The following is a 71,344-nucleotide window of genomic DNA, read 5'->3' as shown; positions in this document are numbered from 1 at the left end:
TTTTCTTTCGCACAGGGCGATTTCATCTGCTTGGGATTCCCTACAACTCTCACACACGTTTTGCAGCCCCCCCTCACTCCACCTCCAAAAAGAAAAGTTGACAGAATAATACATTCATTTGGAGTATTTTTAAGAATGATTTCTTATCATTTATTACTTAATTTTACATTTGTTGCATTGTGTGTTTGTTTTGAATTTTATATGCTGTTTTATTTAATGTATCTTAAGAAATACAGTGTTGGCCAAAAGTAGTGGCACCCTTGAAATTCTGTCAGATAATGCTCAATTTCGCTCAGAAAATGATTGCAATTAAAAGTGCTTTGGTAGCTCATTTATTTTGCTTGCAATGAAAAAACATGAAAGAGAATGGGAAAATAAATGAAATCGTCATCATTTTACACAAAACTCCAAAAATGGGTCGGACAAAAGTATTGGCACCCTTTGAAAAATCATGTACTGCTTCTCTTATTTGTGTAATTAGAGTTTAAGAGTGTAAAAAGAGTTAAGCACAGAATACTCAGACAGGTAAAAAAGAACCCTATAGTGTCTGCTTACAGAAATCACTGGCACAGTCCAATAACTGTGCACACATCAGCTATATGGCCAAGAATGGTGTTTATGGGAGGACTCCACGGAGGAAGCCACTGCTGTCTAAAAAAAAAAAAAAAACATTGTGGCTCATTTAATGTTCGCAAAAAGGCACTTGGACACTCCACAGGAGTTTTGGCAAAATATTTGGTGAAGTAATGAAACCAAAGTTGAATTGCTTGGGAGTAACACACAACATGATGTGTGGAGGAAAAATGGAACCGCTCATCAACAACAACACCTCAACTCCACCGTGACGCATGGTGGAGGGAGCATCACGATTTGAGGCTGTTAAGCTGCCTCAGGGCCTGGACAGCTTGCAATCATTAATGGAAGAATTATTTTATCAGTATGTTTTATTCCAGGAAAACCTGAGGCCGTCTCTCAGACAGTTGAAGCCCAAAAGGGGATGGATGCCGCAACAAGACAATGATCCAAAACACAGAAGTAAATCAACTTTCAAAATACACGTTCTGGAGTGGCCAAGTCAAAGTCCAGACTTGAACCCCATTGAGATGCTGTGGCAAGACCTAAAGACAGCGATTCATGCCAGGCATCTCATGAATCTGGCTGAACGACAGCAGTTTTGTAGAGAAGAATGGGCCAAAATTAGTCCTGACTGATGTGCCAGGCTGATCTGCAGCGACAGGAAGCATCTGGTTGAAGTTATTGCTGCCAAAGGGCGGGGGCACAAAATAATAAATGTTATGGTTCACTTACTTATTTTCCCCCTTCTGTCATTGTTTGCATACTATCCTCATTAAAATTTTAAAACCTAAAAATGTTTAGGTGGTTTTAGTTCAAACAGATGCTGTTTTTTTCATTTGTGTGATTTTGACATAGATCAGTTCACATTTGATGGTGGTTTTATGCAGAAATGTGAGAAATTCCGAAAGGTTCAGATACTTTTTCATACCACTGTATATCATTTTACTCTTTAACATTTTATGGATTTCTTTATGCAAATGTTCTAGTTTATTGGTTTTTAACGTGGTAAATATATATTCCTCTTACAGTTTACTGGGATTTTGTCATTTATCATTTCAGTTAAGCAATACTACTTCATGCAATTTGCATTGCTGTGTATTATTTCCATGTTCGCCATATTGTTTGGGACATTTTTCAAATTTTATATGAAAATGAAAGTTTAGCAAGCAACTCCACTCATAAATGATGGCCTATAAAACTTATACTGTGTATCCAAACTTTATCCATCCCAAAAACGGCACTAATAGAAACATGATGGAGGCAATTCCCATTCCAAGACAGGATATCTCCCTTTCCTCATACTTTTCCACCAGCACGACGAAACCGTGTGAACTGTGAACCACGTTGACTGGAAAACATGCCAGTTAGAACTGTTTGAGCGACGGTTCGATGGGCAGCGCCACCTCATCGATTTGTCACCTGTGCCTCGTTCACCTTGACCCCATCGTGTTTCGAGTCAACCAAACATGAGATAACAAGATGCCGCTGTTTTTGTTGTATGAACACTGTGACTGCGTTTCAGTACTCACTCAGTAACTCATTCACTGACATTGACAGCGATAGACGTCAAACCCATTTGAAACCTCTTAGAGAACATAAGCCCTGTGACATTCAAAGTGGGGGGGATGGGAATAGGTGGAAGAGTTGTTGTTCTCCACCGCTGTTGAAAATCCAACTGCAAACCTGTCAATCAAAACTCAGCAGCAAACGTTGAGCTGTGTTGGACTGCCCTCCAGAGGTTGTTATGGACAACTGCAGGCCCGTTTATCAAGTATGAGGGGATTTAGCTAACTCAAATGTTATTGTATTTATTACGGTCAACTCATTTGGCAGTATTTTACATATATATTTGGTGAAACTATTCATGAGAACTGTGATTGGCGGGCTACCAGTTCAGGGTGGGCCCCGCCTCCGCCACATGGTTACCTGGGATAGCCTCAAATAACCCTGCGAATTTTATGAGATTAGTTGATTAATGAATGGATATAACGAAAGCTTTGTCAAAAAACAGAAACACGTCATTTTAGATAAAGCAATAAAATACACAAATTAATAATGAATCAGAATTTTGACAATTGTTGAATAGCGATTTTCAAAAAGTGTCGTAACAGATGAATCCAAATGAAAAGTATAGACAATGAAAAAACATCAAATAAGGGGCAGAGAATCATTTTTTACTTAACGTTTACATTTATTAAAAAAATTTTATTCATTTCGATAACAATTTTTCAAAGATCAGTTAAGTTTTTTTTTTTACAAAAAATTTAAATTTTTGTTTTTGAAAATTATTTTGTTGTCATTTAGATTTAATATTTTTAAAATAATTTTTCATTAATAATTTAATACTTACTTAATTAGTTTTACTTTTGTTGTGTCATAATTTGTATGTTTTATCATTTTTTTTTTTTTAAATACAGTATATATTTCCTTTATTAGTTAATTAGTTCTGAAATTTGTGGTCATTTTACCGTACGTACAGAAGAATATTTATTTTGCTTTTACATTTGTTTTTTGATTAATAATTGTTATTTCTAGGTTTGTTTGTTGTTTTTTTTTGCTCAGTAATTTGTTTGTTTTCAGTTATTATAATAATAATATTTTTTCATTAATAATTTAATACTTAATTAGTTTTACTTTTGTTGTGTCATGATTTGTATGTTTTAATTTTTTTTTAAAAATACAGTACATATTTCCTTTATTAGTTAGTTTATTAGTTCTGAAATTTGTGGTCATTTTACCGTACGTACAGAAGAATATTTATTTTGCTTTTACATTTGTTTTTTGATTAATAATTGTTATTTCTTGGTTTGTTTGTTTTTTGCTCAGTAATTTGTTTTCAGTTATTGCATAAAGCCACGACAATTGCAGGCTTTTGTCTTCTTTCTATCCAACCGAGATCAACATAAGGTTTCTATCTCATAAACATCTTTGCTTTCCTGGCAGATATCCTCCAAGGCTCCCTGGAAATCCAAATTCCTGCACGTTTCTCCCCTTGACTTGCCAGTAAGTGATTCTTTTTGTTGCAAATGGTGTGCGTTTCCTCAGAAGAAAGCAGAGCCCGCAAATACGGCGAAATGTGTTGTCAATACGCCGCTAATGGAAAAACCACCACGCACGCAGGCAGTGAATCGTAAATAATACAAAGATGTTCCTCCGTATTGTCCAGGATAAGAATGCTCTTTTTACTCTCTCAGGCTCTATCATTCACATCGCGCTCGTAAAAGCGAGGCCCACCGCCGTTTTACGGTGCCGCCGCAGCGGCTTTACCCGATTGCTCGTTTCTCGAGTACAACGCGCTACCCAAAAAAATGAAACGCTGTTTTCTCTGCTTCCTATTTTATTAGGATTGTCACTAGACCTGCACAATATATCGTTTCAACGTCACCATCGCGATGTGTGCATGCGCAATAGTCTTATTGTAGGATTTTCAATTGTAATATATATATATACATATACAGCCGGATATATGCAGCTGGCTAGCTTAGTGGTAATATCTTTCAGTCTATCTGACTTTGGTACAGGAGGTTGGGGGTTCAAACCTCCTGTACCTTGGTAAGGGCACAGTGATATCAGGTGGGCCCTTAGGCAAGGCCCTTAATGCTATACGCCTATACCTCACAATGAGAAGACCAGGACAACCTAATGTTACTGGAACAAGACACAGATGGAGCAAGACCGAGAACAGGGTTTTAATAGAGTGCTACTATAGCAGCAACCCCTGCGAAAGGGAAGAGATTGTGAGAAGAATGGTTACTTCAAAATCCTATCACATCCACACTGCCCAAGAAACAACTACTAGCTGTAACTAGTTGTTGAAGAGAATGAGACCGCAGCGGACCAGAGACCTGGGGGAACTCAACTACCTCCTGCCTGCCAAAGCTAATGAACAAAGTACCATCAGAATCTCTACTGGAGGATGTAAATACAGCACTGCTGAACATCCCCACTGTAAACATCACTGAGACCAAGCAGCTGATATATGCAGCAGCATCAGTCATCTTAAAGTCAAGATAACTAGATAAACAGCGCCAGTAGCCGGAAGGAGCCTCCGTGCAAACGAAGGCTAGAGGCAAATATCACGGCAACACGGAGAGAAGTTAGCCTCCTAACAGAGCAAAGGCGTGAAACCTAAGAAGGAACAAGAAATATAGCAAGCTGTCCGCAGCTGAGGCACTGGAGACTGCTAAGCAAAGGCTCACAGCCCTGGCTAGCTGCCTAAAGAGGTACACAGGAGAAGTAGAGGCCAGGAGAATAAACACTCTGTTCTCCAGTAATCCAGCTAAGGTCTACTCTCAGTGGCAGGGTAGCAAGACCACAGCAGATCCACCCAGGGCTGAGACTGAACGATACTGGAAGAGCATCATGGGAAAAAGCACCACATGGAAGCTCCTCTCAGGCATCATCGCGGCTAAAATGAGCAATGACATGGAGCAATACATGCACAGGGCACAGAAAGGGATTGGCAATAACACCAGGGGAGCCAAGGCGGTCGCCAGAGACAGGCGGAGCCAGGAGCACCAACCTGTGCACTGCCTGGATCGACTACAAAAAAGCCTATGACATAGATACTGGAATGTATGACATCAACAATTCCTCCAGAACTCAATGGGGCTGTGGAAGACAACTCTAGAAGCCAACTCAAAGCCAGTTGCACATGTGAGCATCAAATGTGAGATGCTCTGTCACCCCTGCTGTTCTGCATAGGCCTAAACCCCCTCAGCCAGATCATCACCAAAAGTGGTTTCGGGTACCGGTTCCGAAGTAGAACAACCATCAGTCACCTCCTCTACATGGATGATATCAAGCTGTATGCCAAGAACGAGCGTGACATCGACTCCCCGATTCACCTCACGAGAATATACAGCAATGACATCGGAATGTCATTCGGACTAGATAAGTGTGGGCGAATGGTATCCAGAAGAGGGAAGGTGATCTCAACTGAAGGGGCTGAACTACCTGAAGGCACCATAACTGATGTGCAGGACAGCTACAAATACCTGGGGATCCCACAGGCAAATGGAAACCATGAGGAAGCAACTAGGAGGTCTGCCACAACCAAATACTTCCAGAGGGTGAGGCAGGTCCTCAAGAGTCAGCTGAATGGCAAGAATAAGATCCGGGCCATTAACAGCTATGCCCTACCAGTAATCAGATACCCTGCCGGCATCGTATCCTGGCCACTGGAAGAGATGCAGGCTACCGACATCGAGACAAGGAAGCTCTTTACAATGCACGGAGGGTTTCACCCTAAGTCCAGCATCCTGAGGCTCTACACAAAGCGGAAAGAGGGAGGCCAAGGACTAGTGAGCATCAGAGCCACTATCCAGGAGGAAACTACATCCCTCCAAGAGCACATCATGAAAATGGCCCCCAGTGATGAGCTGTTCGGTGAATGCCTCAGGCAACAGAAGCTCAGTAAGGAGGAGGACCCTGAGGAGATATCATGGAAGGTCAAGCCCCTGCCTTCATGGTATGTACCACCGACAAATTGAAGGGGAAGCTGACATGGGGAAAACATACCAGCGGCTGGAAAAGGCCGGGCTGAAGGGCATAGTGTACAGGAACATCTGTGCCGAGTACGGACTGGAGACCCCAGAGTCAAGGTGGGCGACACCTCCAAAGGTGGTCGAGAACAACCGAGCCAAGATCTTGTGGGACTTTGATATATATATATATATATATACTGTATATGTATATGGCGGAAAACACAGATAAGGCTGAAAAAGCTGTTTCTGCTCTTGCACCCCTCTTTAAAAAAAAACTGCTGTATTTTAAGCCAAAAGAATTGTTGTGTTTGATAGAACAATATGTCTATATGCTGCCTTAGCAGATTCATGGCGCTTTAAAGTGCATGTGACACAAAAAAGCATGTTCATTTCATAATACACGCGGTATTTTATGCCCCTGAATGATATGGACCGCTTGGATGTGTGTGGAAGCGATCGCTATATTTATTTAGTTTTTTTTAATCCCGCGCGATGAAAATGAGTGACTTCCGGCTTCGGACTTGCATTGAGGAGGAGGGCGCTGTGACGTGTACGTAGAGTGTAGAAGACGTCCTCTTCACTATACAGTGTACTGTTGTGTATGAGGACGAAGGATTGAGCTGATTTTGTGGATTAATACGTTTATTTTTCGCATCACGCCAGCCAAACAGCTGCAGAAAAATCATTCTGTATGCGGGAGAGGCGTATGCGCCTTTTTGGAGTTTCAAAAGGTTCCCATTGACCGTGGATATTTACTGTGGGACCATTGGACTTACGAGGAAGTGAGTAAACATCTTGTTTTGTAGTATGTCAAATACGAATACAGCGATTACAAAGTAAACACTACAAACTTCCTTTAAATAAAGGACTACTTACGTTTGATCATTGATAGGCATGTAAAAAGCTCTCCTCATGCTCATTAGCACCACGTTAGCTGCACAACAACTCCAGCCACCCTCCTCCGGGGAACGAACTGTGAATTGCTCTCCGCCGGGCGGTTTGCCGATCCGCGAAGACAATCGACAACCGGGTCGTCATGTCAAATAATCTGGGCTAGTTATGTGTGATTTTCCGCTTCGAAGACTTTGAAACATCACTTGGTTCGGGTTAGCATGTCGGCTAGCTGTCACTCCTTCTGGTTTGTTTACATTCTCCGAAGCCGGGGAAGGGAAATGACATATGTCCGATTTAGGTGTCAAAAAATATCGTTCGGGAGGTGCGACAGTAAAGGTGAAGTCGACAGTTTTGACCATTATGGAGTAATTTTGCCATGTCGTCTTGAATAAATTGATTTTTATTAGAGCTGTCCCGACTAGTCGACGTCATCGATGACGTAAATCCGTCGACGAGCACAACATCCCGTCGACGGTTAATGAAGGGTTAAAAAAATATATGCGTGGAAAGTTAGAATGTCGGATGCTGTTTGCAAGCGGGGAAAGCGGCACAAAGCCAAAAAAAAGCGCACCAGAGTGTCCAAAACATTGACTTATTTCAAAGAAACAAAGGAGAGTACACTCTTCTGTCCTGTCTCTTCAGTGCCAAGCTTGGCTGCACGTCGGCCGTGAATAAACACCTCAAGCGCCTTCACGCAGTTTGTAATTTTTTTTTTCATTTTTTGTACACCAGAGGGTGCTGTCGCCTTACTAAATAATAATGTTTCATTGACAATGGGCCTATAAGTGCTATTAGTATTGTTCTTAATGCTAATTGAAAGGTTTATTTCATGTTATGGTTTATTTTATGGTATAGAAAATTATATAAGGTTAAAAGGTCATAAATATATACAGTATATACAGTGATTGCACTCAAGGGAGAGATTGTCAATGATAAGGTAATAAGGTAAAGGCAATTCATATAGGCAATTCATTGATATATAAATGAGGTTTAAAAGGAAAAAGGTGAAAAGTTTTTGTTAATTTCTAATTGTGTTGCTTTATTTGTGTGCACCGTAGCTCTTACGGTGTGTTTACATCAAGGATGGAATAAAAGTTGTAAACCATCAGTTTAAGAGACCATCTTTTCAATCGGGATGCTACACTAGTTAATTCTATCAGCATTTGAACTCATTGTTTATTTGTGATTTATTATTGTTATTTACGTGTTTATTTGTACTTTAATAAATGATTTGAGTGTTCCAATGTGTTTTTTGTGAATTGATAAGTGTCAACAAAAATTTCATTGCTAAATTAGTAAAAAAAAAATTTTTTTAAATTTAAATTAATTATTAGATTAGTCGACTAATCGTAAAAATAGTCGGCTGACTAATCGGGAGAAAATTAGTCGTTTGGGACAGCCCTAATTTTTATTATTTCATATTCCATTTAGCACAAGACTGTTATTTGTCATGACCATGCCATTTATTTAGCAATTGGGGAAAATACTTGGATAAAAAGAATATCCTGTAAAAATATTGAAGTAAAGAGACAGAAACAATGACATTTTGCCGCTCTCTTCGTCGCGTTTTCCTCGTAGTGAATAGTTCCCCCTCGACGGGCTGACTGGTCCTTCTCAAGCCATTTATATAGCTATTGGGGAAAAATACTTGGATAAAAAGAATATCCTGTAAAAATATTGGAGTAGAGAGACTGAAACAATGACATTTTGCAGCTCTCTTCGTCGCGTTTTCCTCGATCTGAACAATCCCCCCTCAATGGGCTGAATAGTAAAACCGATGAGCCCAGTCTACCGCTGACGTCATCCACCTGTTGGGGACGCTAAAGCCCTATAATGGTAGGCGCGGCTAACCGGCAGATTAAAAGACTAATTTCTCGTCATCTGCGCTTTGCTAAATTGTTGTATATAGTCGAATCATCTCAAAATATGATTCTAATTCACATAATAATGCCATTTAAGACTTTCTTTCTCGTGTCGTATGCTCTTTAAGTCCCCAAACTATTTTTAATTTGTCCGTTTTACCTTGGAAACCCCCGTTTACAGACGTCACATTTGTTTCAATCTAGCCCTAAAAAGACTGTAAGTAATCGTATGTACTATTCTAAATGTCTGTCATTTTTAGCTTAGAATCATTCATTGAGGTCTGATAAAGAAAAAATTTTTAAAACACACGTTACAGGCTACACAGATTGGAAATAAAGAGAAAAAGTGACTAGCAGCGAGGGGTGATGTGGTGGTATTAGAACAGTGCGTATATGACAATTTACAGTATTCAGACTTGGAGGAAAACAGCTTATTTGAAGATTGCACAAACTGTCATTTGCACTGATATTGATGTGACAGTGCGAAAATGCTATCATGTAACTGTGCAAATATTGAATTTGCAGGAGATGTCTGAGAACATGTAACTTACTGAAATGCATGAGACAATGTTGTGGCATTAGCAGTGCAATGACAGTGTCATTTCAGTGATTTTTTCTCTCTAAATTATTTTCAAAAATGTGTACAGATGGCACCAACCAACATAAAAAACAAAACAAAAACATACTTATTAAGTATGAGTGTTTCAGTAAAACTTTTTTTTTTTTTTTTTTTTTCTAAATAACTTTTGTCTCACATGTATTTTTAAAAACCTAAATAATGAATAAATGAATCTATGTATGATGCAATGATAGTGTCAAATTTGGGGATATTTGATAAGTTTTTGATCCCGCCATTTCATTTTCTAGCATGTTTGTAAATGAAACACAACACTGAAGCAGAAAGTGGCACTCATGGTAACAATTTAGAAGTGCCCTGGAGGGGGTTAAAAACTCCTGATTAGAAAATAACCCAGTGCCTTCTTGAGCCTTCCCTTTCCAAAAACCTCTTGTCACTTTTACTAAAGACACAGATGCTGTTTCCTTTATGCAGTTCCCCCGGCAGATCTTGATCTTAATGTACCCGCCATCCTCGTGGGTCCACTCTAATCAACGACACGGCAGGTTTTCAATCTGGAGAATTGACGTGTCCTTTCGACCTTTTCTCCTTCGGCAACAACCTCTAAAGATGACGTTACTCCTCGGCACGTTTGACTTTTCCACTCTTTTCATAGCTCAAAGCGTGTCAAACTTTGGCCTCGTCAGAAAATACCTTCCCGCCTTCAGGAAGGCGAACGAGGCGAGCAGCCGGCCGGAACGCTTTCGTCGTTTCCCGGCCGAGGCGTGCGATGGATTCGATTCGGCCTCGTCGTCCCCGGTCGGTCGGCGGTGTTGTCTCGGAGGGCCGGATGAGAGCGCAGCTGTTTGGACATCCGTTTGATGAGGAATTCCTCGAGTCGGAGTGTTAAAAATTAGTGATGGGAACCTCTACTTACCACCCCCACTGTCCACCATCTACAACTTTCAGTGCCTAGGAAAGGCAACGATTATACACATCCAATCTTTGACCCGTTGCCCTCTGGCAGGCCATACCAGCCAATATAGACAAGTTTCCTGAGCGCAATATGGGCGCAGCCATCTTGGACTATGTCTGCCTCAAACTTCCGGTCCAGAAAAAACATGAATGGCGTACTGCAAGCAACACATCACTTCTGCTCATTAATATTCATGGCGTTAGCTACTGTTGCTAAGTGGGGGACAAACAGGAGCTGGTCTCCATTAGTAAATGAATGGGATGTTTACAGAGTTAAACCTATCAATTCTCTCCGAAAATGATGTCCCTGGTGCCAAATTCACTGGCAAAGACGTGGAAGAACATAAAAAGAGATTGCTTGAGTGTTGAGGGCCGAAAAAGACGAGCCGACCTAAGCATAGCCTTAGCTTTTTTTATCGACACTTTTTTCTTACGCGATTTACGATGACATTCTCCTGTTTCAACAAGCTATCCTTTACCACCAGCCCTGTCTTTCTTATATATTATATCCTCTGGTTGTTTTACTTCTAAGGGGCGCCGTTTGTAAAGCAGCACATGCTGAAAATTACGACATTTTCTAACATTTAGCGCCACACAGTGTTTAAAACGTGGTGTAAATTTGAGTCACTTTTTTTCTGCACATTTACAACATTATTTAGCAACTTAAATATTCATTTTTAAAGAAGTTTTGTACCTGAATGTTTAAATCCAGAACTGAATGTTTAATTAAAAACTTTTTTATATCCTCTATCCTAAATGCTAAATCTGGAAATGATTGGGACTAAATATTTAGCTTAATATGCAAATTCACATGACTGGAGACCGGAAGTAACAAAATAACAGCTGGAGCACACAAAATGCTCTTTAAATAGTTTCTCCTAAATATGTATTTTACCTATATATTATTATTATAATGTAGGTTTTATTCATTTTCAAGCAACGTAAACAAACAGTCTGAGCTGCTCCACCAGCTTTTATTCTGTTACTTCCGGTCTCCAGTCATGTGAATTAGCATATTAAGCTAAATATTTAGTTCCGACCGTTTGCTGATTTAACATTTAGGATATAAATTTAAGATTTAAATTAAATATTTAGTTCTGGATTTAAAGAATCAGGTCCAAAACGTATCTAAAAATGAATATTTAAGTTGCTAAATAATGTTGTAAATGTGCCAACCCAACAAAATGTTGACTGCATATGAAATGTGAATGGATTCACCGAGCTGGTGTTAAAGTCCGCGCAAGTTGATTCATTCTTCGCATTTTTTTTCCTCAGAGTTTTTGGTTTCTGGAAACGTATAAAGAAAACATCCTTCACATGTTGTAATGTCTAGAGTCGTTTGTACAAGTTCCAAAAAAGCAATGTGTGATCGACATGTTCGTTTTTGAAAGATTACTGGAGAAAAGTAGCAGAATTAACATGGTTTCTATGCGAGGGCCGGTCTATAATGTCCCACTTCTGCTTTACTTCCGCTTTACGATGCGAAGTCACGGTCTAAAAATAGCATGCGTGCGGTACGCCATTACGGTTGAAGTTGGCAGTGTGTTGACGTTAAAACTGCGAAATCAAGCCAGAAGGACCCACGGAATCTTCAAAAATGGATTCAGCACGACCTGGATGACACGTAGATGAGATTGGATGATTGTTCTTATCACTTCGTTGATCATTCGTGGACAAAATTATACAGTGCCTTGCAAAAGTATTCGGCCCCCTTGAATCTTGCAACCTTTCGCCACATTTCAGGCTTCAAACATAAAGATATCAAATTTAATTTTTTTGTCAAGAATCAACAACAAGTGGGACAAAATCATGAAGTGGAACAACATTTATTGGATAATTTAAACTTTTTTAACAAATAAAAAACTGAAAAGTGGGGCGTGCAATATTATTATATTATTTTACTTTCAGTGCAGCAAACTCACTCCAGAAGTTCAGTGAGGATCTCTGAATGATCCAATGTTGTCCTAAATGACCAATGATGATAAATAGAATCCACCTGTGTGTAATCAAGTCTCTGTATAAATGCACCTGCTCTGTGATAGTCTCAGGGTTCTGTTTAAAGTGCAGAGAGCATTATGAAAACCAAGGAACACACCAGGCAGGTCCGAGATACTGTTGTGGAGAAGTTTAAAGCCGGATTTGGATACAAAAAGATTTCCCAAGCTTTACACATCTCAAGGAGCACTGTGCAAGCCATCATATTGAAATGGAAGGAGCATCAGACCACTGCAAATCTACCAAGACCCGGCCGTCCTTCCAAACTTTCTTCTCAAACAAGGAGAAAACTGATCATAGATGCAGCCAAGAGGCCCATGATCACTCTGGATGAACTGCAGAGATCTACAGCTGAGGTGGGAGAGTCTGTCCATAGGACAACAATCAGTCGTACACTGCACAAATCTGGCCTTTATGGCAAGAAGAGTGGCAAGAAGAAAGCCATTTCTCAAAGATATCCATAAAAAGTCTCGTTTAAAGTTTGCCACAAGCCACCTGGGAGACACACCAAACATGTGGAAGAAGGTGCTCTGGTCAGATGAAACCAAAATTGAACTTTTTGGCCACAATACAAAACGATATGTTTGGCGTAAAAGCAACACAGCTCATCAACCTGAACACACCATCCCCACTGTCAAACATGGTGGTGGCAGCATCATGGTTTGGGCCTGCTTTTCTTCAGCAGGGACAGGGAAGATGGTTAAAATTGATGGGAAGATAGATGCAGCCAAATAAAGGAACATTCTGGAAGAAAATCTGTTGGTATCTGCACAAGACCTGAGACTGGGACGGAGATTTATCTTCCAACAGGACAATGATCCAAAACATAAAGCCAAATCTACAATGGAATGGTTCAAAAATAAACGTATCCAGGTGTTAGAATGGCCAAGTCAAAGTCCAGACCTGAATCCAATGGAGAATCTGTGGAAAGAGCTGAAGACTGCTGTTCACAAACACTCTCCATCAAACCTCACTGAGCTCGAGCTGTTTTGCAAGGAAGAATGGGCAAGAATGTCAGTCTCTCGATGTGCAAAACTGATAGAAACATACCCCAAGCGACTTGCAGCTGTAATTGGAGCAAAAGGTGGCGCTACAAAGTTTAACGCAAGGGGGCCGAATAATATTGCACGCCCCACTTTTCAGTTTTTTGTTAAAAAAGTTGAAATTATCCAATAAATGTTGTTCCACTTCACGACTGTGTCCCACTTGTTGTTGATTCTTGACAAAAAATTAAAATTTGATATCTTTATGTTTGAAGCCTGAAATGTGGCGAAAGGTTGCAAGGTTCAAGGGGGCCCGAATACTTTTGCAAGGCACTGTAACAACCCGACAGCCCGTGTTGACGTGAGGTAGCTATGGATTGATACGCCGCCCACTTGAGTGACCAAAATGAGGTGAAATTACAAATTACATTACATTTGCCGAATGCAGAAGGGCTGACACACATTTTGTTGTTAAGGAAATACTACAGGGTATGTACATACAAACAAAAATAGTACGTCATTCGTTTTTATTACAGCCATTGCTCGCAATAAAAAAAAACATTTGGACAGCATGATTCCATTTGTTTTACTTAAAACGATTGGTGCATGTGCAAAACAGGTCAACAAATTACAATTTATGACATGATTAGAAAAATATTCGCATAAGGTTGAGCAAACAAGGATCAGACAGCCAAACTTTCACCCGACATTACGAGACCCTCGGCGGCATTCGGACAGGCTTTCTCCCGCCGTCCTCGGTAATTCCAGCTCCAATAGTGTATCTTAAAGTTGCTGCAGTTCAAAAGTTTGTAGTTAGATCTCGGGATTGACCTGACGGTCTGCTTCAAGGCGAGCCGCGGCCTTTCGCCCCAGCCTCTCGGGAAATTGTATATCATTTTTAGCTTAGAATGATTAATTGATGTCTAATATTTATATTTTAAAAAACTACTTTTAATTGTATTTAGTTACTATCGCATGTCCCCCGATATTTTAGATGGCAATCGATCCAAAGAAAAATTGAACAAAAACTTTGAAAAAGGTAGATACTTGAAAATCTTAGCCACTGACTTCTGCTTTGCAACCCGTTATATTACCTTGTTTCACCCATTAAATCCAGCTATGGCCATTCACAGCTGTGTCTTGACACCCGGTGATACATGCTACACAGTTTTTTCGATTGAAACAAGGCAAGTACGTGATATCTCATTAAAATCATGGGTGTCTTTAATTATGCTCTCTCATGCTCTCACCTCGAGTTAGGGTTTAGGGGTTTAATTTTTTTTTAATGCCCTCCTGTTCCAATTTTTTCCCCCCAGAAAATTGTGATTTTAAGCTTTCCAATGATATATCACCCATGCATATAGGACAATTTGGCCAAATTGTGGCTCTCAGAGCGGATCTTCAAGTCACCTGATCGTTTTCTGCCATACACTAACTGCACATTATATAAAAGCAATTACTATAGTCAAACAATGTCAACTGCATTGTACTAATTTCCAAATAAAATGTATTAAAATAAAAACATAAATATTTGTAATGACTGCTGCTATTATGTCAGGTAATTCAATGATTATGACTGTTTTTGAGGGTTGGTTTGGATGTCTTACATCTTACCGAGAAATTATATCATCTAATATTCATACCCTCACGGTTCAAATTAATTGGAAATCGATTGCTGTCAAAGATCTTTAGGATAAAAAAAACAAAATAAACAATGCACACATCTCAAGTTTGAACCCTTCGAGAAACGGAATTTCACAACACACTCGAAATCAATGTGTAATAATAAGTGAATTCACAGAATCACTTTCAAAACTTTGCATAAAGCCATTACACAAACACATACTGTAGTTCCACCATTGTTTTCTGGTATTGGAGCACTCCACAAAACTTACAAAAGTCAGTCATCTTTTCTTCAGCCGTTTGGCTGGCGTCGCTTCTGAGGTTTTACCGGCCCCCGCCATTGCCTTTGTCTTGGACGCCTTTTCCTCTGGGTCGTAGAGGGCATTCCTCAAAAAGCGTCCGGCGGCGTCCTTGTCCAGACGGGCTGCCTTCTTCTTGTCCGTTATGTCTTTCACTCTGCTCATGTACGTCCTTATTCGTTCCTGTTGGGAAACCAAACAGTCAACGGCTGCACCCACGTTGCAAAAAAACAAAAACAAAAGAGGTACCGACCAGTTCTTGTTTAATGCCGTGTTCTCTCGGGTTGACACCTTGTGTTACCAAGTACACTAAAAAGGCAAAAAATATGATTAAATTGATGTCACTGAGAGTAAAGACATACATGTGACTTACTCCAGAATAAAGAATTGAGTGTGTATGCAGACATAAGATCCAGTTTGGCCTGGTCCAGAGGATCCAACTGAACAAAAAAAAAAAAAAAAACATTTATTCACAATATTTCTCAGTTTAATAATGAGCCACGGTTAAAAATGTGCTACCTTTTGCTCCAGGTCATTTCTGGGCATCGACATGAGTGTGTCCAACATGCTTTTGACAGTGGACACTGACGATTCGAAGCCTTTAAGCTGCTCATCTATCTCGTAAGGATAATCGTCCATTTTACCGTCTGCCATGGTTCTGCACGGGAAAAAAGAGGTACGTAAATACATCAATGGCAATTAATGGCGAATGGTATTAAGGAAACAACTGTGACGTTTCGCGGTAATACGAAAACTGTAAAGAACACGCGCTGCTACGGCATATCTAAAAAAAATTACCTAAAATACACGGAATATTGAAAGAGAAAAAAGAAAATTGATATATACTGACCTTTAGGTAAACTCGTCGCAGCTGGCCACGATGGATACACCGGATGTGACATTTTAGCAAACGGAAGCGGCGGCACAGAACCGCCATTGGTACACATACTGCCCTCTACCGGTCGGAGCGCGTAGAGAATGCCGTTGAAACAAACTCAAAATGTTTACACCAATCATTTATCTTGAGAAATACAGGTTAAATAAAGTATTTGTTTGCTATGAATTGTGTTGTTTTTTGTTTTTTTTTAACAGTCGTTTTTCCATGTTTTTTTTAACAGTCGTTTTTCCAAAGCGACAAACTAATGGTGCACTGGACTCCTGCCACCATTAGATGGCAGTAACTTACAGGCAAATGCGAGGTTGTAATTTTCACAGGTATGTGATCATTCAAACTTAAAATTCACATTTCTAATTATGCTTTATAGACAATTTTAGAACATGCTAGCATAATAACTAACATGACTCTGGATATTTGATGAGAAATCTATAAGTTGACAAATAAACCATTTTTAACCTGTCCTGTTCACACGGAGAAATCTTAGTGTCCGTACTGTCTGAACCGATTTAATGTATCACATGGGATTTTGATATACTCCCATTGTGGTTGTTCATTATATTTTATTAGGAGGAAGTAGCGAACAGAAAGGTTATGGGGGAACAGAAAGGAAGGATGCGGACAGAAGAGGAGACGAACAAACAACGAGAAATACATTTTACAGGCCTATGCTACTTACGGACATAGTGGCGCTATCGTTAGCTAAAGACAGTGGCGTCGTTAGGGGTGTTTTAGGGGGGCTTCAGCCTCCCTAAAATATTCTTAACCCCCCCCCCCCCTTAATAATTTGTTAAAAGAAAAAAAAATACAAAAATGCCGACATATTCACTATGAAGTTGCCAGAATATTAGTTAAACCCTTTTGTTACCGGCACCCCCAAGGGGCCGCTGTTACTTTTATTATGACCGGCGTTGTCGGTATGGAGCAGTGAGAGAGGATGGTCGAGCGAGAGGGTGATAGAGAGAGTCGAGAGTGGAGAAAGTGCGCAGTTGAGTAGACTCCAGTGCTGTGCCCCCCATGTTTTGTTTTTGTTAATAAAAGTGCCCAAGAACGCCATCCGACGCCTCTCGGTGTTGTTAATGCCCGCCGCCGCCTTCCTGAAGAGGAGATAGGACGAACCAAAGACAACCGACGACAACGAGCCAACGTGCCTCGCCGGTCCACTTCTCACTACGGTGGGAAGTTGAGAGTACCGCCAATTACCAGCCTGGGAAGGGCAAATTGGTAACACTTTATTGCCAAATGTATCGCATTTGATACATCTAAAATTTCATGATTTTGAGACTAATTCAGAATTTTGACATTTCTTTAAAAAAAAAAAAAAGATGGATGCAAGTCAAGACATGCATCTGCTGGTTCCATGAGAAAAAAACTGGATTTAGCAAGGGTTATAGATATTAGTACTTACTACACTTTTTCCTTTTGCCTTTTTAAAAATTTGAAAAAAAAAAAAAAAAAAAAAAAGTTTCATTCGGACCTTATTTTTCAAATTTTGGGATTCTCTGATAATTTCTTCATGTTGCAGGTATTTAAGGGTTAAATCAATAGTCATATAACCTGTCATTATTAACTTAGATATGATCTCAAATTTGTCAGTTTCCCCTTACCTCTTAGAGTAAGGTCGAGCCCCTTCAGTGCGTTGCTATCCAATCCATTCCGCTTTTTCATATAGAGAACGCCCACATCTCTGAAAATCCTGTCCCCGTCTTCCCTGTGACCTAGCTAGCAGTCGGTACTACCTTTTTTTCTCTCTCTCCGCAGTCATTCTCTGCACGTCTTTTACCTTTGTTGTTTTGCAGTCAAACGTTACATTCCAGCTAAAATAACACTGCTACTTAGCTGCTGCTGCTAGCTAGTTAATCCGAATTTCTGGAGCATTAGCTGTTTTTCTCATTTTTACGCCGATGAGTACAGGAGCTGGATGAAAGGTCAGATTCCTTCAGGATGCACAGCCCCCCCCCACACACACACACACACACCCGGACACCCAGCCACTGCTGAACCCCCCCCCCCCCCCCCCAACCGATTCAGCACAATTTAATTATTTGTTTATTTGACTAATGAGGCGGAGCTCGACTCCAAGATAACGGAGCTTTGCTCCAGGGGACCCTGGCCCACTTTAAACTTGCTTATCACCAATAAAAATATATGAAAGAGCAAATAACTGTGCTATGTGCATCATTTCAAGTAGTTCATAGTAAATTTGTCATATCCAGTTAGCCCCTTTAAATTCCATTTAATTGTAGGAAACATTACTCTGAAGACAAACATAGACAAGCATCCATAATATCTTATTTTCAGTTGTTTTTTTTAAACATCCTAATTTAAAAATCTTTTAGTATTGAAGGCAACATTGTGGTTGAGTTTCAGCAAATAAAAAAGCCACTTTCCATCCCAAAAGTTCCACTTTTGCTAACAGAGGTTGGGTAAAAACATCCGAGCCTGGTTTTCACACCGTGTTGAGTTTGGTGACAATGAGCACCCGCACCGTCTGGTCAAAGGAAGCGCACACGCAAAGGCCCTGCTTGTCGGGGCTCCAGTCCAGGCTGGCCACGGGCTGCGTGGACAGCGTGACGTTCTGCAGAAGGCTGACCGAGCCCGCCACGCCGACGCTGTTGCCGTCCGGGTCTTTCCTACTGCGCTGGGCCGGGTATTCGCTAAAAGAAATAAAGAAGCATGCTCATGTGCAACAACACGCTCGGTTGGGAAGTGTCTGAGATGAATGCATAAGTAAATGGTGACTCACTATTTCCACAGATGAATGCTGCCCGAGCCGCCGGCCGTCAGAAAGATCTCGCGGTTCTGAGGTAAATGTCTCACCTGCCAGATGGTCGATTTGTGAGCCTGAAACGGCAAATAGCATATCTCAAGAAGATTCAAATCAAGCTTACTTATACAGTCAGAAATCATCTCAAAGATCCCATGACGGCTTCACAGATATACAATTGACATTGAAACATAAATGATCTAGCAGTATGGCCCAGTGTTGCTGGGCATGCTACTTGTGCTGGGTTCTCAGGGCCAAAGTTGAATTGAATTGAATGGAATTGAATTTTTTGTTTATGTATGCTGGATGGATTTATCAAGCAGTATGGCCAGGTATCGCTTGGGTTTGTTTAACTTGAACACAATACAACTGAGTGGCATATAAAACATACTTGTCTTAGAGCTGCAGCTGTTATGTAGTAATAGTAAAAGGGGTGATGCGCAATTGCTTTTCCATTACTGTGTACAGGATTGTGGCGATCGAGGTTGAGAAGATTGAGACGGAAAGTTTTTATGTTTCACACTTGCTGCTCTTGTGCCACATACACCACACCACCCCAAGAGACAGTGCCTTTATTGAACAGAAAACACCAGCATGTAACAACGCCAACCACCACTCTCAGTCATGACTGCCACAACTACCCATGAACTATTGCGGGCGTAACACACTGTCGCTACAGTATGAATATTGAAGGGAATAGTATCTTTTCTCGTATTTACCGTTCAACTGTTTGTATTACTCTAACACACTTAATAAAATCAATCAGGGAATAGTGCTGTTTCTCGTATTTACTGTTTGACTGTGGAAAACAAGCAGAATATAGGGCATAAGAGATACATGACGCCTTCTTATCACAGAAGCCCAACGTGCGCGTCATGCAACTGACTGAGCAAGATTGATGCTGACAAGCCCACGTCTGCACCACCAACTCTCGCAATCAGTTCTTCCAGACAGTCTAGAACAAATGGCGAGACGCCCCGTCCCAACCCAAGGAACACCGGAGAACGCCCGATATCCAACTGATAACCCGACTGACAAGACTCCAAGAGCCCCTTTGACGCTGATGTTGCAAAATCCACAACCCTCGTTGTCCTGACAACAGTAACTCCCGAATCTTCCTGTCCAATCCACAAACAGACGTTTTCCACTCGCTCAGCTTTGATGGCAATAGGCCCCCTATTAATCGGCCCCGCATCCCATCAATATCCTTATGAAGTCTATGCTCTGTAGGACCATGGCCCCCAACAAAATGTTTACTGCATATGAAGGTGAATGGCTTCACCTTGCTGGTGTTAAACTGGTCAACTGGTCACCTGCACAAATTGATCCATTGTCCACATTTTTTCCCTCTTGAGTTTTAGGCTTCAGAAAACGTATGCAGAAAACATCCTTCATATGTCGTAATGTCTAGAGTCGTTTCTACAAGATCCATAGCAGCGGCGTTTGCTCGGCAGGTTCTTTTTTGAAAGATTACCGGCAGAAAACAGGTACTAACATTGGCTGTACGCGAGGGCGCTTCTATGTTGACCCACTTCCGCGTTACAATGGTTACGTCACTGTCTAAAAATAGCATTCGTGCGGTACACTATTGCAAGAGATGCGTCTTTTGCCCAAAAGATGGCGCTGTCGTCTTTACAATCAGAGATACTCCATGCCAATTTTGGGAGTTTCAAAATAATTTTCCATACTAAATAGAGGTCGACAGAGATGAAACCTATCTAAGAAATGTGTGAAATTTTGTCAAGAATCTCCCCGCCCCGAGTCCATAGGGAACGAACACACAGACACACAGTTCCATTTATATATAAGTATAGATATAGATTTGTGGAATTGTATTCAATCGGGAAAGAGTCATTAATTCAGGATGCTAGAACAGTTGTTGTCTTGGGTTAAAAATGCCAAGGAGATGGATAGAATTTCCTGGATTCTTAAATAACTCCCACTTGGGAAGTGTTCCGATAGTATTTCGGAATGAGCATATTTAAACATTGAACGGGAATACTCTTAATACTTGCAGACGTCAACGGAAACATTCAAAATCAGACGCATTTAACACTAGCGGACATCAACGGCGGGTTTCTGTCAATGCACCAGAGCACACAAAATGAGAGACAAACACTTCCAGCTGTGAAAACGCTCTCCCAATTTCTCTTGGAAAGTCACCAAAGAGATGTTTTCCGCACTCGGGAGCCAAAAACATGTCGGCCCGATAGTATTACCTTTTCAGAGACAGAGGCGAAACCCTTAGTGGGGTGCTGAGTGCGCATGTCAAACACGTGGAACTTCCCCTCCAGCGAGGTGGCCACCATCTTGTTCATGTTGATGTCCTTTCTGTCGAACTCCACGCTGCACACCTGCGAGCAGAGATGAAGATGTTGACTAGAGGTTTGACAATCCAGTGAACCCCGTTTTTTTGCGGTTAATAGGGATGAGAATGCCCCTTGGAAAGTGAAAAACCGCCATTTAGGATTTGTCCCACCACCCCTTCAAAACAGAACAAACAACAACAACAAATTAAAACTATCGACATGAACTAATTAATTATTTACACACATTGTACACTGTACGGATACTGTACAGTAGAGTATTCAAATCTGCACACACGTACAGTCATGTGAAAAAATTAGGACACCTAAAGTAAGCCTGTGTGTTTTCTAACATATTTAGTCATATGGATATTTAATATCAACTTTAACAATCTTGAGAAATTCAAGTAATAGAGCTAAACAATGAAAATTGAATATAATTTTCTGTAAAATGTGATTTTTTTTTTTTTTTTTTTAAATGCAATTTCTTTTGAGGAATCAATTAGGACACCCCATTTAAAATGGCTAAAATCAAACACATCAGGTGCACATGATTAGAACATCATTACCCAGTGTTTTGAAGGAGGCTTGCACACATTTAGTTTTGTGTGCCCCTGACTGTGAAATTGAGAGGAAACACCATGCTGAGATCAATGGAGCTTTCTGAGGCCTTCAGAAAGAAGATTGTAGACGCTTACGATTCTAGTAAGGGAGAATATAAAATCAGTCTTTCCACTGACCGGAAAATAGTCTACAATTGGAGGACATCCAAAACAACCGCCAACATGCCCAGGTCTGGCCGTCCAATCAAGAGCACCCCGAGCACAGACCGCAAGATGCTAAAAAAAAAAAATTCTCCAAAAACCCTAAAATGTCATCACGGGACCTACAGCAGGCTCTTGCTACTGTTGATGTGAAAGTGTATGCCTCTACAATCAAAAAGAGACTTCACAAGTTTAACCTTCATGGGAGGATAGCAAGGAGGAAACCTTTGCTCTCTTAGAAGAACATGAAGGCCAGAGTGAATGTAGACAAAGACCAGGACTTCGGGAATAATGTTTTTGGACAGATGAATCTAAAATTGAATAATTTGGACAGCAGAACAGAAGACATGTTTGGCGTAAACCCAATACAGCATTCCAGGAAAAGAACCTCATACGAACTGTGAAGCATGGAGGTGGAAGTGTCATGCTTTGCTGCAGCAGGACCTGGCCAGCTCATGATCATAGAATCCACCATGAATTCTATTGTGTATCAGAGGGTGCTTGAGGAACATGTGAAATCATCTGTGAAAAAAAGGAACGCTGGAGCGAAACTGAACCCTGCAACATACCAGTAAATCCACCATGGACTGGCTGAAAAGGAAGAAATGGAGAGTCTTGGAACGGCCGAGTCAAAGTCCATATCTTAATCCCATTGAGATGCTGTGGGGTGACTTGACACGGGCTGTATATGCAAGAAACATCTCACAGCTGAAAGTATGCTGCATTGAGGAGTGGGGCAAACTTTCGTCAGACCATGTCAAAGACTGTTAGATGGCTACAAAAAGCGTCTCACAGAAGTTATTCCCAGCCAAAGGGGGTAACACTAGCTATTAGGTGGTAGGGTGTCCTAACTTTTCCTCAGTTAGAATATGCATTTTTGCTGATATATAAGAGCAAAACAATGTTCATTTTTGTTGTTTACTCGCAATTTAATTACTTTTCCAGAAATAAAGAAAAACAAGATCAGACATTGATATGTGAACATTTCATGGGGTGTCCTCATTTTTTTACATGACTGTACATTTATATGTATCTTAAGAGTTGAAGGAGCTAGTACCTTTTCTCGTATTTACTGTTTGACTGTTTGTATTACTCCAACACACCCAATATAATATAAAGAGCACTTATACCATAGTTTAATGACAACAAGCAGAATATATAGCATAAGAGATACATGACGCCTTCTGATCACAGAAGCCCAACGTGTGCGTCATGCAACTGAGCAAGATTGACGCAGACAAGCCCACGTCTGCACCACCAACTCTCGCAATCAGTTCTCCCGGACAGTCCAGAACAAATGGCCGGACGCAACACACGGAACACCGGAGAGACTCCAACAGCGCTTTGACGCTGAGGTGGCAAAATCCACAACCCTCCTTGCCCTGACAACATTAACTCCCAAATCTTCCAGTCCAATCCACAAACAGACAATAATCTTAAACAACGCCCAAACACACCCTTCTTCTTGCCCACCCAGCGAGAGGCCTTCAAAAGACTGAATGTTTAATTAACTAAGTGTTGTCATTTTTCTCTGGAACCTCTTGTTGACGTATGATAGGCTGACCTTGCCTTCCCGCCTGAGTCTATTTCTGTTTCACCTTGCCGTTTGATCGCTGTCGACCTGAATAAATTGTCAACTTGTGCTTCGAAGCCTTTTACCAGCTTTCAAAATGGAGTCAGTACAAAAGGTTGAGACTAAGGTGAACGCCCGGAGTTCGGCCTTTTGGCCGGACTCCCACCGGCCCGGGTCCGGCGGTTCGGCTGGCGCAATTCCGGCAGTCTGGCTAAAAGGTCAGATTCCTTCAGAGTGTAACGGTATTTGTATTCATCCCCCACTGTGAATCACATTTCGGTGCAGAAGGCGAATACATTCGAGTAAAAAAAAAAAAAAATCGTTTGCATACTCGTGATCTCAAGGATAAACCACTGCCAATTGCAGGTGATTGGCAAAAAAAAATGCAATATAACCATAGAATAGAAAATAAAACCGGAAAGTATGCATTACTTCCATTTCAATTCATTCGCTATTAAGCTGGTGTTACTTTCGTTTTAATAATTCACTCACCCCGTTCTTGATATTGGTCTCCCAGCGCAGAGACATGTTGCGCAGGTCAAACAGTTTGATGTCGCCATTATCGTATCCGGCGCACACGCAGCGGTCCTGATCGTTGAAGGCGTGGCCTGGGAGCAGAGATGCTGGAGTTTGCAATCACAGATTTCAAGATGGCGATGCCCGTTATGTTGCTGCCGTTTTCGTAAGCAGCAAAAAATTAAGATAACGGTATAGTATACAAAAATTTTATATTCTACAAAATGGTAACCATGACAAACTTTACTGTTACAAGGAGGGCTGCACGATTTAGACAAAAAAATAATAATAAGAATAATTCTTCCAACAAGCATTGCAATTGCATATGGTGTATTCAGGGATACTTTGTGAATGAGTGGTTTGTTCATTGTTTTATGCTCTTTGGTTTGATAAAATAGATTACCTGGGTATATTTTACTCTTTGTATTTCGATTTGTACTATCTTTCTTTTCTCATATTTTCCGATGGACTGTTTGTATGACTCTAACACACCCAATATAAAATAAATAGCACTTACACCATAGTTTAAGGAAAACAAGCAGAATATAGGGCATAAGAGATACATGACGCCTTCCTATCACGGAAGCCCAGCGTGTGCGTCATGCGAGTGCCTGAGCAAGATTGACGCCGACAAGCCCACGTCTGCACCAGCAACTCTCGCAATTAGTTCTCCCGGAAGGTCCAGAACAAATGGCGGGACGCCCTGTCATAACACAGGGAACACCGGAGAATGCCCGATATCCAACTGATGACACGACTGATAAGACTCCAACAGCGCTTTGACGCTGAGGTGGCAACATCCAGAACCCTTGTTGCCTTGACAACAGTAACTCCCAAATCCTCCTGTCCAGTCCACAAACATACAATAATCTGAAACAAACGCCCAAACACACCCTTCTTTTACCCACAACCTGCCCCACGAGAGCCTTCAAAAAGACTGAATGTTTAGCTAATCTTAGTCATTTTTCTCGCGAATCTTTTGTTGACTTGTGATATGGTGACCTTGGATCCTCGCCTGGGTTCCTCTGTGCTGTATGATCGCTGTCGACCTGAATAAATTGTCAACTTGTGCTTCAAATCCTTTTTCCGGCTTTCAAAATGGAGTGAGTACAAAAGGTTAAGACTAAGGTGAGCGCGCGGACTTTGGCCTTTTGGCCGGGTTGTCTTGTTCTCACCGGCCCGGGTCTTGGAGCCGTGCCAGTGCGGTTCCAGCGGTTCGGCTGGCGTGGTTCCGGCAATTTGCAAAAAAGGTCAGATTCCTTCAGTACTATCTATACAAGGGATCCCCAACCGCCGGGCCAGGGACCGGTTCCGATACAGAAATAATAAATCATTTATTCACAATCGCATTCTGGCCAAATGAACTTTTTCCTGTGCCTCTTGATGCACTATTATGCCTGTCTACTATAATACAACTGGATAGGATGTCGTCATAGAAGCTAGCTCCAATGCATTTCTATGTTTTTATATCTATGTGTGCTTTTCCTTGATAATGACCGATAATGTAGTCGCATCAGATTTGTTCCATGAAAACAGCAAAAAAGCAATTACAGAAAGTTGGAACCAGATTGATGAAGAGTAACCTACTGTTTGTCATTCAAGTCCATGCCTCTGAGACCGCGAGCTGTTATCAAAGCCAGAGGTGGTGCTACAAAGTACTACTGGTGTGTTAAGTGGTATTTTGTTGTATTTTTTTTCTTTTTTTATAATTACATAATTGAGTGAGTCCCTTTTTCCCCCCCGCCTTGGTTATAGACCTCATAATGTATTGATAAATAGGGGGCCTGCATTGTTGGCGAGGCCGTCACAGACAAAGAGCATTTTTCGTTGAGAATTCTAGTAAATAAATGCTTAAATCCCTGAATTCATTATAGATAAGGGAAGTAAAACAGTCCCAATTCTTGGTTAAAAGCCAAAAAAAAACCTGCAGTTAGCATTTATTTTACGTAAATGTGTACAATGCTCGTCTGTGAACGTAGCTAGCGGCCGCTTGATGCAAACAGAGCTTTTCCGGTAAAAATTCTTGTGAATAAATTATTAAATTCCCTCCCTGAATTCTTTATAGCTATGGACATAAAATGGTGTCGATTCTTGGTAAAAAGCAAAAAAACGTGCAGTTAGCATTTTACGTAAATATTGCAAACCATGATGTCAGTGCTGTAGCAGTTCACATTCTCCCATTGATTTTTTTCACAACATTTCAAAATGCATGCATTGTACGAAAAATATAATAATGACCTTACATCCTGGAACAAATCACTCCTGAGACAATTCTTCCTGTTTGTACGCGGTACAGCTTTCTTACATTTTCAACAGAAATCTGGCGTTAGATTGCTGCGTGCGTGTTTGTGAAAAGCGCCTCTTGATGTGGGCGGTCCCCTACTTGAATGCGAGGCGCAGTGCATGACCGATTTGACCCGTCAATAAATTATGAAGTCTAAGGCTTGGTCTAAAAATGAAACTGTTAGTGATTACATCTTTTTTTTTTCTTCATTTCTTTTAGTGTTTCTTAAAGCCAGGAGGTTGCCATTTAAAATGACTTTAGTTTTGTGCCATGTCTGTGATCTGCGTTTTTTTCGACAAAATTAAACAACTGCATGAACATCTTCCGATACTGGTGACGCCATCATTTTTGCCAGGGCTTTTATTAATCGATATAGTTGCCAAGTAATTGGATAATCAATTAGTTGTTGATTAGTCACTACATCCCGAATGCCCTAACTCATATGTCATGTGCATCCTCAATTATCTGGTTTTATTTCTAGCAGAAAACAATAATAGATGCACAGTACACTATTCAAACCAAATGACCGTAATGGCTGTGGAGATGCCTACATACCAAAGGCAACCGTCCAGCAGTCCCTCTTGGCGTCTCCTTCTACCGGCTGCATATTGGCTACGGGCGAGTCTCGCTGCCGAGGATCCCACACTTTCACTGTACCTGCAAAGGTAGGTGACGGCACAATGGAAGCGCAACTTAAAACACACGCAAGAGTAGTCGAGCGGACGTACCGTCTCGGCTTCCGGTGACGATCTCGGGCGCACCGTCGCCGATGCCGAGACCGCCGACGGCGTCTATGCAGTTGACGATCTCTTTGTGGGCCTTGACCGAGTACACTGGCAAGTCGGTCTCCTCCAGGTTCCTGTGGAATAGCTGCATCAGCCACTGCACAAAGCTACTAAAAAACCTTGAACGGTACAGAAAGAGCTATTACCAAATGTTTAGACGCCCGTCAAAGTCCCCCGTTGCTAGGTGTCTTTGGCAAAGAGATGAGGCCCCAAATGTACCACACTTTATGGGCTTGGCTTTCTCCACCTTGATTGTAAAAGCGATGGAACTCAGTGTTTCCATACATAACTAAATTCCCTATAACTAAGGTCTGTTCGTATTGTTGTGTCATGACAAGTCTACGTGGTAAGTTTATTTTGGTCCACGAGGAAACCATTTGGCTTCCTGACGGAGAAACGTCCCACTTTTGAAATGTCCTGTTGCTATGGAGACGGAACCATAACAACAACAAAATCAAGCCCACATAGAAGCTCTAAAACTTATCTTTTTAAAAGCTATTTTAAAAATGAATGTAGTGTATACCTCTTTGATAAGTTGAGCCTCTCCGTGCTGCATTTCGTAGATTTGCATCACTCCGGTTCCCCTCGGAAAGTTGCCGAGACACACGAATTTGGAACTGCACGGGATCCATTTGCAGTCAAATATCGTGTAGTTCAAACTCTTTTGGACGTGCGCGATGATTTGGGGCTTCGAAAGCGGCGTCGACATCTTGTTTGACGCCAAAAAATGTTCACATGCGTGTAATGTACAGGTGTACTGCATAAATGTAGCTCGTACGGAGCCAAACACATGACATCAGGACAATCGTCAGGACCCTCTTGTGCTGTGCAAGTGTCCAATCATGCCTGACAAAAAGTATTCTCTCAAGTGAGATTCTTCCATTTGTGCTTATGTAGCAGATTAGGCTTAAAATGGCTATACAATATTTTTTAAGACAATAACTCAAATAAATAACGTCAAAATGGGTTTGAATAGTACACGCAAGATCGGGTAATGCAGCCCATACTGTATGTCTAAACAAGACGTTCTTAATCCGGTGGGTAGACGTGGGAGTGGTCAAAGATATGCCTGACAGAATGTCAACCTTTCAGTGGCAATTTGTAAATTTCCTGAATTAAAGATTCACTTCGAAGGATGTCTTTATATTCGGGGTGGGGGGTTTGAGTTACCTTTTTTAAATGAAGCTAGTTACTTGCCCCAAATACCCATTTCCCATTCAGGTGAGTGTCCAATGACATGCCTGAAAAGACTATAATTTGCAACTGTCCATATATGGAGACCAATCGATATCTAAATAACTGGCGTTCATAGTAATAAAAATTGCCACGAGCAATATATATTTTCTATACGCATATAATAAAGTTGAAATTCCGTTTCAAATGTAACGCGAACCATTAAACTAGGTGACCAAAACACTTGACGTCACACGGACCAGCTGAGATTCCCTCTAAACTAAGTATCCTAATATTTGCCTGACAAAATTAGTATTTCGAGTAAAATTTAACACATTTATTAAAATGTAAAAATACTTGTTTCTGTTTGAATTTAGTACTTAATTATTATTATGTGATATAAAATTATTATTCATATTTTCGAAGAAGGTTTTGCGTTTCTATTTCATTCAGGCGATTTTGACGTCCCCGCTTGGGTCTTTCTGGTTGCACGAGGACACCATCAGCCTCCGTGCTCGCAATTTCGCAACTCTTTACTTCATAATTGGACTTTTCAGGAACTCATTTCTACCGTGGATATGGCGTCCAATGAAGTAGTGGAGGAACACGATGACGGCGACAACTTTATAAAAGTCAAATCTAAAAAGAGCCACAAGAGGAAACTCGACGCAGCTGATATGGATACCGAGGGACCTGTAGCAAGCAAGAGGCCGCAATTTCCACCCATTTCTCTCGACAAACTAAGGGTATTAAGAATGATAATGGTTTTATATCGATGCCATCTATCGAAAGGATTGAAATGTCAATATTTATATCTACAGGGGGCGGATCAAATGCGTAAAGTAGCCGTACCGGCTCACCGCTACACACCCCTCAAGGAGAACTGGTTAAAGATCTACACTCCTATCGTGGAAAACCTGCAACTTCAAATCAGATTCAACCTGAAAACACGCAATGTGGAGATTAAAGTGAGTGTCAGCAGTTCTGTACAGTGAATGATCACGTTTCAGTACCATTGACGGCAACAGGCGTTCAATCCATTTGAACTGGGAAGGGCGGTTCAAACGCATTGGACGTCCGTCGCCGTCAATGGCAGCCTATAAGGGAACTGGGAGGGCTGGTAGTCCAATAACTTGTTGGGTTCGCCAAGGAAACTTATAAAACTCAAATGGGTTGAAAGCAAATTTGATGATATTTTTGTCATTTTTGCTTCTCTCACTGTTAGACTTGCAAAGACACACAAGACATTTCGTCGCTCACCAAAGCAGCTGATTTTGTAAAAGCCTTCATTCTGGGCTTCCAGGTTGAAGTAAGTACATTTTCAACTTTTTACAAATCAATCTGTGCCAAGAATCTACCGGCCGTAGAGTCCTAAAAATAAATTTGAGATCAGGAAATACAACTAAAAGAGAAGTTTTCATTAGAGAAAAAAATCATGTGAATAACATGGTGTTTTTTCGTAGTTAAAGTGCCTATGACACCAAAAAGCATGTTTTATTTCATATTTCACACAGTATTTTATGCTCCTGAATGAAATGGACCGCTTGGATGGATGTGGAACTCGATCGTTATATATTCCATTTTTAAATCCCGCGCCATTAAAATGAGCCCGCAGCCCAGCAAAGGAGCCGTTGTCACATCCCCGGGATCCAAGGTGGTCCCCTGGGCCACCTGCGCTCCCATCAACCGGCCCTAGGGGATGGGAAGAGGGGACGCACCACCAAGCCCACGCCCGCCCCCACTCCCATCGGCCCACGAGCCGCAGCGCCCCAACCGGCACAGCAAAGCGTGGGATCCCCAGCAGGGCAGGGCAGGGTCCCCCGCCGGAGCAGGCGACATCCAGCCGATACACCGGCGTCCAGCCAGCGACCCGCGGCAGAGTGCAGGACGGATACCCAGTCAGAGAAGAAAGGGGAAGCAGGAGAGTGCCGAGGACCCGCCCGGGGCGACGCGAGATCGGAGCCCCGACCTCCCCCCGCTCCCGCGACCGGCAGCCCAAGCAGAGGGGAGGCCATGCCCCGGGAGCCACGCCATAGAGAAAAAGTGTGGGACCCACCTACCGTCCTATTACTGTGGCTGCCAGGTTCCCGGCTGGCAGCCATTACCCAGCACCGTGATGGGATTGTGTGAGGAGGGTAATGCAATGTTGCTTTGCGCTCCTCTGACGTCCGCCAGTTTGTCCGGCGGTCGTTCTCCAGCCGCTTCCCCGGCAAACGAGCTCTCCCGCCCGCAGCAGGGGAACGACGAGCTGTCACTTGCTCGCCGCAGGGCGGGTTGCCAATCGGCGAAGATGATCGACAGCCCCGCCGCGTGACATAATCCTGGGTCGTTTTGTGTGATATTTCGGTTTGAAAGGCAAGAATAAGGCTAGGTTCATACTACAGGTCTTAATGCACAAATCCTATTTTTTGTCATATCTGTTTTTTGGTGTGCCTGTTCGGACTGCCTTTGTCCATTGAGACCATTCAAGCACTAATTCGCAGTACGACACGCACTGAGCAGGAAGACCCGCGTGCGCAGCAGAATCAAAACAAAACAATCCATATTTGTTTTTTATGACTGTTGTCAAGCCCCGCCCTTCCCCAAAAGCCGTGTTCAATGCAAGCTAGGCGCTAATAACGCACAGCTGCACCGCTACCGTAGCATCTTTCTCGCTCTTTGATAACATAATTGCTGCATGAATTCCGATTTGGGAGACTTGACAATACAGACCCCCGCGACATTCTGGAAAAAAGTGGCCCTGATTGAATTTGAACCACATACGAAAGTGACCCAGATCAGATTTGAAATGGTCCAGTTCTATGCGACTTGTCACGTTCAGACTGTCAAGTTAATGCCTCACTCGAGTCGGAAAAACACGAAAAAATCGGATTTGTGCATAAAGACCTGTAGTATGAACCTAGCCAAAGACTTTGAAACATCACTCTGTTCAAGTTAGCATGTTGGCTAGCTGTCACGCCTCTGGTTTGTTTACACTCTCTGAAGCCGGGGCAGGGAAAGGACAAAAGCCGGACTAACTCCGGTGGCATAAAATACCTAGGTGCGAGAAGTAGACAGTTTTGACCATGATGGAGTGCCATGTTGTACTGCATAAATGCATTTTTAATACTTCATATTCCATTTAAGCACAAGACTGTTATTTGTCATGACTATGCCATTTGTTTAGCAATTGGGGAAAAATACTTGGATGAAAAGAATATCTTGTAAAAATATTGGAATAGTGAGATTGAAACAATGACATTTTGCGGCTCTCTTCGTCGCATTTTCCTCGTTCTGAATAATTCCCCCTCAATTCGCTGGATTCTAAATCAGATGAAACTGTGACCCTGCCGACGTCATCCTCCTGTTGGGGACACTAGAGCGCTATAATGGCAGGCGGGGCTAAACGGCAGATTAAAAGACTTACTTCTCGTCATCTGCTCTTTGCCAAATTCTTTTATATAGTCGAATCGTCTGAAAGTATGATTTTGATTCACATAATAATGCTATTTAACCCTTTTTTTTAATGCGGTCATAGGCACTTTAATATACACAACTAATTTTTAAATTATTGCAATTACTGAGCATTGAGTTGGGATTAAAAAAAAAAAAAAAGATTCCATAACATTTTTCAAGTCATTACTATAATTGTTTGATATTACTCTATTGAATGAAAGAATAAATAACAATGTATGAATAATGTGTATGTTTACTTGCTAGGATGCGTTAGCCCTCGTAAGACTGGACGAACTCTTCCTGGAATCCTTTGACGTCACAGACGGTAAAATGGATGTTCGTCCAATGAAACACAAAGAACTTGTGATCACTTCCTGTTTTTTTTTTTTTTTTCTTTTCTTTGCAGTGAAACCGCTAAAGGGCGATCACTTGTCGCGAGCCATCGGCAGGATCGCCGGCAAAGGGGGGAAAACCAAATTCACCATTGAAAACGTCACCAAGACTCGCATCGTGCTGGCAGACACGTTAGTTGGCAAAAAAAAAAGTCACATGATTACACCGTGAAACTTGTCATTTGGACATTCTAAATGACTTTAGAAAATGAATATCAAGTCACATTAGCTACGACATAATGTGATCCACTGAATGTTTCAACATTTTAGTCAAAGAAATTTCCACGCATAAAGTGACCGTTCTTTGTTGAATTGTGTGTCGTCCACAGAAAAGTGCACATTTTGGGCTCCTTTCAAAACATTCGAATGGCCCGCACAGCCATATGTAACCTCATCTTAGGTGAGTGACTTACTATTTTCTCTTTCATTTCGTCTTTTCTTAAGCGTATGTTTCGCCACAACAGGAAGTCCACCTTCCAAAGTGTACGGCAACATCCGAGTGGTCGCCAGCAGAGCTGCGGAAAGATTTTGAACCGGTCGCAGTTTCTTCATCCCTTTTGCAATCGAATGGTGATTCAATCATGGACTTGATATCAGATGAGATCATGCGATAACGATTTCGTTTGTGTATATATAAAGAGGGCTAATGGAAACTTTGTAGCCATCTTGTGGTTATTAATAATGAAGGAATATGACCTAGCCAGATTGCCAGAATAGAGCCAGCCGGACGCGCTGGCGGAGATCCAACGACCTGGGCCGACAACCCGGCCAAAAGGCCAAACTCTGTGCGTTCACCTCAGTCTTAACCCCTTGTACTGACTCCAGTTTGAAAGCTGCGAAAAGGGTTCGAAACACAGGTTGACAATTCATTCTGAGTTCCATTCAGACGCCGACAGATCATGTGGGATGACACAGTTTTACCCTTGGACTGCAGGACAGCTTGAACTTGTTTGAATGTTCGTCCAGGTTCTTTATCCACCATCCGTGCAATCTTTCGTTGAAATCTCTCGTCAATTTTTCTTTTCCGTCCACATCTAGGAAGGTTAGCCACAGTGCCGTGGGCTTTACACTTATTAATGATACTGCGCATGGTAGACACAGGAACATTCTGGTCTTTGGAGATGGGCTTTTCGCCTTATGATTGCCCATGCTTCCTCACAATTTTGCTTCTCAAGTCCTCAGACAGTTCTTTGGTGTTCTTTCTTTTCTCCATGCTCAGTGTGGTGGTACACACAAGGACACAGGACAGAGGTGAAGTCAACTTGAATCCATTTTAACTGGCCGCAAGTGTGATTGAGTTATTGGCACCACCTGTTATGTGCTACAGGTAAGTAACAGGTGCTGTTAATTACACAAATTGGAGAAGCATCACATGATTTTTCAAAGGGTGCCAATACTTTTGTCCGGCCCATTTTTGGAGTTTTGTGTAAAATGATCTTGATTTCATTTTTTCCCCCCCATTCTCTTTTTTCATTGCATGCAAAATCAATGAAGATATTACCGTATTGGCCCAAATATAAGACGGTGTTTTTTTGCATTGAAATAAGACTCAAAAAGAGGGGGTCGTCTTATATTCGCGGTCTAGACATTATACCCTTTCACGACGCTAGATGGCGCCGGATATTATTGAAGCGATGTTCTGTCATGACAGATCTCAGCTACTCTCAAGTTAAACCAGTTTGCATTATTTTATTGCAATGTATTATGTTATTCAGATTTGTTTCAAGACTACAGTTACAGTTAGACTTCATTTTGATGGTTAATGCAGTTATTGCGATTGATAGATTGGTTTATTTACATTTCAAAAACCAGAAGCCATTCATTTACGAATGTGATGGCACTTAAGTTTACATATTTGAATGTTCAGATATTAAGATCTGAATGAGGCAAAATAACATGCTTTTTCTCTCAAATATATTGTTGTAATCATTTGTTTCGGATGTACTGTAATTATTTTCTGTATAAAGAATAATTTGGTGTTCAAAAAGTCTTTTCTTCCAAGCTTCAGTCAGGGCCGTCTTATATTCGGGCCAATACGGTACTACCAAAGCATTTGTGATTGCAATCATTTTCTGGGAGAAATTGAGCATAATCTGACTGAATTGCAAGGGTGCCAATACTTTTGGCCAGCAATGTAGGTCCTCATTTATGGTGCTTCTTGATTGTCTGCACGCCATTCCATGCCAGTTTGTCTTCATAATGATGTTTATCTCATGAGCTGCCATCCCTACAGTTTAAATGTTAAAACATCTGTTGCCTTCCGTGTTGCCAACTCCTCAGTAAGGAAAGTGGCTTGGCTGTCCTAGAAGTCGCTAGATTATGTAATGTCCTAATTTGCATAATTGGCAATTTGCATGTAATTGTAATGGGCGCTGTAAGAGTGAATGGTGAATGGTGCGGGCGCTAAATATGTTATGAACCAAAACTTCTCACATTGCCAAACTAAAAGGACCAGAAATGCAGTACAACAGAAAAATAATGATAGTAACTTGTCGCTAAATTTTTCCCTCGTCGGATTTGACCCTAAAAAAAAAAAAAAAATTCAGGCTCCCCCACTTGTCAAATCCCACTTTAACACTGGTTACAAGTATGGATCATGAAGGGAATAGTATCTTTTTTTCATGTTTACTGTTTGTATTACTCTAATGTACCCAATGTAAAATAAATAGCATTTATATCATAGTTTAAGGAAAACAAGCAGAATACATTTGACATAGGGCATAAGAGATTCATGACGCCTTCAGACCATGGAAGCCCAACGCGTGCGTCATGCAGCTGACTGAGCAAGATTGACGCTGACTACCAGGTAATAGGCAAGACATCTACAAGCCCACAAATCCCACAATCAGAAGACCCAAACACACGCCTCTTCCTGCCCCTGCCCGCCCTGCGAGAGCCTTCAGAAACACAATGTTTAAATAATCGTCATTTTTTCTCAGGAACCTTTTGTTGACTTTTGATATGGTGACCTTGGATCCTCGCCTGGGTTTGTCGCTTTTATGTTGTGCCGTTTGATCGCTGTTGACCTGAATCAATTGTCAACTTGTGTTTTGAAGCCTTTTTCCAGCTTTCAAAATGGAGTCAGTACAAGGGGTTAAGACTAAGGTAAACGCGCGGAGTTTGGCCTTTTGGCCGGGTTGTCGGCAAGCGCCGGCCGGGTCGTTGGAGCAGCACCAGCGCGGGTTCGGCTGGCGTGATTCCGGCAATCTGGCTGAAAGGTCAGATTCCTTCAGTCATCACTGTCAATGGAAAAAAATATAGACATATCTTATGAAAAGAGTGTTTTTCCACTCCCCCACCCCATTTTTAAAATTATCACTAAGGTTTTGACTACAAAAAAAAAATTTAAATGTAAAATATAAGTAACAAAATCAAGATGTCCCCCGTTATAAGAAATTTAAAGCAATTGGAACAGTTTCTTTTATTTAAATGCTATATCATGTTCTTATATATCAAGTTTCCAACAGTCATACAGCATAAGTTGCAGCATGCAGAAAAAACGGAAAATCTCAAATATATTTGATATCCCCCATACACACACACACGCACACAAACACCCAAATCTGCACTTCCCAATTCATGTGAAGGTGTCTCCATAAACACAATTGCATTGAACCTTTACGTACACTTTAAAAAAAAAAAAAAAACATTCAAAAAGCTTGTAAGTGGCAGTTAATATTATGACACCAGCGTCCTGCACTTCAGTTCATATGGAGACCAATCATTTGGCAACATCCAGACGGTGTAGAACTCTTAAAGTTTCCATTCACATGAAGTGTAAACAAGACCAGCTCTCCCAAACGTCTTCATGCACAAAACAATGTCACGCTCGCTCCAGTTTAAAGCAGTCGTCCAGTTTTTAGGACATTATTAGATGTACAGTATAACGCCTGACAATTGTGTACTTTTTGTTAAAAGTCTCACAACCTTTTCTCTTCCCATGCCAGTCTATTAGGAAAACAAAAAGACAAAAAATTAAAATAAGTCGTCCGACTGATGCTCTTGTCTAGTTGTTTCTGGGTTTATTCCGAAAAGACAGCCTCCCCCCAGCCCCCCCAAAAAATAGTAAAACTAGTCTTATCCGACAGTTAAAAAAAAAAAAAAAGCTAATAAATTTACGAATGGTGAAATAGATTTTTGCATTCAGAAACATATTTTCCCTTTAATTTTGAAACGATTTTTTTTTTTTTTTTTAATCAGACATAACTACAAAATATCCTCAAATGAATATTAAATTGACTGCCATTGACGACGATAGATGTACGATCCATTTGAACGGAGCTGTGGCCAGCAGGGCCGAGAACAAAAAGTGGCAAAATGGATTTTACTATGTGGCATTTTTTTTTGCCTTGTGACAAAATAGATTTTTCCATGTGGCATTTTTTGCCTTGTGGCGACATGGATTTTGCCATGTGGCATATTGTATGCCATGTGGTAAAAATGATTTTGCCATGTGGCGTTTTTTTTTTTTTTTTTTTTTTTTTTTTTGCCATGTGGCAAAATGGATTTTGTCTTTTGGCAAAATGGCATTTTTTATTGGTATTTGACAAAATTGATTTTTGTCTGTGGCATATTTTTTTGGTATGTAACATTTTTTAGGGGTATATGGCATTTTTGCAGGCCATGTACGTCCATGCCATTGACGGCTATGCACGTCCAATTTTCCATTCATTTTAAATGGCAAAAAAAAAAACCTGTGTGGCTGTGATTTTTGACCATACACTTTACATTACAGTGTATTGTCAATCAACTGGCACCCAAGTAAGGCCATGCCATTGACGGCTATGCACGTCCTTGCGGTGCATACCAAAAAAAACAAAATGCCACATGGCAAAATCCATTTTGCCACATGGCAAATACCACTTTTGGTTCTCGCCGTCTCTCGTTCTGGCAGCGAGGGCGTCCACCTCTCTCCGCGTCTATCGCAGTCAATGGCAGATGCGTTAAAGGAGCATTATGTAAGACTGGTGGCCAAAAATGGTCCTGCAACCTGGATCAAACTATTGAAGTGCACAGCATCCCCTTTGGGCTGCCAGATAAGTGCTTCCTAATGGAGAATCAAGCTGTGTTATCATACGTAGTATATGTACAAGTACACAATCTTGTAGTTTAAGTAGATGCAAAAAAGTTACTTTCATGAATAATTGAAGCACAAATCTTACATATTGCTCCTTCAACAAACTAAATTTCTTATTCCAGTCCTGTCAAGCGACAACAAAAACACAGAGGGCTTTTTCTTCTCAAATATTTGGAAAATACATTTTGGGTAATAAGTGGATATGTTTGCTTGGCACGTCATACCCGACCAGCTAGTTGCACTGTTAGTCAAGTGTAGATGAACGTATACATACTTTTTCTCACGTATAAAAGATGAAGACAAAATAAATAGAATGTTAAAAAAGGGATAGAACTCCCTCCGTCGGTCTCCTCGTTTTTCAGTCTTGTTCGATTTTTTTTTTGCGGCGCTCGCTCTTCACGTAACATTTGAGCGAGGCGTCGGAAGATCTTCCGCCTACTTAACACTGAGGCGCTTTTTCTTGACGGAGTAAGCGAAAGCGTGCGCTGAGGAGAACTCGGGAGGGCGGGCGTACGCTCACACGTCCACCACCATCTTTTTATGGATGTCCAGACCGCCCACCACCTGCCAAGGGAAAGCGGGTCACTCCGAAGGTCGCGGTCGGTAGCGGAGCGCCGTCGTCCCGGGCCGAGACTCACCGCGCAAAACTCCTCGAAGGATATTCTGCCGTCGCCGTCCTTGTCGGCGTTGATGATGGTTTTGTCCACGATCTGCTGCAACTGCGTGTCCTTTAGGTTGTTGCCCACCATCATCTTCAGCACCTGGAACAGCTCGCCGTTGGAGATGAAGCCGTCCTTGTCCATGTCGTAGATGCGGAAGGCGACTGCAAGTGAAGGACGGACAAACCCGTTTCTTCTTCTGGAATGCCAGGACTTCCCAAGGGATCATTTTTAATATCGGCTGGGGAAATAGAAATCATCGACTTACAGCGAAGCTTCTGCTCCTTGTCACCTTTGACGCTGAACTGCGACACACCTTCGATGAATTCTTGAGACGGCAAAGAGTCAAAAGAGGCCAGGAATGAAAATGAACGGCATCAAAATAGGTGAACATTTTGATTCGGTGCCAAAGTGAACCTCAACTTATTAAAACCACAACGTTGGAACAGTTCAATTTGTAAACTACTGACTAGGGGTGGGAATCTCCGGGTGCCTCACGATACGACATGATTTACGATACAAGGCTCACGATATGGCGATACAACAAAAGCATTGGCACCCCTGCAATTATGTCAGTTAATGCTTAATTTCTCCCAGAAAATGAAACGTAAAATCTTCATAGATTTTGCTTGCAATTAAACACAAAAGAGAATCGGCGGGTGGGGGAATCATGATCATTTCACACAAAACTCCAAAAGTGGGCCAGACAAAAGTATTGGAACCCTTTGAAAAATCATGTGATGCTTCTCTAATTTGTGTAAGTCACGGCACCTGTTACTTACCTGTGGCACATGACAGGCGGTGGCAATAACTAAATCACACTTGCAGCCAGTTAAAATGGATTCAAGTGCACTCAACCTTTAGACAAAATAACTGCGAACAAGCGCTTCCCGTATCCATCAATGAGAAACTCATATAATGCTCTGCTGGAATTTTAGACCATTCTTCTTTGGCCAACTCCTTCAAGTCTGTGAGATTTGAAGAGTGCCATTTTCAGATCTCTCCCCAGGTGTTCTATTGACTCGCTGCTGGCCACTTTAGAACTCTCCAATGCTTTCTCTCAGACCATTTTTAGTACTTTTTGAAGTGTGTTGTGGGTCATGACCCATGACTTCTGGGGGAGACCCAACCTTCTCACACTGGCCCCTATATTATTAGTCTTCAGACTTTATAATGCTATGCACACGGTCAAGCAGTCCAGTGCCAGAGGGAAGCAAAGCAACCCCAAAACATTAGGGAACCTCTGCCATGTTTGACTGTGGGGACCATGTTTTTTTTCTTCGGCCTCGTGTTTTTTCCTGTAAACTCTTTGTTGATGCCTTTTCCCAAATAGCTCTACTTTTGCCTCATCTGACCACAGAACATTCTTCCAAAACGTTTTTGGCTTTCTCAGGTAGGTTTTCGCAGCCTGGCTTTTTTATGTCTCTGGGTCTGAAGTGGAGTCTTCCTGGGTATCCTACCATAGAGTCCCTTTTCATTCAGACGCCGACAGATAGCAAGGGTTGACACTGTCGTACCCTCGGACTGCGGGACAGCTCGAACTTGTTTGGATGTTAGTCGAGGTTCTTTATCCACCATCCAAACAATCTTTCATTGAAATTTCTTTTCCGTCCACATCTATGGAGGTTAGCCACACTGCCATGGGCCTTACACTTATTGATGACACTGCGCACGGCAGACACAGGAACATTCAGGTCTTTGGAGATGGACCTGTGGCCTTGAGATTGCCCATGCTTCCTCACAATTTTGCTTCTCAACTCCTCAGACAGTTCCTTGGTCTTCTTTGTTTTCTCCATGCTCAATGTGGTACACACAGGACAGAGGTTGAATCCATTTTAACTGGCTGCAAGTGTGATTTAGTCATTGCCACCACCTGTTATGTGCTACAGGTAAGTAACAGGTGCTGTTAATGACACAAATTAGAGAAGCATCACATGATGTTTCAAAGGATGCCAATACTTTTGTCTGGCCCATTTTTGGAATTTTGTGTAAAATGATAATGATTTCGTGTTTTTCATCATTCTCTTTTTCCGTTTTTTCATTGCACGCAAAATAAATGAAGATATTACTACCAAAGCATTTGTAATTGCAATCATTTTCTGGGAGAAATGAAGCATTACCTGACAGAATTGCAGGGGTGCCAATACTTTTGGCCAGCACTGTAGGGTTTTCCTCAGAAGGCCACAACGGCAGCAAACACATAGAGAAGATTATTAGTTATACCATCTTTTCAGACCACAAGGCACATTTGAAATTGACAGTGTGCCTGATATATTAATTTTGGTTGTGCTGAGTGACCTCGAACTTGTTTTCTTACAGTATAAATAATATTACTACTGCTTAGTTAAGTGCTAAAGACACATAATTTATCAAAATAATAAATAAAATCATTACAAAGTTATGAGATAAAGAAAAAAGGCAGTACCGTATTTTTCGGACTATAAGTCAGTTCCCATCCCCCCCATGGTTTGACTGTGGGTGTGACTTATGTGTGAAATTATGAACACATTATTATGAAGCTTGAGAACGATAAACCGATACGACCGGATATCCGGTTTTACAGGTGAGAGATACAGCTGTATCGATAGTATACTTATCATTCGACAGTAATTAGCCATTAAATATTCAATGAACCGATAGTAGAGATAGAATTCGGCTATTGCGAGCACAAGAATCGGCTTCTAATGCCTAGCTCAACGCATTGCTTAATATGATAATCATTTAGCTTTTACCTCACATGCTGCGCTTGTGTCATTGTCACAAAAAATATAGACGCACAGGCATAAGACTTTGCTGTGTATAAGGTTAAAGTAATGATTATAGACCTGTCTGTCTGAAATGCCATGTTTTTATTCCCCCAGTTATACCAGTGGTAAAGCATCATTTATTATTTACCTATGATAACACTAGCAGGTTTCTTTTTTTTCTAGAGCTGCTGCATATAATTTTTTTTGCTTGTAAGATGTTTACGTTGAAAGTTTGCACTTACTTACCTATTGTGTTCAAAACACCAGGAAATATAGTCATTAAATTACTGCACTTTATTGTTGTCTGTCACTGGAGTTTTATTTTATTATCAATCCCATCCAACAAAATGACGGCCATTTAGGAAGCTTTTTTTTTTTTTTTTTCATAAAAAAATAAAACATTGGTATGAAATTTTGTTGTTTAATGTAATCTTTAATCTTTTTTTATATGTTTAAAATACTGTTCGAACACACACAATAAATGTTTACTATTGTATCGTTTTCACTCTGTATCGAACCGTATCGTTCTTAAACTGTATCGAATCGCTCGGCCTTAAAAATGTATTGTTTTTTAATCGAATGGGAGCCTGTGTATCTAGATACAGTACATATCGAATCGGCTTCATGCCAGAGATTCCCAACCCTGATTATTATGAGTTCACGTTATTTTAACACTAAACCGCAAGAAGGCGCTCAAGATGACGTCTGTTCTTGGTGTTAGATTTGATCAAATTTCCCCCAAAAACACATTTTATATGTCTTTTTTTTCCCCTCTTAATTGCACATTTTTTGAGGTTGGTGCGACTTATAGTCCAAAAACACGGTACATGAATTCACTAGTGCACCTTAATATCAAGTTTTGTTAACATGTGAAAATGAAAAAGGATTTTCCTGACTAAAATCTGTATTTGTATTGTTTTTTACCCTTCAGAAATGGGGGGACACTAAGGTTTTCACGCAGGTTGTATGTCACTGGTGTTAGGATTATGAAAAATGTCTAGTTAACCCAGAAGGCTTGGGAACCCGTGCCTTAGTGCAAACAGAGCAACGATTGTATCGGTCGCATCGCACCTTTAAAGTCCACTTCTCCGTTGCCGTCCGTGTCGAATATGTCGATGACCCTCTGCACCAGCGGGTTTTGCTGCAACTCGGGCAGCGACATGAACTCCTCCACGCTGAGCGAGCCCGAGTTATCCAGGTCCAATTTCTTGAAACGCTTCCCCAGACGTTTGATCTCATCTGGGTCGACTTAAACACAAAACAAGGAAATGATGGAAGATTTTAGTCAGACCATCTTTTTGGTTGACAAAAGTTGTGCAAGCGGAAAACAGTCTGATTTCTGTAGTTTTTCATACAAAGCAGAAAGCAAATGATGATTTATTTTGACTTCAAATGAGATATTTGCAAACCTCTGTTCTTGGTTTGAAAAGGAATTGTACATCTACTACATGGTTACATAGTCTTCATAGTCCAATTTTTGGTTCCAATACATATTTCCAGCTGAAATGTAAAGCCAAGATAATATAACAGTAAATAACGTGAATTTTTTTTTAAATGCCCAAATAATCGTTTGTGGCAGCCCTACAGTGTAGCCAATGAGTTAATACGAGCCAAGGAGCTGCCACTTCCAACTGGGTCAAGGACATGACTTGAGGCGTGCTGATGGCACACTATGTTCTGGTCTGATTTGAATATTTATTAAGGGTGTAACTGTACAGTAAGTGTTCTCAAAATTTGGTTAGTGTATGGTCAAAAATCACAGCCATTTCTGCCATTTAATATGAATGGAAAATTTGAATGTGCATAGCCGTCAATAGGATAGCCTTACTTGCCAATTGAATGTCAATGAGCTCTAATGGTAAGTACATAGTCAAAAATCACAGCCACGCATGTTTTTCTGCCATTTAAAATGAATGGAAAATTTGGACGTGCATAGCCGGCAATGGCATGGACGTGCATGGCCTGCAAAAATGCCATATACCCCCAAAAATGTCACATACAAAATATATATACTGTATATGCCACAAACCAAAATCCATTTTGCCACATACCAATAAAAAAATGCCAAAATGTCAAAATACTTTTTGCCACATGGCAAACACCACTTTTCGTTCCCGGCCCAGCTACATGGCAAAATCAATTTTGCCACACGGCAAAAAAATGCCACATGGCAAAATTTTGCCACACTGCAAATACCACTTTTGGTTCTCGGCCCTGCCACATGACAAAATCAATTTTGCCCTATGGCAAAAATGCCACACGGCAAAAAATGCCACATGGCAAAATCTATTTTCTCACATGGCAAAAAAATGCCACATGGCAAAATCTATTTTGTCACATGGCAAAAAAATGCCACATGGCAAAATCAATTTTGCTACATGGCAAAAAAATGCCAAATGGCAAAATTTTGCCACATGGATATACCACTTTTGGTTCTCGCTGCCTCTCGTTACATAGTCTTAATAGTCCAATTTTTTACAGTGCAGTTTTTGGTTCCAATGCATATTTCCAGCTGAAATGTAAAGCCCAGATAATCTTACAGTAAATAACTTGACTTTTTTTTTTTTTAATGCCCAAATAATCATTTGTGGCAGCCCTACAGTGTAGCCAATGAGTTAACACGAGCCAAGGAGCTGCCACTTCCAACTGGGTCAAGGACATGACTTGAGGCATGCTGATGGCACACTATGTTCTGGTCTGATTTGAATATTTATTAAGGGTGTAACCGTACAGTATGTGTTCTCAAAATTTGGTTCGTAAAAATCTAGCGGAATTCAATAAGCCAACATTCTGGAAAATGTATGGTAAAGATTGTAGAAACCTACAATTCTTCCTCTTTTAGTCTGATTGCTGTGATAATGTACAGCTCTCCTGCGTGCGGCTGCAGCGGCTCGCCAGGGCAGTGTTATTTATAGCTGCTCAGTCATTAGAAACCCCCCCTCGCCACCCCGCTGGTGACTCACGCTCCCCAGGGAAACCCCGACGTCCCGTCCAGACGATGCCTTCCAGCTCTTTGTTCAGACCTGAACAGCGTTCTAATTTTTCATCAAGTTGAGCAGCGAAATTTCTCGTACGCGAGAGGAAGGTGGAATGCTAGCGAGTGCGCCTGAGGTGTGAAATATAAGATCCGAGACGCACTCTTCACACCTCGTTGCAGCACAGCGTACGGGCAGAGAGCCAACCTGAGTTGAGTTCTGGGTCAACGGTGGCGAGTCAACTACCCCCCACCCGATCGTGAAGCCTGAGGTTCAATGCCAGCATGGCAGACAGCCTGGACCCGGTACGGGCCATCTGCTTGTGTGAGTTTCCTGACGTTCGTAACGTGGTATCGAGTGAAAAGAACATTTTGTTTTGGTGCCAAAGTGAACCTCGACTTATTAAAACCACAACATTGGAACAGTTCAATTTGCAAACCACTGATCACAGTTAACCTGGGGTGGGAATCTCCGGGTACCTCACGATACGACACGATTTATGATACAAGGCTCACGATATGACGATACAACAATTACACAGTGCTGGCCAAAAGTATTGGCACCCCTTCAATTCTGTCAGATAATGCTTACTTTCTCCCAGAAAAGGATTGCAATTACAAAAGTGGTATTTGCCATGAGGCATAATGGATTTTGCCATGTGGCTTTTTTTTTTTTTTTGCCATGTGGCAAAATGGATTCTGCCATGTGGAAAAATGGATTTTGCCATGTGGCGTTTTTTTGCGCCATGTGTGCAAGTCCAAATTTTCCATTCATTTTGAATGGCAGAAAAATGTGTGGTTGTGATTTTTGACCATACACTTTACATTACAGCGCATCCATTTGACCACATTCAAAAAATTTTGCCATATAGGAAAAAAATGCCACATGGCAAAAAAAAATCCATTTTCGTTCTCGGCCCTGCTGCTAATTTTAGTCGCTAAATCAGACCATTTGGTCGCAGTCTAGAGCCCTGATGTATGCCAAAATTTGATGGTGTTTGTTTGTAGTATTGCTGACAAAACGTCCTTCCCTTTCAAATGAAAGGGAAATATCTCCAAAGGAGTCCTCTGACCCCTTAATCACGTGTCATGGAGGTCATCGTTTCAATCCTGAGCGCGGCCCCGTAGCGGCCTTGGCACTAATTAAAAACCCACGCGGCCGGCGGTGCACCCGTTTTAGTCGCGTCTCCACTGTATCCCGGTGTTAGATGTGGCTTCGACACCGAGCTGAGATATTATTGGGGTAATTGGATAAGGAATGTAAACTACACCACGCAAGTTTTCAATAAATAGCTTGCTGTAAGTGCGTATTTGAACGGTGGCAATACTTACAATGCGTGCACATTTCCAGAGGGTAGCTGGCTTCATTTCCCTGAGGAGTGAAAAACAAGAGCTCATTAATATTCACATTACTCTAAGTAACGCTTTGCCCACTCCCAATAGGTGATGAATTTTCCACCTTTTGCATCAAAGGGTAGAAAATCAATGGGAGAAATTAGCCACTACTACTACTACCTCATTTATGAAAATACAGTAAATGCTAACTGCACATTTTTTTTGCATACAACCAAGAATCGAGACGTCCATATCATATTTTACTTCCATATCTATTAAGAATTCGGGGATTTAAGCATTTATTCACAATAATTTTCACCGGAAAAGCTCAGTTTACATCAGGCGGCCGGTAGCCACATTCACTGAAGACTAGCATTGTACTTTGACATATTTACGCAAAATAAACGCTAACCGCACGTTTTTTTTTTTTTTTTGCCTTTAACCAAGAATCGAGACTGTTTTATGTCCATATCTATAAAGAATTCAGGGATTTAAGCATTTATTGACAAGAATTTTCACCGGAAAAGCGCTGTTTACATCATGCAGCCGCTAGCTACATTTACTAATAGACTAAAATTGTACTTCAACATACTTATGTAAAATAAATGCTAACGGCACTTTTTTTTTTTTTTTTTTGCCTTTAACCAAGAAACAAGGCTGTTTTACATCCATATCCATAAAGAATTCAGGGATTTAAGCATTTATTCACAAGAATTTTCACCGGAAAAGCTCAGTTTACATCAGGTGGCCGCTAGCTACATTCACTAACAGACTAGCATTGTACTTCGACATATTTACATAAAATAAATGCTAATTGCACTTTTTTTTTCTTTTAACCAAGAATTGAGACTGTTTTACGTCCATATCTATAAAGAATTCAGGGATTTAAGCATTTATTGACAAGAATTTTCACCGGAAAAGCGCTGTTTACATCATGCAGCCGCTAGCTACATTTACTAATAGACTAAAATTGTACTTCAACATATTTATGTAAAATAAATGCTAACGGCACTTTTTTTTTTTTTTTTTTGCCTTTAACCAAGAAACGAGGCTGTTTTACATCCATATCCATAAAGAATTCAGGGATTTAAGCATTTATTCACAAGAATTTTCACCGGAAAAGCTCAGTTTACATCAGGTGGCCGCTAGCTACATTCACTAACAGACTAGCATTGTACTTCGACATATTTACATAAAATAAATGCTAATTGCACTTTTTTTTTCTTTTAACCAAGAATTGAGACTGTTTTACGTCCATATCTATAAAGAATTTGGGGATTCAAGCATGTATTCACAAGAATTTTCAACGAAAAAAAGCTCTTTTTCTGTGATTTCACTTGGTCAGCTTTGACAGCCTCGCCAGCAATGCAGGCCCCATATTTATCGGCCCCGCGCCCCGTCAATACAAGTCTATGATGCAAGTAAATTGGAATACAAGCTTCGTCATAGAATGAATTAAACTCCTAAGTCAAGGCAACGATATCCATCACATGGGAGTCACCAAAGGGGCAGCCACGATGATACAGAGCCAGCAATTGATTGTCAGTCCATCAGTCTCTCGTTATTGTATTGTTCCCCATGGAGCAATAAACTGTATTGTCAAAATCAAGCTATTAAGTTGAGTCAGCACAAACAATGTCTCAAAAAGCAGTGAAAATATAGAAAGTACAGCTAACAATACAGGCTACTCTGACATGATCGAGAATATTTTATTCAATGTATTTATTGTCTCAATTACTCAATTAATACACTCAATTAGGCCTGGGTTTTCATCGCATTTGTTTTTTCAAGTACTTAAAAAAATAGTAATAAAAAATTGAAAAAACAAATTGAAAAAAAAATAATAATAATAATAATCAAGATCGGACATTATGTGGAAAAACAAATGTTATCAATTTCTGAAGCCGGATCGACCAGCCCTACTTGAAATGTAGCTGGAAAAAAAAGAAGAAAAATCGAATATACGTAAGCACTTGGCCACTTGACCTGCAGCGTACAGTAAATCCGGCCTAAGACTTGAGGTCATGGTATTTTAAGCGCAGCCAAGGGCTGAAATAGCCTTGAGATTAGAGTGCAAAATGATGGTTGGTTGTCAATAATTACTGAGTCATCACCAAGGTGGGAACTGGTAAAAAAGTGAATACCGTAATTTCCCGAATATACGGCGCACCCGTGTATAACGCGCACCCCAAATTTACTTGTAAAATCTAGAGAAAATGATTGTACCCATGTATAACGCGCACCCTAATTTTAGCACCAATAAATAGAAGAATACAAGAAAACAGAGCTCGTGTACAAATACAGAAATGTAATTTTACTGACTGGTGAAACACAGCACAAGCATAGCACATTGGTAGTTTAAAACTTGCCTGGTACACCAGACTCACCGCTGTTCCAGCTATTGAGTCTGGCCACCATTCACGCGGATACAATTTCCAGGGCGGAGCAAGCCACAGCAAACAGACAGCGGAGTGGACCAATCAGCGACGGACAGACCCGTTAGTAAAATGACGAGGGAAGGACGAGGGACTTGCGCGCGGAAGTAAACATACGAAGAGAGCGGAGTTTATTGAACATGGCTAGCGCGAGAGACTGTTGTCAATGACTCGTGTCAATGTGTTTTTGGTAATTTAAAACTGATTTTACCGTGGATTGGAACATATTCTCGGCTCTCCCGTTCACCATCTGTGTTGTGGAGACGACGTTCGACGCGCAAGAGTGACGTTGCTCGTAAGAACACATCATGCAAATAAACGAATCTGATTTGTCGATTGATTTTGTACCTGCTCGAGAGGCCGTTAATGGGCGGGTTCCCAGACTATACTCTCAGTGTTTGAAAAATACAGGGAGAATAGTCTGGCAGAGTCAGGCAAGTTTAAAACATTACCGTAAACTGACCATATGTACTGTACGGTAATAATATGATCTGACAACTTCTTCAACTTACCAGAATCCAGGAGAAAACAAAACAGATGTGACTTTTCTTTGAAAGGCTGCTGTATAATTTGCTCGTTTCATCATGATGAATAAATGTTTCTTCCATGGATGGATACGGTAAAATAAAAGTAAGGCTAGAAGTCGGAAAACCGAAAGCTGTAGACTAACAAGAGGAACTATTGTTATTTGGGTTCGAGTTTCCCGATGGACAGATATAGTTGTCGGACACAGAAAGTCTGTGTTGTGTTACATTTGTTACGGTCCGAGTTGCTGCAATAAACGTTGACTCAAATGAGTTCAAGACACTAAATTCTGTGCTTTATGAAGAGTGAAAAAAGTAGAATTTAACACGGATGAAATCATTCGACCAATCAGAGTGAAGTATTACTGTGTAGCCAGTTATAACAGAATTCACCTTATGTCGGCACCTTGTATAGTTCCCGGGGGGAGGTATTTTGTTGAGGGAACAGCCGGAAAGATAGTTATATTCCGCGGGTTGCATGTGAGACAGACATTGCTACCGTATTTTGTTGCAGCCTAAATGTCAATAAAGCAACACTGATTAGCTCCGTTGTTTGATACTACGCCTCCGACTCCTTCCATAGCTCGCCACGACCGAAACAAAATGGTGACGTCACGTACCGTAATGGTCGGCAACGGATCACCACATAGGTTTCTTCAACACAACATGGCCGAGTCAATTAAAAAAAAAAAAAAAAATCGGTCTTTATATGTATATATTTTGGTCTCCATCCCTGTACCCGTTTATAATGCGCACCATGATTTTACAAGTTGATTTTGGGGGGGGGGGAAAGTGCGCGTTATATTCGGGAAATTACGGTAATGATTTTTTAGTGCCATAGACGTCCAAATGATTTGAACAGTTCAAATAGATTGGACGTCCGATGCAGTCAATGTTAGTAAGTGACTTAGTCATTCTGGGGAACCTCACTTCACTCCGTGTCGGACACTATAAACTGCAGGTGGAGGAAAAGTACCATTGTGCGGCGTCATCCATAATGGATGCTTCATTCCCAATTACCGTAATAAAAGGCTAACATTCATTTTGCATATGTAAGACTCTGGCTGGCAACAAAAGAAAAATACCTGGCTATTTATAGATAGGTAGGAGGGGGTGTTGCACATAAGGCAACATATTCTACTCTCACATGTAAACCCACTCACATAACCACAGCTTCACAGAACACATTTGAACATCAGCTACCTGAAATTTCTGTAGATTCATTTAGATTTAGATGAATTTGTTGCTGTTTCGCAAGTAAATGAAAAAACACAAAAGAGAATGAAAAAAAAATGAAATCATTATCATTTTACGCAAAACTCCAAAAATGGGCCAAACAAAAGTATTGGCACCCTCAGCCTAATACTTGCTAGCACAACTTTTAGACAAAATAACTGTGAACAACCGCTTCTGATATCCATCAATGAGTTTCTTACAATGCTCTGCTGGAATTTTAGACCTTTGTTCTTTGGCCGACTGCTCCAGGTCTCTGAGATTTGAAGGGTGCCATTATCAGATCACTCCACAGGTGTTCTATGGGATTCAGGTCTGGATTCATTGCTGGCCACTTTAGAAGTCTCCAGTGCTTTCTCTTAAACCATTTTCTTGTGCTTTTTGAAGTGTGTTTTGGGTCACTGTCCTGCTGGAAGACCCATGATCTCTGAGGGAGACCCAGCTTTCTCACACTGGGCCCTGCGGCAAAATTTGTTGGTGGTCTTCAGACTTCATAATGCCATGCACACAGTCAAGCAGTCCAGTCCTAGAGGCAGCAAAGCAACCCTAAAACATCAGGGGACCTCCGCCATGTTTGACTCTGGGGACCGTGATCATTTCTTTGAAGGCCTCCTTCCAAAAAGCTCTACTTTTGTCTCTTCTGACCAGAGAATATTCTTCAAAAAGGTTTTTGGTTTTTCTAAGGTAAGTTTTGGCAAACTCCAGCCTGGCTTTTTTATGTCTCTGGGTCAGAAGTGGGGTCTTCCTGGGTATACCCTTTTCATTCAGACACCGACGGATAGTACGGGTTGACACTCTTGTACCCTTGGACAGCGGGACAGCTTGAACTTGTTTGGATGTTAGTCGAGGTTCTTCAGCCACCATCTCCACAATCTTTCGTCATTTTTTTCTAGGGAGGTTAGCCACAGTGCCGTGGACTTTACACTTATTGATGACACTGCGCACGGTAGACACAGGAACATTCAGGTCTTTGGAGATGGACTCGTAGCCTTGAGATTGCCCATGCTCCCTCACAATTTTGCTTCTAAAATCCTCAGACAGTTCTTTGGTCTTCTTTCTTTTCTCCATGCTCAATGTGGTGCACGCAAGGAAACAGGACGGAGGTTAAGTCAATTTGAATCCATTTTAACTGGCTGCAAGTGTGATTGAGTTATTGCCACCACCTGTTATGTGCCACAGGTAAGTAACAGGTGCCGTTAGTGACACAAATTAGAGAAGCATCACATTTTTTTAAAGGGTGCCAATACTTTTGTCCGGCCCATTTTTGGAGTTTTGTGTAAAATGACAATGATTTTTTTCCCCCCTCATTCTCATGTTTTTTCATTGCAAGCAAAAGAAATGAAGCCAAAGCATTTGTAATTGCAATCATTTTCTGGGAGAAATGGAGCATTATCTGACAGAATTGCAAGGGTGCCAATACTTTTGGCCAGCAGTGTAGCTAGCAGAATACCACCGATGTAAAATAAGGGGAGTGACAACATATTGAAATGGTGGTACAGTATATAGCGATACTTCTTGCCCCAAATGTTTATCGATATGCTCCTGCAATGAATTGATTAATCGTTTGAAAAAGGTGTCACCGTTTGTTTCATTTTTTTTTAATCCAGCAAAATCTTTGTTAGCTCATTGGCTGCCATTGACGAGGCAAGACGTCGAATCCATTTTGACTAGGAGGGGTCTCTCCGTTAGCATTGGACGTCTAAGCGTTGTCAATGACACTGAAACTAGGGGTGATTCCCAGGTTAAGTCCTGGAATGACACAGAAATGCTCCAAAATCAACAGCAAGTGACTGAAAACCAACAGCAAAGACCTGAAATGCCCCCAAATTAAACTCCTTGGTTGTCATGACTGCCAAAGACGTCCAATCAGTTTGAAGTCTGATGGATGGCAGCGAATAAATGAATGTTCGTCCGCTGCCAACCTCCCATATCAAATAAATTGGACGTATGCTAGTGATAAACCCAAATAAATTCTCACCAGAAGGATGAAAAGTTAATTTTCCTGTTTACAACTTGTACAGTTAAATATTGTAGAATTATTTCCTGACACATATATCGATAATTGTTATATCGCCATATTGTGAGATCATCGTTATTGTGAGCCTTGTATCGCGAATCGTATCGTGAGGTACCCAGAGGTTCTCACCCCTACTAGAAGTTGTATTAAAAACACTTGATGATATTTTGGGTGAGCACAGTGATTAGCCGCAGAGCAATAGTTCTTAGCCTGGATTCGATCGAACCCCAGGTATTCGGTGGGTAAGTCTAAGGGGTTCGCCGAAGGTTAAGAAACGCAGGGGCCTATTTTCCTACGCCGACTAAATCCAGGCAAAGTGGCGTTTTATACCAGGTTTTGGACTGGTTTGCCCCTGAAGGGGAAAAGTATCTTTTCTCATACTTATCGATCGACTGTTTGTATTACTCTAACACACCCAAATATAAAATAAATAGCACTTATACCATAGTTTATGGAAAAAAAGCAGAATATAGGGCACGCCTTCTTATCACGGAAGCCCAACGTGTGCATCATGCAACTGACTGAGCAAGATTGACGATGATCTACAAGCCCACGTCTGCACCACCAACCCTCGCAAACAGTTCTCCTGGACAGTCCAGAACAAATGGCGGGACGTCCTGTCCCAACACAACACTGGAGAAGGCCCGATATCGAACTGATAACACGACTGATAAGACTCCAAGAGCCCCTTTGACGCTGAGGCGGGCAAAATCTCCCACTGCGGTTGCTTGACTAACGGTGACTCAGCAACTGTGATGTGCCAACTAAACAGCCCAAACTGTGATAGAAGATTATTCTAAACACACCCTTCTTCCCGCCCACGGCTCGCCCAGCGAGGGCCTTCAAAAGACTGAATGTTTAACTAAGCATTGTCATTTTTTTCTCGGGAAGTTATTGTTGACTAGTGATACGGTGACCCTGGATCCTCGCCTGGGTCCCTCTGTGTCGTTTGATGGCTGTCGACCTGAAGACATTGTCAACTTGTGCTTCGAAGTCTTTTTCCAGCTTTCAAAATGGAGTCAGTACAAGGGGTTAAGACGAAGGTGAACGGGAGGAGTTTGGCCTTTTGGCTGGAATGTCGGCCGGCCGGGGTCGTTGGAGCCAGAGCTTAGATCTTGAGCCTGAACCCGCCACGAATCTCGGGCCGAAAATGTCAATTATTTACGTTCGGGTCAAGCCGGACTTCTCTCTTGCTAACTTTTTAACTAAGGTGAACGCGCGGAGTTTGGCGGGTTGTCAGAATCTCGCCGAACTGGGTCATTTGAGCTGCGCCAGCGCAGGTCCGGCAGTTTGGCTGGCATGATTCCGGTAATCTGGCTAAAAGGTCAGAATTCTTAACCCCAAATGTACAGTCTTATTCCAGTTCTTGTAACTGCTAGTACTCGATCTGATGAGAGCAACAGTGGAAGGTTGATTCGGACTTTGTATGAGGAAGTATAACAGACCTACGGGCAGCTGTGAAAGGCTGTGATTGCTCCGCTTTCAGTGGCATTGACGGCGCTTGACGTCCAAAGAAGTCAAAATGAATTGGCTGTCAATGGCACTCCATGAGCTAGCGTAGACACGATTCTAATGGAAGATTTTGGTGTTGGTTCCCTTTTTTTTTTTTTTTTTCTTCTTAAAAACAGTGACAGTGTTTTTTAAATGATATATCCATTTTTGGTGGGCGCATATCGATAACCTTTTGGCCTACAAAGTATCATGATATATAATCCTAGTGATGAAATGTCAGATTTATTCAATCAGTTTTGTATTACCTGAGGTTTGCGTGAATGGCAGTTCATTTCTGCAATAGAAAATGGATGGCCAACAAAATGTGGCTACTACCCAACCACCACCACTGCTGCTGCTGCTGGTGCCAGCACAACTGCAGCGTCGCACTGAACACTGAGTGGGCTGCGTGGATGTGCAAGTCCATCTCTTATCTCTTGTTCCACATTAGCTGTAGAGGCGTTTGATTGCTGTGCAGTAGACTAAGGACTCCATATTGTCGTGAAAGAGCATAATGTACTGTAGGTTGAGTAGAAGGACTTCCGACACAGTGGCAAATTTAGGCTACGTTACGATTGTCTTTATTTAATATGTCATGCCATCAAGTATGTGTTTATGTGGGGTTCACCTCAACGGACACACAATGAAAGAATATACAGTATACATTACTAGGGTTAGTAACTAATCAAATCAACTAACCCTTAGTGGATTTGAAGCAGTGAAGGAACTTAAAGTGCGTATGACATGATAAAAAAAAAAAAAAAAAAAGTCTTAAAAAGCATTATTATGTGAATTAGAATCATATTTTGAGACGATTCAACGATATACAACAATTTGGCAAAGCGCAGATGACGAGAAATTTTTATTTTAATCTGCTGTTTAGCCCCGCCTGCCTTTGTAGCGTTCTAGCATCCCCAAATGGAGGATGACGTCGGCAGGGTCATGAGTTCAGAATTCTGCCCATTGAGCGGGAATTATTCAAAACGAGGAAAATGCAACGAAGAGAGCCGCAAAATGTTATTTTTTCCAATCTATCTACCACAATATTTTTACCGAGTACTCTTTTTATCAAAGTATTTTTCCCCGATTGCTAAATAAATGGTATGGTCATGACAAATAACAATCTTGTGCTAAATGGAATATGAAATATTAAAAATGCATTTATCCAGTAGGACATGGCTTGGCACCTCCCGAACGATATTTTATGCCACCGCAGTTAGTCAACTTTTGTCATTTCCCTGCCCCGGCTTCGGAGAGCGTATAGAAACCAGGAGGCGTGACAACTAGCCGACATGCTAACCCGAACTGAGTGATGTTTCAAAGTCTTCCAAGCGAAAAATCAGACAAATCTACCCCGGATCATTTCACACGGCGGCGGGGTTGTCGATTGTTTTCGCCGACCGGCAACCCGCCCGGCGGCAAGCAAGTTACAGCTCATCGTTCCTCTGCTGCGGGCAGGAGAGCTTGTTGTTCCCCTGCTAGGACACCAAAAAGCATGTTTATTACATATTACATGCGGTCTTTTATGGTCCTGAATGAATGGAATGTGTGTGGAAGCGATCGTTTTATATATTTAATTTTTGAATCCCGCGCCATGAAAATGAGTGACTTCCGGCTTCAGTCTCGGGTTGAGGATGAATGCGAACGTGACGTCACCCGGGTCAGCATCTAACAGCATTGCTTTATAGCGTGCAGATGGACTGCTGGATTCAGCTGATTTTGCGGATTAATTTGTTTATTTTTTGCATCACGCCGGCCAAACAGCTGCAGAAAATTGTTGCTGCAACAGGGAGAGGCATGTGAGCCTTTTTGGGTTTCAAAAGGTTCCCGTTCACCGTGGATATTGGCCAAAACAAGCCCTACTACTGCGGGACCATTGGACTTACGAGGAAGTGAGTAAACATCGTATTTTGTATTAAGTCAAATCCTGGGATCATGGCACACATTTTAATACGGAGGTGGCTTGCATTTTGTGACTGATTGTCCACCGAAAATGCCACTCGGCCGATGACCAGCAGCTTGTTTGCACAAACCCCCGCGAGAATAGACTCTGAAACATCATTCGGTTCGGGTTAGCATGTCGGCTAGCTGTCACGCCTCTTGGTTTGTTTACGCTCTAACAGCCAGGGCAGGGAAATGACAAAAAACTCCGGTGGCATGAAATATAGTTTTTGGGGTGTGCCATCTTAGCCACCCCACGATTCAATTCGATTACGATTAATGGTGCTACGATCCGATTATGAAACGATGATTGCGGTATTGACGATGATCGCCGTTATCACGATTATCATGATTATCGATGCATCGTACATTACTACTTAATACAGTAGCCAAACAAATTTATGTCCATTATTTATCTAAAATATCCTAATGATTCAACAGGAACGATGGAAACATGCCCATACAACAAAAAGCTGCCCTTCAGCTGCAAAGTGCAAAAAAGTGCAAAAACATTAACCATTTTAAAGGGAGTACTTATTTCTCTCAACAATACAATAACATTTACACAGGTGGAATGAATTCCACATTTTCTGGGAACAAAGTGTCTTTAGAAATTAGACTTCTTTTAACCAATATACTTTGTTTTCACAGAATTCTGTACTATTTCGCATGTTTGTAGTGTTACCGCTGTACTTAATCGTGGTTTTACACGTTCTGCATGTGAAATACACGTTAGCGGATAAGCTAATTAGCTTAGCGCTCGGCGCTAACTATTAACATCTCAAAAACAACAACAATAAAGGCTAAACAGTACAAGAGGTTTCGTGTACTTCTTTCTTTTAGATGCACTCGGGTCTTAGCAACACACTCAGGACATTTTTCAATTGAAATGACTTAAAACTACTGCTGGACATCTACATGACAAGGAGCAACGAACTATCTCTCTTCCCCTCTTGCTCTAAAAAAATACCTTGTGCACAAAAGCGCGACCACCGGGTTGCGCTTCCTGTACTGCCTGTCTCATACACAAATTTATTTTCCAGTCATTTAAAAAGGAGTAAATCTCTCTCCCGGTAACTGGTAGCATCCATCATAATGTTGTGCGTGTGTCCGGGCGGCAGACGTGTCTTGAATTTCCTTCCGCTACGAGCGGCTGTCATAAAGTTATGAGGGAAAATCATTGTTTTTGAGCCTTTATGAATCGTAATCGAATCGTCACATGTCGAATCGCGATGCATGTAATAATGGATTTTTTGGAACTCCTCTAGTATATAGTCGAATCGTCTCAAAATATGATTCTAAATCACGTAATAATGCTTTTTATTTACTGTTTCTACCTGTTAACGTGATACTGAAATATTAGCTTGGATTAGCCTGAGAGGATTTTTGAACAATTTTGGAACTAATGTACAAAACATTAAAAGCGATTTATTATCGAATCGGAGTCTATGAATCGTAATCGAATCGTTAGGGCGCCCAAAGATTCCCACCTCTATTCATCGATAATCGATTTATAATCGAATCATAGCCTCTGAATCGTCATCGAATCGTGGGGTGCCACTGAATCGTCATCGGATCGTGGGGGGCCCCAAGATTTCCACCTCTACTAGACACTAGATGCTACCGTGTGGCCTGCCATGACAGCTTCGTCATGAAATTGCATTGTTGCAAATGTCAACACCGACAACAAAATACACACAAAGTGCCACATTTAGCACTAAAAGACACGTCGTTCTGGTTCTGCAGAGTGAATTTATGTCATGAACACTACTTTACACTAAAACGTAAGGGTGGGGGCACTTAAGTGACAGAGGAGCGAGAATGTGGGCCAAAGGCTTCCAAGCTACTGACAGCCTAGCCCCCTCCACTGCCTTCCCCGAGCGTATTACACACAGGGCGCGGACGATGAGCCACAAAAGTAGGCGAGAAAAGCGGAGTTCCTCCGTTAACATTAACTTAACTCGCCAAATCATATGGAAAATGGCGTATTTCATCGAACGGGGAAAGCGCGGGAGACGACAGCAGCCGCTTACCATGGTGTTGCGCGGATGAACAAATCCAGCCGACGCAAGGAAGAATGTGGAGGGAGAGCTCCGAACGCCGCCGCGGTGTATTGTCCACTCAAACAGGGGAAGAAGGGGGTCACGTCACGGCTCTCAGTTTTACACTCCGTTTTAGGGGGCTCGCCGGAGCGTTGACTGTCACTGCAGTTGAGAAGTAGGGAGGGGACAGCCAATAGGCGGAAGAGGAGGCGGAGTCAAGAGACAAGCAAAAGGCGGAGTGATACTCTACATCCGGGTATCCTTTTTTTTTTTTTTTTTTTTTTTTTTTTACACTCGAATAATCCAAACCCTCACACTCGTTTAAAATGATTGACTTTTACAAAACAAAAAGATGGTTAATAAGTCACAATACAATTTAAATATGCGTGACAATATTTACTTTTCATAACATGTCAAGGAAACGTTGTCATGCATTTTATGAAATCATTTAAACGAATTGGAAATCAATTTCATGTGTGCTATAGACCCTACCCACGTGACGTCACAACTCCGCTCTCCTGAATGGTACCGCCCAATTGTCCGTCAAAACATAGTGTTAACCTGTTACGGCTACGTACATTCCTCCTATTTACGGCGTGTTTTTCTGCTCCTTAACATTAATAATCAAAATGGTGAAGGCGTGTGTGTGGCTGTTGGTTGCACTAACAGAGAAGATGGAAGGAGAGACTTGAAGTTTTACCGTATTCCGAGGGATCCAAAGAGGAGAGCGAAATGGACGGCTGCAATTCGACGTGAAAACTGGGCACCAAAAAATCACCACAGACTATGTAGTAGTCATTTTATATCCGGTAAGATGCATTTAAGATATACCTAGAGGGTTTTGGGCTGACAGATAACCACAATTAAGATCATTGCTAGGCTAATCACCGACAACATACACGTATGTATGTAGTGAGAGTGCTATCGCTAAACCATATAAACATTAAAAGCCTTAACTCCATTGACAAACGACATGAAATACATTAGACTTGACAGTGGATGTTAGCAATAACAAAAGATTTTGAATTGAAAATTTCGTAACTCACCTTTCCAAGCACAAGATAGATTCCTGCCGAATTTTCGTGGACAAGGACCTGTTTCACCCAACCAGCAACGAAGTATTTATAAGCCTCCAAGCTCTTGAAGTTTTTCAAATTTTCGTGAGAATAGGCTGATTTTGTGTGGACAAGATAATTGTAAATATCAGCGTAGCAGATGTCAGGCAGACAGGGCGAAGACAGTGGGTCGAAAAACATCGATTTGGGCATCAAATATGGATCTGGCGACTGTATAGAACGAAGCTTTTCCACATAACGCCTTTTATGCAACACATCCAGTGAGTTTACGGCATCAGAAAGCACCGGGTCTTCCATGAAATGCATTTTAAATTCCTCGATCAATTGAAACCAATGCTAATACAGAGACAAAATGACCGACAAGTGGGCGGAACCATACAGTGAGCACGTGGTTTTGTGACGTCGGTGGGTAGGGTCTATAGTTAGGCTATGCTAGCAGATGCCACTATTTTGTTGATAATAGGTTCAGGTTTTTGTTTGTCGATAAATGATGCGTTCTGTCCAACACTGGTAGTTTTGCTATGTATATTTAATAACCCAGGCTTTTTATAACAGAGTAAATTCTTATCTAAATTGAAGGTGATAGTACCTTTTCTCGTAGGACCCGTCTAAATGTTTGCATTATTCTAACACACTTAATATAATCAATCAGGGAATAGTATCTTTTCTCGTATTTACTGTTTGACTGTTTGTATTACTCTAACACACCCAATATAAAATAAATAGTATTTATACCAGTTTTTAAGGAAAACAAGCAGATTTTAGGGCGTAAGAGATACATGACGCCTTCTTATCACGGAAGTCCAACGTGTGCAGCTGACTGAGCAAGATTGACGCTGACTTCCAGGTGAAAGGCAAGATATCTACAAGCCCACATCTCCATGTCAGTTCTTCCGGACAGTCCAGAAAAAAATCACGGGACGTCCTGTCCCAACACAAGGAACACCAGAGAACGCCCGATATCCAACTGATAACACGACTGATAAGACTCCAAGAGCCCCTTTGACGCTGAGGTGGAAAAATCCACAACCCTCGCAAAATCTCCCACTGCGGTTGCCCCAGTAACTGTGACACATGAACTAAACAGCCCAAACTGTGATAGAAGATTATCCTAAAAACACCCGCGGGAGCCTTCAAAAAACTGAATGTTTAACTAAGCATTGTCATTTTTCTCAGGAACCTTTTTTTGACTTGTGATATGGTGACCTTGGATCCTCGCCTGGGTCCCTCTCTGCTGTATGATTGCTGTCGACTCCGAATAAATTGTCAACTTGTGTTTCGAAGCCTTCTTTCAGCTTTTAAAATGGAGTCAGTACAAGGAGTTAAGACTAAGGTGAACACGCGGAGTTTGGCCATTTGGCCGGGTTGTCGGGTTCTCGCCGGTCCAGGTCATTGGAGCTGCGCCAGCGCGGGTTCGGCTGGCGCGATTCCGGCAATCTGGCCAAAAGATCAGATTCCTTCAAAATAAGACAGAATTAATATTATAGCGAACCTGCACGATGCAAAAAGATATTTAGAATTTAGTATATTGTTGGTACTTTCCATTATTATTGTATATTGTGTGTGTGTGTGTGTGTGTGTGTGTGTGTGTGTGTGTGTGTGTGTGTGTGTGTGTGTGTGTGTGTGTGTGTGTGTGTATATTGGGTGTAACGAATTACAAAGTGTTGCATTACTGTTATTAAATTACTTTTCCCAGTAACCCATTGTACAGTAAACCTGTCTTTAAACTTCAACGAGTAAATAACTAAACCGGTCTAAATTCTAGCAAGAAGTTGGATAACTGCTAATATCAAAACACATTTGAGTGGAATTGATGACAAGAGAAGGTCATTTTTATTTTTGAATTTTCAATGAATGAAGAAAATAAAGTGGCCTTCAGTAGAGAGAGCATTTTTCTCATCTAGACTGGCAGGGCAGCTGCCCCCTGACCACAGAAAGATCAGATATGACCCCAAAACACATATTTGTGCATGAACACCTGCGGTTAGAAACTAGCCTTAGCGTTGAACCTTATTATTGTTACTCACTGTACTTGACAAGTTGGTTTACCTCCTACTGTAAAATGAATTCTTTTGGCCCCCTCTAAAGGCAGTAGGTTACATTGCAGAGAGCCTGAATTTCAGGATTTCTTTGAGCCCTCTTGTACGAGTGGATTGATTCACTACAGCAGTGCTTCTCAATTATTTTCTGTTACGCCCCCCCAAGGAAGACGTAAATGTTTCGCCCCCCCCCCCCCCCCCAACTCTCTGCCGCCACTGTAAATAGTATCATTCGTCTATATTACTATTATAAGTACGCCTCAGCCTAACATTGTGTCCTTTTTTTTCTATTAAAGAAAAAAAGTAACATAGATCAACTTATAATAAAGTATAACTTTTTTAACATTGTGTTGCTTGTAACAGAAAAGACTTAATGCGCATCAATTTGCCTGAAGTTAAAAAAAAAAAAAAAAAAAAAAGTCACATCCAAACTGTAAAAAGACACTCAAGGTACATTTTTGACCATTTGATACTGAAAAATAAAATGTAATAAAATCAGTAAATAATAACAAATTCAAATTGATTAGAAACATTTACTCTTCAGGACAACATGCCAAAAAATTTGACCGAAAAAAAACAAAACTGAATAGAAGGGGGGAAAAAGGTCTCTGGACAGAAGGAAAGTTTTTATTTTCGCTGATTCACCACAGTGCTCACTGGTTTACTGATATAACACTAACAAAGCGGGACGATTGTGACAATTGGCAATATTCGTCACATTTTCGCTGAAAAACGTGGCGTCTTAACTGATTTGGCTTCTCCGCTATAATCATTTTTAGACTCAGTAAACAGTGGTCTTTCCTCATTTCCCACTATATTAAAAGTCAAAGGCAAACGGCCCGAAAAAAGCGCATTCTCGGCGGCCGAGGGAGAACCGTAGGTGAGGGCGGTGGTCGTGACGATCCCAAGCCGAAAACAGCACTTCTCGGCCGGACACGTGAGAAAGACAGTGGGTCGCTGCGTGAGTCCAGCTCTGCATGAGTCTCTTCCGTGTGCTCTTGCTTACTTCAAAAATACTGCACGCACTTTGAAAATGAGAGCGCCACTGCCACCCACGGAGTGGATGTGCAAGTACACTTTATTCTAGTACGGCAAAAAAAAAAAAAAAAAAGCATGTTCCCCGAGGTCACTCGCGCCCCCCCTGGCATCGCTCTGCGCCCCCCTGGGGGGGCGCGCCCCACCATTTGAGAAGTACTGCACTACAGAGTCAACCAAAAGGTCAAAGTTCACTAACACAGGCTAAATCCTTTGTAAAGACCCAGTTCAAATTGAAGTGGCTTTAAAAAGGAAGCCAAGTTGTGCAGAAGGGCAACACCCAAACTGACTCTACTGCAGGACCATTTCGTTTATATACGGTATATATGTATTTTTATTCTTGCATAGCTCAACTCCAAATTTTCATCACAACAAAATATGTTCACTTGAATGCATCTCACATGTACAAAAGACACATTGGTCATTTTTAGAAAACACAACATGGAAAATTCAAAATACAGTATTTATTATAAAGACTTCACACACTTGTAAATGAATATTTAAAGTCTTGTCGGAAGAGGTAGCGTGAACAAACACTGTAAAAAGAAGCACGTTGTCAACAAGTCTCATATACAAAAGTCTCCGCAAAGCAAATACAAACAGAGCTCAAAACTTTTTTTTTACTATCAACACAAGTTTTTTCACAATGCCACTTTTTTTTTTTTTTACACAAGCACCAAATATAAAAACAACACATCACATGAGGTGATCATGAATTTTTAAAAAAAAAATTACGATAGATTTGCATTTTAAAAGAAAAACGAGATACAATACAGAGATATGGAAAAAGTATCTGAACCTTTTGGAATTTCTCATGTTTCTGCATAAAATCACAATCAAATGTGATCGGATCTTTGTCAAAATCACACAGATGAAAATATAGTGTCTGCTTTAACTAAAACCACCCAAACATTTCATATTCTAATGAGGATTGCATGCAAACAATGACAGTAGTGGGAAAAATAAGTAAGTGAACCCTTTGCCTAAGGAGACTTAAACAGCAATTGAAACAAATTTTTACAAAACATTTTAATCAGGTGTGTGCCCTATCACTGATGAGTGGTTTAAAGCTGCCCTGTCCTCTATAAAACACACACCTGGTAAGAAGTGTCTTGATGAGAAGCATTGTCTGATGTGCATCATGGCTCGGTCATAATAGCTGTCTCAAGGCCTACGATCAAGGTTTGTTGATTTGTAAAAAGCTAGGAATGGGTAGAAAACCATCTCTAAAAGTCTGGATGTTCATTAATGGACAGTCAAAGAAGTTGTCTACAAATGGAGAGAGTTTAGCACTTTGCTTCTCTCCCAAGGCGTGGCCGTCCACCAAAGATGATGCTAAGAGTTCTGCGCAGAATGCTCAGAGAGGTAAAAAAGAACCCTAGCGTGTCTGCTAAAGACTTACAGAAATCACTGGCACAGTCCAATATCTCGACTATACTGGTATGCAAAACTATGGCCAAGAATGGTGTTCATGGGAGGACTCCATGAAAACATTGTTGTTCGTTTAATGTTCGCAAAAAGGCACATGAACACTCCACAGAAGTTTTGGAAAAATATTTTGTTGACTGATGAAACCAAAGTGTGGAGGAAAAATGTAACAGCTCACCAACATCAACACCTCATCCCTACCGTGAAGCATGGTGGAGGGAGCATCATGACTTGGGGCTGTTTTACTGCCTCAGGGCCTGGACAACTTGCAATCATTAATGGAAGAATGAATTCAAAAGTTTTGCAGGAAAACCTGAAGCCGTCTGTCAGACAGTTGAAGCTAAAACGAGGATGGATGCTGCAACAAGACAATGATCCAAAACACCGAAGTAAATCAACTTCAGAATGGTTTCAGAAGACCAAAATACACATTCTGGAGTGGCCAAGTCAAAGTCCAGACTTGAACCCCACTGAGATGCTGTGGCAAGACCTAAAGACAGACAATTCATACCAGACATCCCAGGAATCTGACTGAACTACAGCAGTTTTGTCGAGAAGAATGGGCCAAGGTTAGTCCTGATCGATGTGGCAGACTGATCTGCAGCTACAGGAAGCGTCTGGTTGCAGTTATTGCTCCCAAAAGGGGGGGGCCACAAAATATTAAATGTGATGGTTCACTTAACTATTTTCCCCCTTTCTGTCATTGTTTTCATACTATCCTCATTAAAATATGAAACCCGATGAATGTTTTGGTGGTTTTAGTTAAAGCAGACACTGTTTTTTCATCGGTGTGATTTTGAAAAAGATCAGATCATATTTGATAGTGATTTTATCCAGAAATGTGAGAAATTACAAAAGGTTCGGATACTTTTTCATACCACTGTATATGGCTTCCAATGATGATAATAATTCAGGACTGTTAACTCTAACCCTAACATACACAAACGTACACGCGCAACAACACTGTAAACAAATATTTCTTTTTTAAAGAAAATAATACTAGTTTTTAACAATCCCATTTCTGAAAATATTGATATCTAAAAATAGATTTCAATAATTTAAACATTTAAACAAATGAAATAGACATGTTTTGCAATGGGCCAAAATCAAGTTAAAAAAAAAAAAAAGTACTGGAAAACCCTTGTAATCCATGTTGGTCGAATGAAATGCATGTATACATTCCTAATAATGTGTTTTTTTTTCTTTTCCTTTTCATTTAAAAATGTATTCAACCCCAAAATACTTCAGCAAATATTTAGATTTTCTTCCCCAAAAAATGTTTGCATTAAACATAAAAAAAAATCAAATTAAATTAAAAAAAGTCACATCCAGCACGTATTCGTGTTGTGCCAACATATGTGTCTGTCAAATAAAAGTCTCCTTGTTGACCCACATGAGCGTGCGCGTGTCGTTGGGTTTGCACTCGTACTCGATGCTGTTGAAGCTGTTGCCCCACTGGCAGTGGTCCCGCTTGTGGTAGTTGTAGTACTTCACCTGCCACACCGTCTCAAACGTGCCCGCCTCGGTGAACTGCGCAAAGACACACATGCGTTAAAAATAAAACAAAAAAGTTGTAAAAGTCTCTTACAACCACATAACCTTTCCATGAATGAAAGTAGTCCTAGGCGATACGGATAAAAATGTATTGCGATATGGGTCATATTATATCACGATAACGGTATTATTTCGTAGGAAAAAAATGATCCAACATGTATGAGCGCTCCCACCGCACTTTATTTTGAATTGACACCAAACACGTCACAAATGTGAAAATGATCAAGTGCTAATACAAAAAAACATCCAATGCAAACACACCTTGCCCACCATCTACAATTCTCTGTGCCTAGTGAAGGGTATAGTACCTTTTCTCGTAAGCACCGTGTAACTGTCTGCATTACTCTAACACACAAAATACAATCAATCAGGGACTAGCATTGTGTCTCGTATTTACTGTTTGTATTACTCTAATACACCCAATATAAAATAAATTACACTTACACCATAGTTTAAGGAAAACAAGCAGAATATAGGGCATAAGAGATACATGACGCCTTCTTATCACTGAAGCCCAACGTGTGCGTCATGCACCTGACTGAGCAAGATTGACGCTGACACACCCATGTCTACACCACCAACTCTCGCGATCAGTTCTCCCGGACAGTCTAGAACAAAAAGCGGGACACCCTGTCCCAACACAAGGAACATTGAAGAACGCTCGATATACAACTGATAACACGACTGACAAGACTCCAAGAGCCCCTTTGACGTTGAGGTGGCAAAATCCACAACCCTCGTTGCCCTGACAACAGTAACTCCCGAATCCTCCTGTCCAATACACAAACAGGCGCAGCTCCAACGACACGGGCCGGCGGGACCCCGACATCCCGGCCAAAAGGCCAAACCCCGTGCATTCACCTTAGTCTTAACCCTTTTTACTGACTCAACTTTTAAAATTTAACGAAGGCTCACCGAAAACAAGTTGATAATTTATTCTGAGTCGACAGCGATCAAACAGCTAGGCATAACAGAAACAAACTCAGGCAGGGAGGCAAGGTCACCCTATCAGACATCAACAAAAGGTTCCCGAGAAAAATGACAACACTTAGTTAAACATTCAGTCTTTTGAAGGCTTTCGCTGGGTGGGCCATGGTCAGGAAGAAGGGTGTGTTTGTTTAAGATTATTGTCTGTTTGTGGATTGGACAGGATTCAGGAATTACTGTTGTCAGGGCAACTAGGGTTGTGGATTTTGCCACCTCAGCGTCAAAGGGGCTCTTGGAGTCCTTTCAGTCGTGTTATCAGTTGGATATCGGGCATCTCCGGTGTTCCTTGTGTTGGGACAGGACGTCCCGCCTTTTTTTCTGGACCTTCCGGGAGAACTGATTGCAAGATTTGGTGGTGCAGACGTGGGCTTGTCGGTGTCAATCTTGCACAGTCAGTTGCATGATGCACACATTCGGCTTCCGTAATAAGAAGGCGTTGTTTATCTCTTATGCCCTATATTCTGCTTGTTTTCCTTAAACTATGGTATAAGTACTATTTATTTTATATTGGGTGTGTTAGAGTAATAAAAACAGTAAATACGACAAACGATACTATTCCCTGATTGATTGTATTAAGTGTGTTCGAGTAATGCAGACAGTTAGAGGTTGCCTACGAGAAAAGGTACCGTCTCCTTCATTAGGAAGGGTAAGGAGCATCATCATTTCCTCAACTGTAAAGCGCCCTATAAATAAAATATATTATCATTATTATTATTAAAAGACTATACACACCCCAGCTTCCAGCGCTGTTGCCTTCTAGCTGGCGCTACCGGGCCGTTCCCCCCGCCAAAACAAACAGACTGTTACTGTCCAAGAGCTGTTACAATACTCAAGTTTACACTGAAATGTTACTCTCATTGCACTGCTAATGCCACAACATTGTCATATGCATTTCAATGTTTTGAAAGATAATCTAATCAAATTAAAATCAAGTCCACCTTTACCATTGAGCGTACCTGTATACTGATCTGAAGGGGCTGCCTTTCTCCACTCTTGGTGTGAGCTACGCCCTCCGTGTCGTACAGGCCCGAGTAGACCACCGACTGAGGGTCCTTGGACTGCTGCTCCAGAGCAAAGGTGATGCCACCCAAACTCATTGACCTGCCAACAATAGAGTTGAGGGCTGGTTCATGCATTGCTTCATGTACTGTATCAGCGAGACCTCTAGATTCCTACTAAACACCGATTATGCAATTTGGCAGAACCTACACATGAAAATAAAAATCTGGCATTTCACAGTGATCTCATAAAATAAAGAATAAACGATGGGATTCAGGTCTGGACTCATTGCTGGCCACTTTAGAAGTCTCCAGTGTTTTCTCTCGAACCTTTTTAAAATGTGTTTTGAGTCATTATGACCTCTGAGCGGGACCTAGCTTTCTATATTATGCTGCAAAATGTGTTGGTAGTCTTCACAATGCCATGCACACAGTCAAGCAGTCCAGTGCCAGAGGGAGCAAAGCAACCCCAAAACATCAGGGAACATCCGCCATGTTTGACTGTGGGGACCGTGTTCTTTTCTTTGAAGGCCTGTTTTTTTCCCCTGTAAACTCTATGTTAATGCCATTTCCCAAAAATGCTCTACTTTTGTCTCATCTGACTCATCAGAGAACATTCTTACGAAACATTTTTTGCTTTCTCAGGTAGCTTTTGGCAAACTCCAGCCTGTCTTTTAGATGTCTCTAGGTCAGAAGTGGGGTCTTCCTGGGTATCCTACCATAGAGTCCCTTTTCAGTCAGACCCCAATGAGTTGACACTGTTGTACCCTCTGACTGCGGGACAGCTTGAACTTGTTTGGATGTTGGTCGAGGTTCTTTGTCCACCATCCGCACAATCTTACGTTGAAATCTCTCGTCAAGTTTTCTTTTCCATCCACATCTAGGGAGGTTAGCCACGGTGCCGTGGGCTTTACGCTTATTGATGACAGTGCGCACGGTAGACACAGGAACATTCAGGTCTTTGGAGATGGGCATGTAGCCTTGAGCTTGCCCATGCTTCCTCACAATTTTGCTTCTCAAGTCCTCAGACAGTTCTTTGGTCTTCTTTCTTTTCTCCATGCTCAATGTGGTACACACAAGGACACAGGACAGAGGTTAAGTCAACTTTAATCCATTTTAACTGGCTACAAGTGTGATTTAGTTATTGCCACAGCTAAGTAGCAGGTGCTGTTAATTACACAAATTAGAGAGGCATCGCGTGATTTTTCAAAGGGTGCCAATACTTTTGTCCGGCCTATTTTTGGAGTTTTGTGTTGAAAAATGATAATGATTTAATTTTTTTCCATTCTCTTACGTGTTTTGTGATGTTTAACTCATTAGCTGTCACTCCAGTTTAATTGGATAAAAGGTTTGTGGCCGTCCGGTCAGAGGTGAAAATGGGTCAAAGCCCTCCGGAGCAGAGCTCCGCCACCTCGCAGCCAAGCTCTGCCTCCTTAGTCTTAATAGGCAAATACTGTACTTCAATTCAAACTGGCAGCAGCGCCCATAGACTGTCACGGACTAGGTATCATTTTCACATGCACATTCTGCATGGCTCTCGCATATGTCAGTGCTTACATGCTCAACGAATCAGAGCGTAGTATCGTCCTATCTACATTAGGACCGATCATTTTTTGGCCTTGTAATTAGGACAATATTTTATCACGGTCCGCACTACTTTTAAGGTGTGTTTATGAGCGCCCCTCTCCTGCACGGGACGCCTGCATTTGCGCAGACTACACATGTGGCAAAAACGAGCAACCTCGTGTAGGACGTTATCGTCCGAGCGAGTCATATCTTAAGCGTAAGCTTACTATTTTTCGCCGCTGTTCAATATCTTCTCCAGACATTGATTTACAAGCTCTTTTTTTGAGAAAAGATGAGCAGGAAAGCCACGTCTGTACCATTCGCCTCCATTGTTTACAATGCCGTAACGCCACACAAAAAAATAGCGATGGCGCGCTCCATGAAGTCCCTTCCTTTGGCTCCGATTATCACTCAGATACCCCGTCTTTATGAGGCGGTGGATCCGTAGTTCATGAAATTACCCTACCCTGCGTAAAATCTCCAGGTAAGAGGTGCATTAGTGTAGCCGACATGCGGTATCGTCTAATAAATTGAACATTTAAGGCCATTATCCATCCGTAGCCTCAGTCAAACCATCAGTGTTCGTTTGCATCGTCCATGATTTGAATGTTTCTGCGGGAGTCTTGGACGGGGATTAAACCAAAGGATGTGAACAACGGTGAATAGACGGTCAGCAACCCGCGGCTCTTTAGCGCTACCCTAGTGGCTCCCTGGAGCTTTTTTCAAAAATGTTTGAAAATGGAAAAAGATGCGGGAGGGAAATATCATTTTAGTTTTAATGTGTATTTTTAGAAGGACAAACATAACACAAACATTCTTCTAATTCATTAAAATTGTAATGAAGTTAAACTTGAGGCGGCATTGTACGACAAAGTAGTCACATGGGTCGTCATTCTCTATAGGATGCACTGCAGGGAAAATAAACATTTACGGTACTTTCCGCTCTATAAGGCGCCTTGGAGTATAAGGCGTACCTTCAATGAATGGCCTATTTTAAAACTGTTTTCATGTATACGTATTTATAGCGTTATAAGGCGCAGTAGTAGTGGTAGTAGTAGTAGTAGTGATTGGCATTGCGTTATGCATTCACAAGATGGAGCTGAGCTAAATGGAATGTCATGCCATGATTAACTAATATTTATCCATATATAAAGCACATCGGATTATAAGGCGTACTGGCAGCTTTTGAAAAAACTGAAGGCTTTCAGGCGCGCCTTATAGTGCAGAAAATACGGTAATTGTTATGGATTGTTATGTGTTGGTAGTGAACTTACTCATTTTGATAGTAGGCTAATATAGGTTACATATAGATACTACATACAGCATGTGTTGCCTTCATTATAAGGGTTTTATAAGGCTTTTAATTTTTTGCGGCTCCAGACATATTTGTTGTTTTGCTCCAATATGGCTCTTTCAACATTTTGGGTTGCTGACCCTGACTTAAACAAGTTCTGTAATATTCAAAAATTCATCAGGACAATAAGAAGAATTTCAATTTTAAAATGGCTAACTGCTTTAGATGATATGCCTTGCATAATGGCAAAACATTCATTGTTATGCCAGTTTGCTTAAAAGTGGAGGCTGTAGCTGTGACTGACAGGATTGTTATCAAGTTTTTGAATATTTATATCGTGCTAATATCTGATCATTGCGAAGATGGAGAAGCATGAAGAAAATAGAGGGCAATTCACCTTTGCGTCTATATAGGTTTGATTGTCACTTTAGTCTTTGTCCAAGTCTATGAGTTAAGCTGTTAGCTGGCTGTTTCTCTGTGTTAGTTAGCCATATAATGTGTTAATTCGGCCTGTATTTCTCATTGGAGAATAAAGCCAATACAATTTTTTGATCTCATTTTGCCACAACATGAACTTTTAGGGCTCCCACACCTGTCAAATCCCACTTTAACCACAGCGCCTGCTTCAACCAATGGATTTGCTAATGCGAACTGTGCTCAAAGTGCAGCTCTGCTTACCTTTTGGTTTGGAAATCATAGCCTTTCAAGTCCAAGTGTTTTTTTTTTTTTTTTTTTTTTTACCCCCATTTTATTTTTTATTGCCAGGTCAAGTGATTCATGCATCATCTGTGCCCCAAATTCCGCCTGGCATTTGCATCATGCCATGTGTGTGACCTACTTTCACACAACCTGCTACGTGATTCATTTGAATATTTGCCATGATTTGGGCAAATTCATCAATTCAATGAGAATAAAAAAAATTAAAAAAACACACACACACATTTACGCGCTAAAATTATTTATTTAAATACCAATACTTCATATTTTAGGATGAGTGCTAGAATATCAATTTCCCTTGAACGCATCTTTCCATATAACTGCCGTCAACCTGATTACAGATTGACCACTATAATGAATAGTGACATCATTTTTAAGGTATTTATATTTATTTCGGATCATTTTATTAGGTACATTTGATTGTTTTTGGTACATCTCTCAAATTATTACAAAAGAAAGAGATCCTAAATTGAAAGCATAAATGGAGGTCTACCTACGTGGCCTCGACCGCTCCGGGTTTGATCACCACCTCGATCTTGTACTTGGAACCGGTGAGCAGCTTAATGGTTCGGGTTTGTCCGAACCTGGCTCCGTCGGATTTGAAGTAGACGGCGGTGTTGTTGGGAAGCATCTTCAGCGAAATGCCGATTTTGACGAGCTGTGGAACATCGGCCATGTCCACGCACGTGAACAAATACGGGATGGATGGATGGATGGATGGATGTGTGGCGGGCGAAACGTCCCAGGAGTCCCGATGGAAAGAGTTCGCACGCAACGGCGACGTGGTGCGCGCGCAACCTGGATTGGCGCACCGCTTAAATCCCAATCCAATGAGCAGAACCGGTCTAATGATAATCCCAAACAGCGCTCTTTCTCCAAATCTGATTTTCTCTCGCTCTCTTCCACGAATGATCTTCACAGCCATTGGTTTGAAGTTTTGCCAACTGGACTCCCTATACTTGATACCTTGAACCAGAACCGCAAGGAAATGGAAAACATCATCAACATTGTTATGAATAAAAATGGGATTAGAAACAGATAGTCCAGTTTAATTTGAAAGTTTTATTCACAGCAATAATGATGATCTGTGACAGTTAAATCAACATGGTAAGAAAAACGTAATCGAAAACGATGATCATCTATCTGCCCCGTTTATGTCTCCTGTAATAGCAATGTTAAACCACAAGAGTTCAGTGTTGGACCATAGCAATAAATGTGTCCGTCACTTTGAGAGTGACACAAGTGGTGTACACAATGAGTGAGAATAGTCAGGTGTACTTTCTCTGATGCTCATGCGGAATATTCGTTCACCTGTTCTGGAAATGTGACTCTTCCAATAAATTTTGGTAAGCAGTCTAAAATTTTGGAAAATCTTTTATTGGCCTTCCATCTTTAAATTTTGGAAAATGTTTTTCTTGGCTTTGTATCATTTGACAGAGCCTATAACAAGACCTTTTTTTCTTTTAATCTGTTGTTATTTTTGGTTATTATTTTTTACTCATAAATGCAAATTATCCCAAACAACGCCTCATTTTATTGCCTTTAAAAAAAGAAATGGCGCTATACAGTAAAAAGTATCTGAACCTTTTGCAATTTCTCACATTTCTGCATAAAATCACCATAAAATGTGATCGGATCCCTGTCAAAATCACACAGATGAAAAAACTGTCTGCTTTCACTAAAACCAACCAAACATTTATAAGTTTTCATATTTTAATGAAGATAGCATGCAAACAATGACAGAAGGGGGGAATAAGTAAGTGAACCCTTTGCCTAAGGAGACTTAAAGAGCAATTGAAACCAATTTTTACCAAACAATTTAAGTCAAGTGTGTGCCCAATCACTGACAAGTGGTTTAAAGCTACCCTGGCCACTATAAAACACACACCAGGTCAGAATTGTCTTGATGAGAAGCATTGTCTGATGTGCATCACTGCTCGGTCAAAACAGCTGTCTGAAGAACTGCGATCAAAGATTGTTGATTTGTCTAAAGATGGGAAAGGATACAAAAACATCTCTCAAACTCTGGATGTTCA

At 41.2% G+C, this 71,344-nt stretch overlaps 5 protein-coding genes across 5 annotated transcripts; 1 reads left to right on the top strand and 4 right to left on the bottom strand.

Moving 5' to 3' along the window:
* Positions 1-13,839: 13,839 nt before the first annotated feature.
* Positions 13,840-16,258, bottom strand: c1d (C1D nuclear receptor corepressor). Its single transcript, XM_057848547.1, has 5 exons — positions 16,100-16,258; positions 15,769-15,907; positions 15,623-15,689; positions 15,503-15,558; positions 13,840-15,432 (listed from the first exon to the last, which is right to left on the bottom strand). The coding sequence occupies exons 2-5, from the start codon at positions 15,901-15,903 to the stop codon at positions 15,232-15,234; spliced, it is 459 nt and encodes a 152-aa protein (XP_057704530.1). The 5' UTR covers positions 15,904-15,907; positions 16,100-16,258; the 3' UTR covers positions 13,840-15,231.
* A 1,936-nt stretch (positions 16,259-18,194) lies between these two features.
* Positions 18,195-28,566, bottom strand: dnaaf10 (dynein axonemal assembly factor 10). The gene is made up of 8 exons (XM_057848201.1): positions 27,663-28,566; positions 27,286-27,386; positions 27,083-27,213; positions 26,910-27,011; positions 24,047-24,162; positions 21,131-21,265; positions 18,891-18,988; positions 18,195-18,801 (listed from the first exon to the last, which is right to left on the bottom strand). The coding sequence occupies exons 1-8, from the start codon at positions 27,900-27,902 to the stop codon at positions 18,594-18,596; spliced, it is 1,131 nt and encodes a 376-aa protein (XP_057704184.1). The 5' UTR covers positions 27,903-28,566; the 3' UTR covers positions 18,195-18,593.
* Positions 28,567-28,778: 212 nt separating this feature from the next.
* Positions 28,779-32,802, top strand: pno1 (partner of NOB1 homolog). The gene is made up of 7 exons (XM_057848202.1): positions 28,779-29,058; positions 29,134-29,280; positions 29,538-29,621; positions 32,012-32,072; positions 32,154-32,271; positions 32,469-32,539; positions 32,604-32,802. The coding sequence occupies exons 1-7, from the start codon at positions 28,891-28,893 to the stop codon at positions 32,669-32,671; spliced, it is 717 nt and encodes a 238-aa protein (XP_057704185.1). The 5' UTR covers positions 28,779-28,890; the 3' UTR covers positions 32,672-32,802.
* Positions 32,803-35,545: 2,743 nt separating this feature from the next.
* LOC130922926 (calcineurin subunit B type 1-like) lies at positions 35,546-56,812 on the bottom strand. Its single transcript, XM_057848203.1, has 6 exons — positions 56,606-56,812; positions 44,929-44,968; positions 41,694-41,870; positions 38,144-38,203; positions 37,855-38,039; positions 35,546-37,780 (listed from the first exon to the last, which is right to left on the bottom strand). Exons 1-6 carry the CDS (start codon positions 56,606-56,608, stop codon positions 37,733-37,735), a joined length of 513 nt encoding a protein of 170 aa, XP_057704186.1. The 5' UTR covers positions 56,609-56,812; the 3' UTR covers positions 35,546-37,732.
* Positions 56,813-61,003: 4,191 nt separating this feature from the next.
* Positions 61,004-70,126, bottom strand: cnrip1b (cannabinoid receptor interacting protein 1b). The gene is made up of 3 exons (XM_057847493.1): positions 69,806-70,126; positions 65,690-65,834; positions 61,004-63,722 (listed from the first exon to the last, which is right to left on the bottom strand). The coding sequence occupies exons 1-3, from the start codon at positions 69,982-69,984 to the stop codon at positions 63,558-63,560; spliced, it is 489 nt and encodes a 162-aa protein (XP_057703476.1). The 5' UTR covers positions 69,985-70,126; the 3' UTR covers positions 61,004-63,557.
* Between the last annotated feature and the right edge of the window lie 1,218 nt (positions 70,127-71,344).

This window comes from Corythoichthys intestinalis, chromosome 10, assembly GCF_030265065.1.
Source record: "Corythoichthys intestinalis isolate RoL2023-P3 chromosome 10, ASM3026506v1, whole genome shotgun sequence".
In the NCBI taxonomy this organism is placed as follows: domain Eukaryota; kingdom Metazoa; phylum Chordata; class Actinopteri; order Syngnathiformes; family Syngnathidae; genus Corythoichthys; species Corythoichthys intestinalis.
Note: the sequence above shows the minus strand (reverse complement) of the source record. Positions and strands in the feature narration are given on the sequence as shown.

Excerpts from the sequence above, each read along its gene's own strand:
- c1d (XM_057848547.1), bottom strand. The coding sequence starts at position 15,903 with ATGGCAGACGGTAAAATGGACGATTATCCTTACGAGATAGATGAGCAG. Across the intron at positions 15,690-15,768 it reads GAAATGACCTGGAGCAAAAG|TTGGATCCTCTGGACCAGGC; the intron begins GTAGCACATTTT and ends TTTTTTGTTCAG. Across the intron at positions 15,559-15,622 it reads ACTCAATTCTTTATTCTGGA|TGTACTTGGTAACACAAGGT; the intron begins GTAAGTCACATG and ends TTGCCTTTTTAG.
- dnaaf10 (XM_057848201.1), bottom strand. The coding sequence starts at position 27,902 with ATGCAGTACACCTGTACATTACACGCATGTGAACATTTTTTGGCGTCA. Across the intron at positions 27,214-27,285 it reads GACGGGCGTCTAAACATTTG|GAACCTGGAGGAGACCGACT; the intron begins GTAATAGCTCTT and ends GCTATTCCACAG. Across the intron at positions 27,012-27,082 it reads CGTCACCGGAAGCCGAGACG|GTACAGTGAAAGTGTGGGAT; the intron begins GTACGTCCGCTC and ends CTACCTTTGCAG.
- pno1 (XM_057848202.1), top strand. The coding sequence starts at position 28,891 with ATGGCGTCCAATGAAGTAGTGGAGGAACACGATGACGGCGACAACTTT. Across the intron at positions 29,059-29,133 it reads TTTCTCTCGACAAACTAAGG|GGGGCGGATCAAATGCGTAA; the intron begins GTATTAAGAATG and ends TTATATCTACAG. Across the intron at positions 29,281-29,537 it reads CACGCAATGTGGAGATTAAA|ACTTGCAAAGACACACAAGA; the intron begins GTGAGTGTCAGC and ends TCTCACTGTTAG.
- LOC130922926 (XM_057848203.1), bottom strand. Across the intron at positions 41,871-44,928 it reads TCTGGAAATGTGCACGCATT|TCGACCCAGATGAGATCAAA; the intron begins GTAAGTATTGCC and ends TTTGTGTTTAAG. Across the intron at positions 38,204-41,693 it reads CGGAGAAGTGGACTTTAAAG|AATTCATCGAAGGTGTGTCG; the intron begins GTGCGATGCGAC and ends TGCCGTCTCAAG.
- cnrip1b (XM_057847493.1), bottom strand. The coding sequence starts at position 69,984 with ATGGCCGATGTTCCACAGCTCGTCAAAATCGGCATTTCGCTGAAGATG. Across the intron at positions 65,835-69,805 it reads CCCGGAGCGGTCGAGGCCAC|GTCAATGAGTTTGGGTGGCA; the intron begins GTAGGTAGACCT and ends TATTGTTGGCAG. Across the intron at positions 63,723-65,689 it reads CCCTTCAGATCAGTATACAG|TTCACCGAGGCGGGCACGTT; the intron begins GTACGCTCAATG and ends GTCTTTGCGCAG.